Source organism: Lepus europaeus, chromosome 4 (genome assembly GCF_033115175.1).
Source record: "Lepus europaeus isolate LE1 chromosome 4, mLepTim1.pri, whole genome shotgun sequence".
Lineage (NCBI taxonomy): Eukaryota > Metazoa > Chordata > Mammalia > Lagomorpha > Leporidae > Lepus > Lepus europaeus.
In genome coordinates this window covers 82,265,597-82,337,685 of record NC_084830.1, presented here as the reverse complement: position 1 = coordinate 82,337,685, position 72,089 = coordinate 82,265,597, and the positions used below count along the sequence as shown (strand labels likewise).

Sequence of the window (72,089 nt, the reverse complement as noted above, 5' to 3'; positions counted from 1 at the left end):
CCATAAGCTGTACACTGGAAATTTATATTCATTAAATAAAAGTTAAAAAAAAACAAAGAAAATCACACACACAAAAAAGAAATAGGTATTCTATCAAAAAGCTTATAAAAATGCAGATGAAGTTAGGCATGGTTTTCAAAAGATTTTTTTTAAGGATTTATTTTTTTATTTATTTGAAAGTCAGAGTTGCACAGAGAGAGGAGAGGCAGAGATAGAGATAGAGATAGAGAGAGAGAGAGAGAGAGAGAGAGAAGTCTTCCATCTGATGGTTTACTCCCCAATTGGCCACAATGGCCAGAACTGCGCCAGGAGCTTCTTCCGGGTCTCCTATGTGGGTGCAGGGGCCCAAGGACTTGGGCCATCTTCTACTGCTTTCCCAGGCCACAGCAGAGAGCCGGATGGGAAGTGGAGCAGCCGGGTCTTGAACTGGCACCCATATGGGATGCTGGCGCTTCAGGCCAGGGTTTTAACCCGCTGAGCCACAGCACCGGCCCCCAAAAGATTTCTTGTACCAAAGTAAACTCATCTTTTAATTCCTTTTTTCTGAAGTGCGCCTGTATAGGAGCTGAGTACCATTCTTCCTGCTAATGCTCTTGTGAAGCCCACATCACAATGAATACTTGACTGAATCAGAGTGGTTACCTATTTTTTTATTTAAAGAATTTTATTTATTTATTTGAAAGGTACAGTGACAGAGAGAGAAAGAGACAGAGAGAAAGAGATCTTTTATCCACTGCTTTACTCTTCAAATGTTTGCAATAGCAGGAGCTGGGCTGGGTAGAAGCCAGGAGCCTGGAATTTCACCCGAGTCTCCAACATGGGTGGCTGGGGTCGAAGCACTTGGGCCATCGTTGCCTTCCCAGGTACATTAGCAGGGAGCTGCATCAGAAGCAGAGCAGCTGGGGCTCCAAGCAGCCCTCTAATATGGGATGCCAGCATGGCAGGTGGCGGCTTAACTCACTGTTTCACAATGCCAGCCAATGTACAGCCTGTGTACAGAATATCAGGATTGGCCGAGAGTTGCTCATTTTGCTCCACATTCCATGTGGCGATTTTCCACCCATTTGTCCTCGCCTCCCCTCCACAGCACAGGGCAGGTGCTCGTGTCGTCTCTGCTGGCAAGGCAGCTCTGAGTCAGTGCAGACCAGTGTGATGGCTTTACAAGTCTGCTGACCTCTGATTGGCCGGGAGCCTGCTCCCTGCAACCCTCCAGGTTTGCAGGTGGCCGTCTCCCCTTCATCTTCCTGCCTGGTTACACATTGCTGCTGTTCTCAGGTGTCTCATTTGGCTTGCCTTCTTGTGTTCATCTCTGGATGATGGGTGTGTACTTCTCCCATAGCCAGGACACAAGGCTTACCATAATGAAGTGGGCCTTCCTTGGGGCTTCCTGGCTGATTGAGGATCATCACCAGAAAAGCAGGGCAAGGAAAAAGCAGTGCTGGCTCTGGTCATGACAAGTGCAGCCTATGAAGGCGGGTTGCCTTCACCACTTGGGAAATTTCTCTAGCCTGTCCTTTGTGTTGAGTCCTGGCTTTCTGGGGAGCCATGGACATGGAGAGCAACACCTGCTCACACTTGTCAACTTTCACTTAGGAGAACACAGCTCAGATCAGAGATGAAAACAGGGACATAGTTCCTCACCTTCTTTTATGCCAGGTTGGGTTGTACCTTTCCCATGGCTTGGATCTAGTGATGTTTTCACAGAGCAATTGAATCTGTCTGTCTTAGACAACTTTGAAGGGACATCTGGTTATTAAAATGAAGAACATGGAATTGTCTATCCAAGCAAAGTACTTGGAGAAATGCAACTGAAGGACTCAAGTTCATAACATCATTGTGGTTTTTTTTTTTTTTTAAATATTGTTCCATTTATTTATTTTCAAGGGAAGGGGAGAAAGAGAGAGAGAGAGAGAGAGAGAGGGAGAGGGAGAGGGAGAGGGAGAGGGAGAAGGAAAGAGAGAGAGAGGAAGAGAGAGAGAGAGAGAGAGAGAGAGAGAGAGAGAGATCCTCCATCTACTGGTTCATTCCTCAGATGCCTGCAAAGGCCTGCGATGGGCCAAACCAGAGCTAGGTGTCTGGAACTGAGTCTGGATGAGCTCCTACATAGGGGGCAGGGACTCAAGTATGTGAGCCATCCCCTGCTGCCTCCTAGAGTGGACATCAGCAGGAAGCTGTAACTGAGAGCAGAGCCCTGACTCAAACCTAGGCACTTCAATATGGGATATGGGAGTACCCTCTGGCATTTTAGCAGCCAGGCCAAACACCCTCCCCAACATCTTCGTTTGAATTACATAAACTAGATAACTTTATTTTTTTTCCACTTCAGCTAATCAGTAATTCTCAGCTTCACTTTGTGTATGGTCATGATTTGTATATCTGAATCAGTTTGAAATCCCTAGACAGAGAAACTCTCACATTCACTGGGATAAGTCAGAAGCCTTAATCTCAATTTTGAATGAAAAATATTTTTTAAAATTCCATCCATTGGAGTTAAAAAAATACAAACCAATAAAAAACAGTGGCATTGATGTGTCATTGCTTTTCTGAATTAATGAGAAGGGGCCCTCTAAATCTGGTAAGTACACATATCCAATGTCTCATTTACATTTCAAAATTGGATTTAAATTCATGGCTTTGGATGTGGGTTGTCAACTTGAGGAGGAGCCCTTGGCTTGTGGACTGGGATCGGGCCAGGTCTGTGTGGCAGTCGTGACCTGTTTGTCCACTCACCCTCCTGTTGCCTCAGGCGCTTCAATTACTAGCTGCTCTGTTAGAAAAGTCACAGAAATGCCCGTGACTGCTGGGACCAACTTCGTTTGGCTGGTAGACATGGGCAAACATTGCAGATTTTTCTTGTGTGGCACGTCTAAGGTAGCCAGCTAGTGTGTCTCTTCTTCATTCATTTGATCTCACAATAATCCTGTGAAGCAGATATGACAAATTCCTATTTACAGGTGAGGAAAGAGAGGCACAGAAATTTCTATAACCATTTTAAATTTCTGTCTCGGGTTAGTGGAGGCTTCTGTTAGTGGGAGTTTCTGTCCTGAGTTAGTTAGAGGCTTCTAAGCTGGGTTCAAGTTGCTTTGGAGATCTGTTGTTATTGTGAAAGAAATATGAAAGTTGTGAGAATCAAAATGGAGTCGTTTGTGTCAACCTTACCAAAAATGAATAAATAAAGCATGGCGATTACAAAGAAAGGATTCTTACACACAATAGCCTGAGGGTAACAAAAATCTCTCCAGACTACAACTACAGAGGCCCCTGTAACCTTATACAAAAAGGACTACATCAAGGACATCTACCTCAGACTGACGTCACCCTGGCTATCAATCATTGTGGCCGGAGATGTCTGTTTCAAAATATTTGATGTAGTTTTCTCAATTTTTGCCTTTAAAAACTTTCCCTTGCCTCAAGTCCTTGCATAAGCCAATAATTTACTACAGCGTGCAGATTTCGAGGTAGTGATCTGCTGTTCCCAGATAAATACCATTATTCTTTACAGAGTCCCTCTGATTGTTGTTTTATTTAGGTTGACACCTTCATGGTACTGTTCAAAGATGTGGTCTTCCTTGCTTCTCCTGGAGTTTCAGCAATGCTCTCCTGGCTTTTTCATGTTTGAAGGCTACCACAGCTCCCATCAATACAAGTTCTGAAACCTTAGTTTTCTTGCAATGTGCTGCTTTATTGAAACAAAGTGCTTCAGATTTTTGTTAGATAAACTTCGTATTTGAAATATATTTTTTAAAAGAGGGAAGAGTTTCATTCTAAGTCTAGAAAATAAATGTCCTACAAAATATTTATGATCCTCATAATCCAAGTTCTAACCATATTGTGTAGTGAATTGAGTGCTGGCTGCCACAGAAGAGGAAAAAGGGGACTCAACAGAGTGTGGGAAGTAAGACTCAGCCTTAGAGAAAGGGCTCTGAGTAACAAGGGAAGAATATTCCCAGAGATGTGGGGGTCACACAGGAAGCCTGACTGGCACACCTGTGGAAAGTGTCCCATGATGCACTTTTGTAGGGAAGACTCACTCCCAACAGGACCACAATGGGTTCATTGATGGCATATAAGAAATCACCCAGCCTGGTGAAATGCAAGGTTCACAATGCAGCAGACAGAGTATTAATTTGGTCCTAAGAGATGATGTGAGGCTCAGAGTCAAGTGTGGAAAACATATTAAAAAATATTCTAAAAGTGAAATTAACTCTGAGATGCGATGACTTTGAACAGTCCTTGTGACTGCTGAGAAACAGTTTTTTTTTCCATATAATTTATTGAATTCTTTACTTAGTATAGAGCTAATCTTCTGTGTATAAAGTTAATTCAAAATATATCTTAGTAAAAAATAAGACTGGGAATAGCAGAGGGAGGAGGAAGAAGGGTGGGAGTATTGGTGGGAGGGCGAGTACTGTGGGAAGAATCACTATGTTACTAAAGTTGTATTTATGAAATGCATGAAGTTTGTATACCTTAAGTAAATGGTTTCTTTGGGAAAAAATAAAGTCCTCAAGAACTGAAAATAAAAAGACTCTCATCTGTTTCTTGCATGAATTCACTTTTTTAAAAAAATTCACTTTCTACCACTTTGTGTTTCACCCTCTGGGGACTTCTATCTATCCTTAAAAAAGTATGAGCAAGAAAAATAATTTGTGAAAAGTGGATAAAGTGCTCAATTCCTGTTTTCTACCTATTTTTTTTTCATGAATGAGAATTCTATTGGAAATAGTAGGAGTGACCACAATAAGAGAGACCCAGCATTGGATCAGAGATTGTCAAAGTGAGCTTGTTCTGGTTTATAAGATTTTAGGTATCCAGTTGAAATAGCTTGTGTCTTAGAAGACTGAGAAAAATCTTATGCAGTCATTAACCACATATTGATGTTTTGGTCAATAATGGACATTATATACAGTGGTGGTCCCATAAGATTGTTCTCTTTTATTTTAATCTGTTTTTTAAAGATTTATTTATTTATTTGAAAGACAGAGTTACAGAGAGAGGTCGAGACAGAGAGAGAGGTCTTCCATCTGCTGGTTCACTCCCCAGATGGCCGCAACAGCCGGAGCTGTGCCAATCTGAAGCCAGGAGCCAGTAGCTTCTTCCAGGTCTCCCACGTGGGTGCAGGGGCCCAAGGACATGGGCCATTCTCTACCACTTTCCCAGGCCATAGCAGAGAGCTGGATCAGAAGAGGAGCAGCTGGGACTAGAACCGGTGCCCATATGGGATGCCAGTGCTTCATGCCAGGGCTTTAACCTGCTGCACCACAGCGCCGGTTCCTGGTCCCATACGCTTGTAATGGAGTTGAAAAATTCCTCTCCCTTAGCACTGTTGGAACCATCATGTGATTTAGGCAGTGCAATACTCACATGGTTGTGGTTGTATCAGTGTAAATAAACATATGTGCTGCCTGTTTTATAAGAATAGAGCACATAGACTCATGGATATCACATAACCCTCAATAATGATAATAAGTGACTATGTGACTGACTTCTGTATTTCCTAAACTATCACTTTTAATCATTATTTTGGGATGTAGTCCTAGTTAGATAAAATGGTAGACTGTGAAACATCGTGGTACCTTAGGCCAACAGGAGCCTCAGACATTGTGTATTCAGGGTGTCCCTTGACGGGAACAAGAGATCATCTTAAGTCTCAGGGTTTATCTACACCTCACAGCTTTGTGTTAAGAACGTTCTGATGTTTGCCCAATGATGTAACTGCTAACAGTGCATCTCTCAGCACATGGCCCTGTGGCTGTTCTCGAGTGATGATGCATGATGGCATTTAATTGCAGTAACTCTGATGGAAACCTTGGAGTAAGAGTTAAAGGAATCCTAGAACAGGATCCTGGGGTTAGATATTGAAGTTGGGGTTTTCTTGAGAGAAAACTTGAAGCTGTGTGTCCTGAACCAGTGAGCACACAATTAAATTAGGAAAGATTCTTGAAAACATATTTAGAGGTCAGTTTTCAAAGAGGAGCTTTCGAGCACTTGAAGTCATGAGCAGCCATCTCTGGGACTCAGCATGGGTGCACTATGAGCATCATGTCACACTGACCTCCTTCCTCCTTTGTTGGGTCACAGATTTTAGCAAGATGTTTTGTATACTCCTCATTATGTGGACTGGCTCATAATATTGTCAGCTGGACTGATAATTGCTTGAACACCCATTCTGCTTCTCTGTCCCAGCCTGGGAGATGCTTTTATCATGACTTATCAACTAGATGTTTGTGTCATGCTTATCAACTCCATGGGCAACATGTAGAAGAATGGTTAAACTCTGAAATGGAGCCATTAAGCAAGTGGCAAGACAGTCTCAATAGGAAAAAGTCAGGACCCAGATCCTAGCCCTGCCCAACCCTCCCCCCACCCCATAATGAATAAATCACAGATACTAGTGATGAAGTTTAGTGACAGTGTACATGATAGACAGACTTGCAATTTGTAGTTGGCTGAGAGTTTGACAATAGAAAGTACTCAAGGAATACATGTCCTTAAAGGCTATTGCAACTTTGAAATTTGAGGTCGAGAAGCCCAGTTAATAGAAGTGTGATGTAGCTCATGGATCCATCTTTTCAGTGTCAAGCAGAAAAATCTAGAGTGTTCTAATTTTGAATGCTGCATTTAAAAAAATATTTATATATTTGAAAGACAGAGTGATGGGGGACACATACACACATACACACTCACGCAACGGGGGGGGGGGGGAGGAGAGAGAGATAAAGAGAGAGAGAGAGATCTTTTATCTGCTGGTTCACTACCCAAATGGCCATGCTAGCCAAAGTTGGGGCCAGGTTAAAACCAGGAGCCAGGACTCCATCTGGGTCTCCCACATGAGTAGCAGGGTTCCAAGTACTTGGGCCATCTTCTGCTGTCTTTCCAGGCAAATTAGCAGGAAGATGGATCAGAAAAAGAGCAGCTGAGACTCAAATTGGCACTCTGATATGGGATCCTGGTATGGTAAGTTCACCACACTGCACCACAACACTAGCTTCTGGAACTCTACATTTTAAGAGGAACATTCAAGAGTGGCCATTTGGTCCAGTGGTTACCATGCTGGTTAAGATACCCATGTGCCATATTGGAGTGCCTGGATTTGTTATCTGGATCCAGCTCCTAACTCCAGCTTCTTATTAATTCCTAGGAGGCAGTGGTGATGGCTAGATGATTGTGTTCCTGCCATTTACATAGGATACCTGAGTTGAGTTCTCAGGTCTTGGCTTTTGCCAAGCCCAGTGCTCACTGTTGTGAGCATTTGAGGGAATGAACTACCAGATGGGAGCTCTTTCTGTCAACTAACTAAATACATTTTTAAAAATTCAGTAAGAAAGATGCTTGCAAATAAGTGTGTATGTTGGACATGTCTAAGGAACACAAATGTTTAACCGAGAAGGGAGAAGACTGATATTTCTGTGAGCTTGCACATGTGTACATACATGTTGTGACATCTGGCTTCAAATATGGCAAGAGTCATCTGTGTAAAGAGGACTAGACACAAGCTATGTGAGTCCAGAAACATCCCAGTTCCAGCTCGGGGGTTATCTCCTCAGATGCTCAGAAAGGCTGCTTACTGCTCCTATAGAAAGAAATATCTCTTCCCTGGCACCTACTATCCTGTTCACTTCCTACATAATGCTTAGTATTCATTGAAATTTTGTTGATTTATTTTATTTTTTCCACCCAACCTTATTCACTAAAATATTTTCACGAGACACAGATCTTATCTGTCTTGTTCTATATTGTATCATGGGTGCCCAACTTAGTATACTGTACATGAAAATAAAATAATAGGAAGAAAGGAAGCACAGAAGGGAAGGAGCAAGAGTGAAAAAGAAATGGAAAGACAGGCAGGAAATATGAACAAATTGCAATGGGCAAAAGTGATGATGAACATTACAGGAAACTAACTTTAGTGTAGTATGATGTGGGATATTCTAGCAATCATGGGTGTTGGTGTTTATGGAGACAGCTCTCCTAACTGGGTATATTCAAAGGGGATATTGTAGCCCAGTATTAGAATAAGAAGTGACCTTGAGACGAAGGTAAAAATATATTTTATATTTAAAATTTCTCCTCCTCCTCAGGAATTTAGCATTCTATCACATCAACCAAGCCTTATCTTCTTAAACCATGTGGATTTCATGCCCTGCTATTACAGAAGGAACTTAGCTGTGGGTGAGGGGAAGAGGTGAGAACGTGACTGTGTGCAGAATCTGTGACCGTCATGTGGCTGAAAGTTCCCCTTCCAGGCAGCTTTGGGAAAGTCACTTTTATCTGAGAAACTTTAACTTTTGGCTTCACTTTTCTCACTTGAGAAAGGCAAATGATAATACCTTTCTTACAGATGTGTTTTGAGACCTAATTAAATATTTTAAACATATCCCTGTGGTCCTGAGAGCAAAGGTACCTGTTCAACTCCCAGCAACTGTGTTATTCTCTTCAAAGACATTTCCTTTGTCAATGCCCCCATCACAGCACCTACTCATATGAATGTGTGTATGTGTGAGGAAGAGAGAGACAGAGAGGGAGAGACCCTTCTTTGATTGGATGAACTCAACTGAATGAGAACCAAGATGTCTTTTGTCAGAGAGATGAGAACCCTTGAAAAGCATGACTTAGCCTCATTTTTCTGCTTTCTCTGTTCTTGAAACCCAAGAATGCTTGACTTCTGGTCTAGGAGGAGAAAGCACTGGGTTTTCCAAGGTGAAACAGTACAAAGAGTCAGGATCAGGGTGCTTAATACTTCATGTGGTTGACCAGACACCCTAGCAGCACTTGGTGGCTCAGCTGTTCCCTTCCACATTTCTTTCAGCTGACCTCCCGAGGCCAGATGCCATGGGGAAACTGCCTTTGTCTTAGCCTGTTTCCAGTACTTCCTATGGGGCATGTGGGATGCCTGACTTGATTCTGCTCCTGTCCTCCACCCTTCCCACCCAGGGCAGGGCTGGGACTTTCTCACTGTCTCCCAGGCAGACCTCCAGTCCAGCAGGGCCTCATTAACATTTGAGCAGTGAAGCCATGCCTAGCTGTGCCCAAAGGGTCCCCGGAAGACATGGGTATGTGTTTGGTTTCCTAGGTGATATCTTCCTTTGAAACATCATGATGCCCAGAAGTCCCAAGCAATGTACTGCCTCCTCCCCCTTATCCCTTCTGCTCCATCAAGTGACCCAGATCCCTCCCACCAATCAGGGACAGTCCCAAGAGCTGATGTATGGACCCTGAGTGTAATGGAGGTTGCTGTGCTGGGAGGACGCAGATCTGGGTCTTTCCTGGTCATGTATGAGAAGCAGTCTGCGGCAGGAGAGAAGGAGACCACCCCACCAAGGTGAGTGCAAGTGAGAAACAGAGACATAGAGAGAGTTGGGTGATCTTGATAGAACTCTGGATAAGCTGGGATGTGACTAATGTGTCAGCTGTGGGAGCCGGTGCAGCTCCAAGCTATGTTTGAGCAAATTAGATTTCTGACATTTGCAAGGAGAAGAATCCTGACCAATGCCCTGGCAACCCGCACACCCAAGTATGTACATGCTGCTAAATCAGCAGGCAGTGAGGAGGTGAAGGAAGTAAGAGCTGGGCTTGTGAATGTGTAGTTAGTAGTATGGGTAACTTAGAAAGTTGGGTACCAACATTGGGAATGGGGGGCTGCCTTCACAGGACAGGGAGAGGTGAGAAGCCCAGTTTTGGCTGCACTGAGTGTGAGGAGCCCTTTGCTGGCTTGTCCAGGGCCTCACCTGGTGCCTGACATGAAGCAGGTGGTTTGCAGGTGTTTCCTGAATGCTATAGTTTCCAGTTCATATGTTTTTCCCTCCCTGGGGGTGTGTGCAGGGTGATCAAGTTAAACACAAAGCCCATTTCTTGCCATGTTTTGGTTCTGAGATCTTTAGGGTCCCAGTTAAGGTTGAAGGGATGCAGTGAAGAGCTTTAAGAGGACAGAAGATGTTTCAGAAAAATACATCTGTCCTCTGCCCCTCCTGCTGCCCTATGGGCAGCCACGGGCAGAGGATGCTTCACTACATTCCTTGCCACACATTCTTTTCTATTTCTTCTTTTTCTGTTGGCTAGTGTGAGGTTAAGGTGACTGCCTTAGTTAGCTTGAGGGCTCCCAGGAGTCATCCCAGGCAGGGTGGCTTCACAAACATTTTGCTTCATGGTTCTGGAGGCATGGACGACCAACATCAGGTGGCAGCAGATTAATGAATGCTGATGGCTTTCTTCCTGCCTTGCAAGCAGTTTCCTTCTTGCAGGGTCTTCACACAGTGGGCACAGGACAAGAACTCTGTCTCTTCTCTCTTGTGAGGCACTAATCTCACCTAAACCCCATCTAGATGCTGCGGGTTGACAGCTGTGTCCTCTGAATGTTCATCTGGGAACTTAATGCCCCACCCCACCCAGGGGTGGGGCCTCCAGGGGGTGATTAGGTCATGAGAGCTCGGCCCTTGCAGGTAGAGTTAGTATCCTTATAAATGAGTATAGAGTTAATATATAACAGAGTATAGAGTTACTTGAAAATAGATCTTAGTAAAAAATAAGAATGGGAATAAGAGAGGAAAGAGGAAGAAGGGTGGGAGGGCAGGAGTGGTGGGAAGAATCACTATGTTCCTTAAGTTGTATTTATGAAATGCATGAAGTTTGTATACCTTAAATAAAAGTTTTCTGGGAAAACAAAATAAAAATAAAAGGGCTGGAAAGAACCTGCATTACCCCCATGTGTCTGTTGGTGCCACTATAAATACCACATAATGGATAACTTGTAGGTAATAGGTATATATCGCTCACAGTTCTAGAAACTGAGAAATCTAAAAAATCAAGGCATTGGCAGATTGGGTGTCTGGTGAGAGCTGCTCTCTGCTTCCAGGGTGTTGCCTTCTTGCTTTGTTTCTTATCTGGCAGAAAGGATGGCCACTTCATCCTCACATAGTGGAGGCAGAAGGTAAAAGGGTCTAGCTGGTTCCCTTCAGCCCTTTTTATTTTCTTATTTAAAAATTTATTTTAGGCAGAGTAATAGAAATGGAGAGTCAGAGAGAGAGAAAGGATCTTCTATTCTCTGATTCATTCCCCAAATTGAAGCAATGGCTGGGCTGTGCTGGGCCAGGCTGCAGCCGGGGCTCAAACTAAAGCTGGGAGCCTAGAACTCCATTGAGGTCTCCCATGTGGGTGGCAGGAGCCCAAGCACTTTGTCCATCTTCTGCTGCTTTCCCAAGTGTATTAGCAGGGAGCTGGATCAAAAGTGTAGAAGCTGGGATTGGAACCAGAGCTCGGTTATGGGATGCCAGCATTAGCAGGGAGCAGCTTAACCCTCTGTGCCACAATGCTGGCTCCTCTTCAGCTCTTTTCACAAGGCATGAATCCTGTGAATGAAGATGGAGAGCTAATCATCTCCTAAGGGCCCCACCCTTCACGTTGCTGCAAAGGATTGAATTTCAAGGCGAACTTTGGAGCAGGCACAGCACTCAAATCATAGTACTTCCCACATGGCCATCATGTTGAGGATCAGAGCCTCAATCTATGCATTTGCAAGGGACATAAACATTCAGTGCATTACACTGTAGACGTCAAAACATGGTGAATATTAAGACTGGGAATAAACAGTAGGAGTACCCCAGTGTTTTCTCTATGCATAGCGCAGGTGAATTTTCAAAATGGACAATAACACATTCAGTATTCGAACTATCCCAAATAAGCTCTTGAAATGGACAGATTTGCATTTCAAAATTGCCAGTTCAAATGCACAAAAATGGACTTTTGATGTCTAATCAAGACGCTGCAATTAAAATATGAAATCTCAGTGTCTGCAGGAAAGCAGTCACGAGGCTGTGCCAAATGGCTGCCTTCCGAGGTTTCTGGAAAATGTTTACAAGTCAGATGAAAGAATCGGCTCTCCCAGATGGTGACTGCATGTGAGGATTTCTCCAGGGTCACAAGGTGTGAAGAAAATCGCAAGTGCTGTTTTGTTTTGTTTGTGGCAGCTGGCAAGGTAGACAGGAAAATAAAATCCTGCACTGATAGGAAGAAAAGCAAATGGAGAACAGGTTTGCACCCCAGTGGGGGAGCCGACAGACTGGAACTGAGATGCAGCCTGTTCTCAGGGTTTGAGTCAGCCCTGGGGAAGGTGGCCTGTGGCCTCTCAGGTTGAGAAGGAACCTGGGTTTGCCCAGAATGTCTGAGGCGGGGGGCGGGGGGGGGTGCCTGCAGTGTTTGCTGTCCATCTGTTCTTGTCATGTGATGACCCAGCACTCGTCCTGTGACACAGGTAGTCTCAAGGATCCTGGGGGACGGACGGAGCTGAAGCCACCTGGCAGAGCTGTGACACCGGTCCTAGGGGCATTTTCCTGCAAAATTGCACCAATACAATTAGATGGGGTTTAGATGTGGGAAAATAGGCCTTTCCAAGGGTTCTCAGCAGCCATTTTTAGCTAGATCTTTAGGTTTTCAAGAGTGATTATCCAGGGAACTGGGATAAAAACAGTCTATAACTCAGACATGACTCTCTTCTTCCTCACAGAGGAAACAAAGTGAAAAAGGGAAACCAAAGCAGCGATTGCAAGGTGCACAGTATTCTTCCTGTTCTGTCACTTCTCTGTAGTTTGGTTTCTCTTCCCTGTTAGTAAAATGGTGCAGTCTTACCTACAGTGCAATCTATACCCAAGACACCATCCTAGGCTGTAGCCGCCGCCATGGTTGGAAGCCAGGTGACCCCATGGCCCAACCACTGGTGTCAGCTCCACCCTCATCCTAATGGGATTCACTGCTCCTAATTCCATGCCCGCCCCAGGCAAAGGTTTAATAGGACATGTTCCTGAACACATGGCTGTCTCTCTCTTGCCCTCTCTCTGTCTCTTGATCTCTCTCTCTCACCCCCCCCCCCTGTTTCTTGATCTCTCTCCCTCGATCTCTCCCTCTGTTTCTTGATCTCTCTCTCTCTCTCTCTCTCTCATTCTCTCTCTTGAACTCTCTTACGCTCTCCTTCTCCCTCTTTTCCTTCTTCGCGCCTTCCTCCAATCTGTCGGGTTTCCCCCAATAAACGCTCTCCCTTACTCGGGTGTTCGGTGTGTTTTGTGATGGCCTTACATTCCCCTTTGGTCATCTCTGCTGTTCATAGTTTTCATGTGAAACCTGTAATTTCTTTCTTTTTCTGTTTTTCCTGGGAGGAACCCATCATTTGATTTTTTAGGTGGGCAGAAATTGATTTTTGTCTGCTCTGAATGAAGCTAGAATGAAAGTGGCTCTGGGCCAGCACTATGGCGCCATGGGTTAAGACACCATCTGCATTCCTTCAAACCCCAGCTGTTCTGCTCCCAATCCAGCCCTGTGCTAATGTGCCTGGGAAAGCAGCAGAGGATGACCCAACTGTTTAGGCCCCTGCCACCCATGTGGAAGATCCAGATAGAATTCCTTGCTCCTGGCTTCTGCCTGACCCAGTCCTGGCCATTGTGGCCATTTGGAGAGTGAGCCTGAGGGTGTAAGATCTCTCTCTTCCTTCTCCCCCCACCACTTCCCCCTTAACTCTGCCTTTCAAATAAGTAAATAAATCTTAAAAAATAAGGTTGCTCTATTCAACAACAAAATCAAATTCATAGGAGATGACTTTTATTTTTTTCTGTAGAACATGTCAATTTAAAAATCAGAAACAACCATGACATCAGTTATCTTAAAAATTATAGCTGCTGGGGCCAGAGCTTTGGTGCAGCAGGTTAAGCCATGGCTTTGCACATTGTCAGTTTGAGTCCCAGCTGCCCTGCTTCCCATCCAGCTTTCTGCTGATGCACCTAAGAAAGCAACAGATGTTGTCAGGTGCTTAGGCTCCTGGCATCCATGCAGAAGACCGGCTGGACTTCCTGGCTCCTGATTTTCACCTGGCCCACCCTGGCTGTTGCAGCCATTTAAGAAGTGAACCAGCAAAGAAAAGATTTCTCTGTCTGTCTCTCCCTTACCCTCTGGTGCTCTGCCTTTCAAATAAATAAACAAATCCTTTCAAAAATTATAGCTGCTGAACTTATGAAGATACTCTCTGATTTGGGGCTGGGAGAGAAGAGTGTTGTTTGAACATGTGATTCAATCCAGCAGTAAAATAAAATAAAATAAAATAAAATAAAATAAAGCAAACTAGCAAAAATCGATGTCCCACCACAGAGTTTGCCATGGTGGTTGGGAGCAAACACTGGAACCCAACAGCCTTTTGCTCACATTCAGGATTAATTAGCTGCACAGCCATGGGCAAGTTATTGAGCCTCTGTTTCTTTTCTTTTCTCATCAATTCTCATGGTTATGTGATATTAATACAAAGAGAACAGATTCAATGCAGTTCATAGATACAATTCTGAGAACTTAATGATACTTCCCTTCCTCCCCCTCTCTCTTTCTTCTTTTTTAATTTTTGAGGTAACATATTTTTAATTTACATCATACTCAAAGGCTTAATGCTCCATTAAATGAAAAGCTCACCAAATAAAATATTAGAAGAACCATAGTTCAGCAAGAATATAGGCAAGGACTATGAACAATAATCAAATGAAAAAAATGTCCATTTCACTCATAGTACATTTTAAAAGAATCACTGATCATTAAAATTATAGTGGTGTATCTATATTATATATTAATTACCACAAATAAGAGAAAACATGATATTTTTCTTTTTTGGATCTGGCTTATTTCACTTAACATAATGATCTCCAGTTGAAAACATTTTGATGCAAATGTCAGGATTCCATTCTTTTTCATGGGTGAGTACTGTTTCATTGTGTACATATAACACATTTTCTTTATCCACTCATCAGGTGATGGACACCTAGGTTGGTTCAATTCTAGGCTCTGGCAAATTGAGCTGCTGTAAACATAGGAGCCTCTATTTCTTTATCTCTGAGATGGTAACAATAAAAGCCCCATAGGATGGTTGTGACAGTTCAGGAAGTGTCCGCTTAAGAACTGCGAAGCACATAAGATTTGTGAAGTTGTTAGCACAGTGCAACAATAGAGTGAGTGCTCAGCAAATTGTAGCTGTGGTTACTCAACATTTTGTTACAAATCCAGCTGTAGGGAAGGAAAAATGAATGTGAAAAATAGAAAGAATATGTTGTCCAGTGCAGCTGAGGGCAATGATCCTTATATTTGTTAAGTGCTTGGCAGGATTGGGGTGTGTGTGTGTGTGTGTGTGTGTGTGCGTGTATGACATGATGTGTTGCATAAGTGCCTGCAAGGAGACAGAATCATATGCTCCAAAGCTTCAAGTTGAGCAGAACCATATAAGTGCTTCTGGAAACAGGAAATATCAAATTTTGAACAACCTCACCTTATGTTTGTGAAGGATAAGAATGTGCTGTGTGCTGTGGGAGTGCTGGGTGTCAGGTACCCAGAAGAGCCTCCAGAATCTCTCTCCTCAGGGATGCACATAGTATGTCTGCACTTCCTTGGTCATTTGCACGTGCAGTCATGTACCACATGATGATGTTTCCATCAGTGCCAGATAGCCATACAGTGGTAAGCCCATGGAACTCTATTATCTGATGATGTAGCCATCTTAGTTTGTAGAAGTGCACTCTATGATGTTCATACAATGACAAAATTGCCTAATGATGCAGAATGTGTCCTTATCTTTAATGACACGTGACTGTACAAGGTAATTAAGAATGTTCATGGAAAAGTGGAATTAAAAAAGTTTATTTTTGTGAAAATTTTTTTATCATGTTCATTCAGAGTTTTCTCATAATACTCATTTTCATGGACTTTTTGAAGATCTCTTATATACATGAATCTAAAAAATTTTTGCATAAGACTTTTAACTCCATTTTCCATGAAGTTCAAAAATATTACTTATTTCTTTGAAAATCAGAGTTACAGAGAAGGAGAGATAGAGATAGAGATAGAGATAGAGAGATAGATAGAGAGATAGAGAGAGAGAGAGAGGATATCTTTCATCCACTGGTTCACTCCCCAAATGGCTGTAATGGCCAGGCTGTATCAGTCTGAAGCCAGGAGCCAGGAGCTTCATCTGGGTCTCCCATGTTGGTGCAGGGACCCAAGCACTTGGGCCATCTTCTATTGCTTTCCTAGGCATATTAGTAGGGAGCTGAATCAGAAGTAGAGCAGCTGGGACATGAACTGGCACCCATACGGGGTGTCACATTGTAGGTGGTGCCTTTGCTTGTTGCACAACTCCAGCCCTTCCATGAAGTTTTTGATTTGCCTTCATGCTTCTCTGTGCAGGATTTTCTGCATCATCTGACAGGACAGCCTACAGGAAAACAGCCCTCCTTTCCTACAGAGCCTGCTGTCTCCTGCGTCTGTTGGAAGGAATGCAGCTGTCCCTCAGCGCTGGGATATAAACTTAGGAAGGAACCGCATGTGTCTATGTTCTCTTCAGTGTCATCCTCTCACTCTTTGTGACAAAGCACTGATTGCCCCTTACTAAACAGTAATTATTTAACTGCTCTGCAAACACTAACTTACTTTTGCCATTAGAAACAGCCCCCTCACTTTAGAATAAGACTTACAAGAAAGTTCTCAAAAGTGAAGACAAGAAAAATGTCAATACAATTGAACAAGAATATGTGCCTGTGTGTGTCCTTTTGTTTTTCAGTTCCTTTTCTAAATATCACCAAGCACTCACTATATATTTACAAGACTGCTACACAATGACTTTGATTAATAACAGTGATAACTATGAGGATGCTCTTACTAGAAATTCAAGATTTGTCTGCTGTGAATTTAAAAAACATTGCTCCTCTTAAATGTTACCTTACCTGTGATAAAAGTCACTTTAAGATTTAGGAAGAGGAAATAGGAAAATAAAAATTGGCCAGGCTACTTACCCCTGAATTCAGATTTAGGGGAGCAATAAGACTTTAAATACATCTGTTCAGAGTCCTTGCACCAATGAGATCTCCAAGCAATTTTCTAGAAACAGAAGTCAATGACTATTTTTGTTCAAAAGGCCCCATGAAGTACACTGAACAATGAACAGGGACTACAGACTTGGTAAATTCCAATAGCTCTTTTGATTGGCATTCCCTTACGTTTATTTCCTTTTTTAGTCACAAAGAGTATGAAAAACTGGTTTGGAAATCAGATCTTCTTTGGATCCTGATGCTTCCTCTGTCTGTCTGTGTCTTTAATATTTTTGCTTATTAGAATGGTGGTGGGGAGAGAGAGAGGAAGAGAGAGAGAGAGAGAGAGAGAGAGAAAGGGAGAGGTCTTCCATCTTCTGGTTCACTCCCCAATTGACTACAACAACCAAGGTTGGGCTAGGCTGAAGCTTTGGAGCTCAGAACTCAATCTGGGTCTCCCACATTGGTGGCAGGGACCAAAGTAGTTGAACCATCACCCACTGCCACGTAAAGTGTGCATTAACAAGAAGCTGAAGTTGTAAGTGGAGTTGAGACTTGAACCCAATCATTCCTACATAGTATGTGAGTGTTCCAAGAGGTGTCTTTTTTTAATTAAAGGTTTTAATATTTTTTGAGTCATATTTAGTAGAGTCAGAGACCTTTAGCCAGAGTGGCATGGAAGGGGCTCCAAGAGAGGCAAAACCCAAAGAGGCTGATGGTACTGAGTTTTTAAAGCATAATTTTGGGGAAGAAAAAACTTGACATTCAGTTACAAGGTGGGGACAAAATCCTTCAAAAAGCCTGATTTTATCCTATCTGGCTTACTTATGATAAACCAAAAAGACCCATCAGAAAGGTGGGATATTTAATTTATTTTATAATAGATTGGGAGCTCAGAGGGACTCACCACTCCCTTGCTATTCTCATGGTAAGATTGGAAGCTTTCAAAGAATGGGCAGGCAGGCATTTTTGACCTTGCTAAAGATTTTGCACCCTCAATTTCCACTGGGACCACCATGTCTATTAATCTATCTGATTCCTCACATTCCCCTCCTCCCCAAAGGGTGAACCCTAACTTCTGTGAGGGGAACTGGGTGATGACCCCTCTAGCTGCTTCATGCTGAAAAAGGGCATGGTTGGGAATGGCAGTCAAGTCAGTGTTCCAGCAGGAGGTGGCTCCTCAGCAGGAGATGGATTCTTAAGAAGGACACAGTGCCAGCTTGCAGAAACTGCTTCCATTTGAGATTTCATATGTATGGCTATCTAGAATTTCGTTGTTTCAAGTCTGGAGAAAATGAATCTAACAAGCAGATTAAACTCACAGGGTCTAAAACAAAGGACAGCATCATTATTAGAGGACCTAAGAAAGATGCTGTCTAAACCACAACCAAGTTTTCCCATTGAGAGGCAAATAGAAACTGACACAAGGGGCCTGGCCAGGTATGAGGCCCAGACATATCTATCTCTTCACATGGGGTATCAGAAGAGACATCATAAGGGAGGTGTGAACCTCCTTAGAGAAGGCACCCTGTTGACTTCCCTTACCTGATTGGCCTGAAAAGAAGGCAGATGGTATCTCTAAAAAGAAATGTACAGTTCTGCTGGCAATGTTAATGACCTTCCTTGGCTGTCCCCTCAACAATGGTGGTTACTTTGGAAGCTGGGCGGAGAGAAGGACTTTTTTCCCCTTAGAGCCATCAGGATCTGTGGTTCTGACCCAGAAATCTTTCAACCCCTAAGGGAAGTTCCATTTCCAGTGGCCCAGCTCTTGGCTAGCAGAGCTGCCAGGGCTCTCCAAAAGCTGACTTCTGTGTCCATCTGAAGCCCTGGCTTTCCACATTGAAAACAAATGCCATTTGCAGTGGACAGGCCTGTTGGGTCTTTGTGATGGCAGATCTCTATGTAAAGCAGCTATTAAATGGCCTAATACCTGTCTTTACATTGCGACTGCTGCCTAGCTTGCTCCTCTTTCCTCCTGGTTTCTTGTAAAGGAGACCACAGAGGTAGCCTTTAAGAGGATGCAAGTCAAGGGGATCCTCAGTCCCATTCCTAATCTTTGGTGGCCTAAGCTAAGAATCTACAGTCGCAAGCATGTTTTGATAGTGGTTTTCTGTGGGGTAGACAGTGCCCATGAGGAAAGCTATTTCCTCAGTTTAAAACTTTCTCTCCCTTCATTTGGCCTGAAAGGGAGATTTTGCCTGTTTACTGTGCCCATGGCAAAGTAAATCTAGCTGTGAAATCATAATTCAAGCTTTCATTTTGGCTATGCTATTATTAAAGAAAAATGTTAGCCATACATTTTATAAGGTCTAAAAGATTGAACTGTACATACTGGAGAGTCCTTCAGTATAGTCAGTTTCCTATCTTGAAGAGAATAGAGAAATGAGGGAATAAGTCAGCCTTCCCAGATCACTTACTGTCAATAACTTAATACCAATGAAAACTTAGCAAGCAAGTTGTTTTAAACAATCAGAATGTAACAGAGACATTAAGAGAACACCACAAATTACTTTAACAGAACACAAAATCTGTGTTTCTTTGGTCATCCCAAGAATCAGAAATGAAACCTTAATTATAAGAGTTAGCACACAGAATCATCCCATAACTTGGAACAATTATCACAGAGTCAGAACTAGAGAAGGAAAAATAGGTTACTGGAGCTGGCTAGAAAACTGACAATGACCAATTAAACAAAAATTATTAAAAGGAGATGCAGTTTTTAAACAGATTTTTGCAAAAAAACCCTCATATGGGGCCGGTGCCGTGGTACAGTAGGTTAATCCTCCGCCTGCTGTGCTGGCATCCCATATGGGTGCTGGTTCTAGTCCTGGCTCCTCCTCTTCCAATCCAGCTCTCTGCTGTGACCTGGGAAAGCAGTAGAAGATGGCCCAAGTCCTCGGCCACTGTACCTGCATGGAGACCAGGAAGAAGCACCTGACTCCTGGCTTCGGATCGGCACAGCTCCAGCCATAGTGGCCATTTGAGGAGTGAATTAACGGATGGAAGACCTTTCTCTCTGTCTTTCTATCTCACTGTCTGTAACTCTACCTCTCAAATAAATAAATAAAATCTTAAAAAAAAACCCTCATAGTTTTAACAGAGGATCAGATTCTAATTCTACTTTCAAGTAGTGTTGAACTATTTTCATATGGACAATTTATGAAGAAAACATGTTAGCAAACCCAAATAGTTTTTCCATTGATTATAAGGTGATAAAGTACCCAACTTCACATTTAGACACATTTATCTTATTTGCCTTTACCCAATTTACACTTAGCATTTACACCTACAAGACTGAAGATGTTGATCTATCATACCTCTATCTGAATTAAGGTCAAAATTACATTTATATAGAATCATACTTCTTTTTAATAAAATTATAGCAATAAGTCAGTGACATTAAACCATAGATTGCAAAATCCACCTTAGGAGGGACTATAACAAGCGCTGATTACCCATTGCTATTTTATCAGAAACCTGTTAAACCAAGTTGCAAAACAAGTTTGGCAACTTACAAAGCACTATTTTTTTTTTTTTAAGGCAATGATCTTAGATTCAAAAGAGAGAAATTCCTTTAAACCCAATGTTCAATTATAGCTTTCTAAAAAGAGCAGGGGACTTGCTCCCTGCAGGAAAGTGCATTACCTGGCCCAACACTATTTTGGTTATTGGGATCTCGTGTCCAGCCAAGAGACCTTCTGAAAGCACTGGAGTGTAGCCCTAGCCAGAATCCGTCAGTTGTCTCAAGGCCTTCTCTCAGTCCCATGCAAAGGGCAGATCCACACTGGAGAAGAGAGGGGTTAGAATAGTCTCAGCTCCAGAGAATTGCTCTTGCCTTAATCAGCAAGCCTGCTTCCTGAGTCTTAAGTCTGGCATCTGTGCTAATCATTTTTAACTGGCTGATAAGGACCCGATGTTTTTGAGAAAATAGAGTTGCTATGGAAGAGAGTGAAATTCTCCAAAAAAAGCAAAAGCAGTCGACATGCTCACCAGTCTGGAGGGATGATCCAAAGCTGGCTGGGGTCGAACTCAAGCAGAATCCACGTCTCGATGGAGTTTCAGTCTGAGTCATTACACCAAAATGTCAAGAGTGAAATGGCGGAGGAGAACATACTATTACTCAGTTCTTTGTCTCACATGGAAGAAGAATTTCCAAGTAGACAAGGGTAAGAGAAAAGCAATATTTAAAGGTTTAAAAGATTTATTAGAATCAGAGACCTTCAGCCAGAGTGGCATGGAAGGGGACTCCAAGAGTGACAAAACATTCCAAGAGTTATTTTAAACACTGTGGTAAAAAAGCATCAAAGTCATTTCACACAAATGCAATCAAATGATTTTTAACAAAGATACCAAAACATTTTAACAGGAAAAGGAAAAACTTACTGAGAAAACTACTGAGATAACTGGATATGCATCCATTTGGAAAAGTAAACTTGTCCTGTGTCACATCATATACAAAAATCAAATTGTTAGGTAGGAAGTCAGAAATGAGCTTATGGACAGCGCCGCGACTCACTAGGCTAATCCTCTGCCTGCGGCGCTGGCACCCCAGGTTCTAGTCCTGGTTGGGGTGCTGGTTCTGTCCCGGTTGCTCCTCTTCCAGTCCAGCTCTCTGCTGTGGCCCAGGAAAGCAGTGGAGGATGGCCCAAGTGCTTGGGCCCTGCACCCTTATTAGAGACCAGGAGGAAACACCTGGCTCCTGGCTTCAGATCTGTGCAGCAGAATGACTGTAGCTGCTATTTGGGGGGTGAATCAGTGGAAGGAAGACCTTTCTCTCTGTCTCTCTCTCTCTCTCACTGTCTAACTCTGCCTGTCAAAAAAACAATGAGCTTATGTGTGTGTGACAAAGGCCTAAGGAATTGACATCTAGGTCCAGCATCCACATCTCAAAGTCATCCCAATAGCCTTCCACGTGCAGCCCAGTATCTGCACTTCAAACGTCCTGCCTGGATCCTGATGACCTTCCATGGGGTCCTGTCCCTTCTACATGATAACTATCCTTCCTCTAAGGTGGGGCGACACCAGCCAGGCTTCACCTGTCTGATAACTTCAGGGAGAAAATTCAGAAAGGAATTTTTCATATTTACATCCAACAAGTCATTTGTTCGGGAGGAGAAGGAGAGGAGGAGGGAAGGCAAGACCCATACCCTTAAAAGCCCCAACCTAAATGTGCACTGTGCACTCTCTCTCAGGTCCTGTCTGGAGAGGTGCCCATCTGTTCTTACAGCTGTCCCTATCCTTTTAAACCTTGGTATGTTGCTTTCCCCTACTCTCTGTCTCATGCCTGAATTCTTTCTTGCACAAAGACAAGGACCCTTTGCTTCTCCAGTAACAAAATGATGGTGGATGATCTCAATGAAAAGGTTAAAGTGATTAAGCTACTGAGTAAAAAATTATCTTTATAACCTTGAGGTAGGTATAGATGTCCTAGAGAAGACACAAAAATCACAAACCATAGAAAAATGAACTAGGGGGTGCCAAGATGGCGGAATAGTGACAAGATGGTCTGAATCATGCAGGGCAAAATTAGTAATTAAAAAAAGGGTAGAAATTACATGTCTGACATAAAGCTATGGGGATTTACAATAGGAAACTCAGCAAGAACAACGAGATGGTCCAGGTCCAAGCTGAAAAAGCAATAAGTGAAAAAAAAAAAAAAACCCAAAACAAAACAGTTGGGGTTTGGACACAGAGAGGAGAGTGCCAGTCCTGGCAGACCATGTAAGAGAGGAGTCTATGGGCCCACGGAGCTATTGATAGCAGCAGGATGGAGTGCTTGGCAAACTGCTTTTGAAGTTCCATTTGGGGAATAAATAAATGAAAAATTAGGGAGGCGGTACTTCCCTCCCCTTACCTCCTTCCTGCAGGAACCAGAAGCTGGCCAGCTGGGAGAAACCACTCCACTCCTTTGTTTTTTTTCTTTGTTTTTGGATGCAGGAAGGTGGCATATAGCAAGGGGAAGCCCCACCTATTGAAAGCTCTTGCCCATCTACCACCATTGAGAAGTGAGCTGGGCTCCAGTAGGTGGGGCTCCATCCACATACCCAAGACCCACAGACCTATGGTAGCTCATAACAGAGAGAATCATGCTCACAGGAAAGATGCCATAGATCAAAGGTGCAGTTTAATAAGCAGTGTGGGGGAGAGCGTCAAGATGGTGGAATAGGAAGGGAGCACACTGATAGTCTGGGAAGAGACAGTTTAATAAAAGTGGAGATACTGCAGGTTAAAGGAAGAGTAGGGGAAGAAACAGCAGAGGAAACTCTTCCAGAACTAGTGATTCACAGTGGACCTGCGTGGAGAGCATGGGAGCCCACAGTTCGGGACACCAGCGGCAGAATCAACACACCAGCACTGGAATGCGAGCTGTACGGAATTACTTCCCTTTTGAATCAAAAAAAGAAAGAAAGAGAGAGAGATTTACCATGCCTAACCTGGGAGTGTCACCTTTGACACACCGTTAAACATGAGGAAACAAACAGAGCTCTCAGGTCACACCCATCTCAAGCCTCTAAGGCTCCATCGAAAGCAGACAGTCCACTTAATCTAGAGTCATAGTACAAAGAGGAAAAACACCGCAGTGAAGAAACCAAAGAATATCTGCACAATGTCAAACGCAGAAACCGAGGTAACAAGAACAAGGAAGACACTATGATGCCCCCAAATGAAAAAGACACCCCAATTCAAGATTATAAAGATGATGAGATAGAAGAAATGCAAGAAGTGGATCTCAAAAAATTGATAAGAACATTAAGAAGTTCTCAAAAACAAATTCTTGAACTACAGAAATCCTTAATGGACAGGATAGAAAATCTCCATCGAGAAAATAAACTCTTAAGGAGGAATCAAAATGAAATGAAGCAACTAGTGGAATATGAAACTGTGATAGTGATGAGAAATCATAATGAAATGAAGAATTCAATAGATGAAATAACAAATACATTAGAGAGCCTTAAAAACAGAATGAGTGAAGCAGAAGAGAGAATATCAGACTTAGAAGACAGAGAACAGGAAAGGAAACAGGCAAACCAAAGAAAAGAAGAGGAAATTAGAAATCTAAAATATTGTTGGGAATCTACAGGATACTATTAAAAAACCCAACATTCGGGTTCTAGGAGTTCCTGAAGGCATGGAGAGGGAGAAAGGATTAGAAGGCCTTTTTAGTGAGATACTTGCGGAGAACTTCCTGGGTCTGGAGAAGGACAGAGACATCCTAGTACAGGAAGCTCATAGAACCCCTAGTAAACATGACCAAAAGAGATCCTCACCACGACACGTTGTAATCAAAGTCACCACAGTGAAACATAAAGAAAAGATTCTAAAAGGTGCAAGAGAGAAACGCCAGATTATTCTCAGAGGATCTCCAATTAGACTCACAGCAGACTTCTCATCAGAAACCCTACAAGCTAGCAAGGAATGGCGAGATATAGCCCAGGTACTAAGAGAGAAAAACGGTCAGCCCAGAATATTCTATCCTGCAAAGCTCTCATTTGTGAATGAAGGTGAAATAAAGACCTTTCACAGCAAACAGCAATTGAAAGAATTTGTCGCCACTCATCCAGCCCTGCAAAAGATGCTTACAGATGTGTTACACACAGAAACACAGAAACACGGTCATCAATATGAAAGAAGGTAAAGGAAGGAAACCTCACAGGAAAAGATCACAGGGAATTCAAAGCATATATTAGAAAATATCTTTGGTAAATGGCAGGGCAAAGTTACTGCTTATCAATAGTCACATTGAACGTTAACGCCCTGAACTGTCCAGTTAAAAGACACAGATTGGCTGATTGGGTTAAGGAACAAAATCCATCTACTTGCAGCTTACAAGAAACACATCTTTCTAACAAAGATGCACACAGACTGAAAGTGAAAGGCTGGAAAAAGATATACCATGCCAACAGAAATGAAAAAAGAGCGGGCGTAGCCATCTTAATATCAGACAACATAAACTTTAACACAAAAACTATTAAGAGAGACAAAGAGGGGCACTATATAATGATTAAGGGATCAATTCAACAGGAAGATATAACGATTATCAATGTATATGCACCTAATTACAGGGCACTGGTTTATTTAAAACATTTGTTAATGGACTTAAAGGGAGACTTAGACTCCAATACAATAGTATTGGGGGACTTCAATACTCCACTCTCAGAAATAGACAGATCAACAGGACAGAAGATCAACAAGGAGAAAGTAGATTTAAACGACACTATAGCCCAAATGGATCTAACAGATATCTACAGAACTTTTCATCCTACACATAAAGCATATACATTCTTCTCAGCAGTACATGGAACATTATCTAACACACTAGGCCATAAAGCAAGTCTCAGCAAATTCAAAAGAATTAGAATCATACCATGCAGCTTCTCAGACCATAAAGGAATGAAGTTGGAAATTAGCAACCCAGGAATCCCTAGAGCACGTGCAAACACATGGAGATTGAACAACATGCCCCTGAATGAACAATGGGTCATAGAAGAAATCAAAAGAGAAATCAAAAATTTTCTGGAAGTAAATGAGGATAACAACACAACATACCAAAACCTATGGGATACAGCAAAAGCAGTGTTAAGAGGAAAGTTTATATCAATAGGTGCCTGCATCAGGAAATTGGAAAGGCACCAAATAGATGAGCTTTCAAGTCATCTCAAGGATCTAGAAAATCTGCAGCAAACCAGACCCAAATCTAGTAGGAGAAGAGAAATAATTAAAATCAGAGAAGAAATCAACAGGATTGAATCCAAAAAAATCATTGCAAAAAATCAGCAAAATGAGGAGCTGGCTGTTTGAAAAAATAAACAAAATTGACACCCCATTGGCCCAACTAACTAAAAAAGAAAAGACCCAAATCAATAAAATCAGAGATGAAAAAGGAAATGTAACAACAGACACCACAGAAATAAAAAGAATCATCAGAAATTCCTATAAGGGCTTGTATGCCAGCAAACAGGAAAACCTATCAGAAATGGATAGATTCCTGGACACATACAACCTACCTAAATTGAGCCAGGAAGACATAGAAAACCTAAACAGACCCATAACTGACACAGAAATTGAAACAGTAATAAAGGCCCTCCCAACAAAGAAAAGCCCAGGACCAGATGGATTCACTGCTGAATTCTACCAGACATTTAAAGAAGAACTAACTCCAATTCTTCTCAAACTATTCAGAACAATTGAAAAAGAGGGAATCCTCCCAAATTCTTTTTATGAAGCCAGCATCACCTTAATTCCTAAGCCGGAAAAAGATGCAGCATTGAAAGAGAATTACAGACCAATATCCCTGATGAACATAGATGCAAAAATCCTCAATAAAATTCTGGCCAATAGAATGCAACAACACATCAGAAAGATCATCCACCCAGACCAACTGGGATTTATCCCTGGTATGCAAGGACGGTTCAATGTTTGCAAAACAATCAACGTGATACACCACATTAACAGACTGCAGAAGAAAAACCATATGATTATCTCAATAGACACAGAGAAAGCATTTGATAAAATACAACACCCTTTCATGATGAAAACTCTAAGCAAACTGGGTAGGAAGGAACATTCCTCAATATAATCAAAGCAATTCATGAAAAACCCATGGCCAGCATCCTATTGAATGGGGAAAAGTTAGAAGCATTTCCACTGAGAACTGGTACCAGACAGGGATGCCCACTCTCACCACTGCTATTCAATATAGTTCTGGAAGTTTTAGCCAGAGCTATTAGGCAAGAAAAGGAAATTAAAGGCATACAAATTGGGAAGGAAGAACTCAAACTATCCCTCTTTGCAGATGATATGATTCTTTATTTAGGGGATCCAAAGAACTCAACTAAGAGACTATTGGAACTCATCGAAGAGTTTGGCAAAGTAGCAGGATATAAAATCAATGCACAAAAATCAACAGCCTTTGTATACACAGGCACTACCACGGCTGAGGAAGAACTTCTAAGATCAATCCCATTCACAATAGCTACAAAAACAATTAAATACCTTGGAATAAACTTAACCAAGGATGTTAAAGATCTCTACGATGAAAATTACAAAACCTTAAAGAAAGAAATAGAAGAGGATACCAAAAAGTGGAAAAATCTTCCATGCTTATGGATTGGAAGAATCAACAGCATCAAAATGTCCATTTTTCCAAAAGAAATTTACAGATTCAATGCAATACCAATCAAAATACCAAAGACATTCTTCTCAGATCTGGAAAAAATGATGCTGAAATTCACATGGAGACACAGGAGACCTTGAATAGCTAAAGCAATCTTGTACAACAAAAACAAAGCTAGAGGCATCACAATAGCAGATTTCAGGACATACTACAGGGCAGTTGTTATCAAAACAGCATGGTACTGGTACAGAAACAGATGGATAGACCAATGGAACAGAATAGAAACACCAGAAATCAATCCAAACATCTACAGCCAATTCATATTTGATCAAGGATTTAAAACCAATCCCTGGAGTAAGGACAGTCTATTCAATAAATGGTGCTGGGAAAATTGGATTTCTACATGCAGAATCATGAAGCAAGACCCCTACCTTTCACTTACACAAAAATTCACTCCACATGGATTAAAGACTTAAATCTATGACCTGAAACCATCAAATTATTAGAGAGCATTGGAGAAACCCTGCAAGATATAGGTACCAGCAAAGACTTCCTAGAAAAGACCCCACAGGCCCAGGCAGTCAAAGCCAAAATTAACTACTGGGATTGCATCAAATTGAGAAGTTTCTGTACTGCAAAAGAAACAGTCAGGAGAGTGAAGAGGCAACCGACAGAATGGGAAAAAATATTTGCAAACTACGCAACAGATAAAGGGTTGGTAACCAGAATCTACAAAGAAATCAAGAAACTCCACAACATCAAAACAAACAACCCACTTAAGAGATGGGCCAAGGAACTCAATAGACAGTTTTCAAAAGAGGAAATCCAAATGGCCAACAGACACATGAAAAAATGTTCAGGATCACTAGCAATCAGAGAAATGCAAATCAAAACCACAATGAGGTTTCACCTCACCCTGGTTAGAATGGCTCACATTCAGAAATCTACCAACAACAGATGCTGGAGAGAATGTGGGGAAAAAGGGACAGTAACCTACTGTTGGTGGGAATGCAAATTGGTAAAGCCACTATGGAAGTCAGTCTGGAGATTCCTCAGAAACCTGAACATAACCCTACCATACAACCCAGCCATGCCACTCCTTGGAATTTACCCAAAGGAAATGAAATTGGCAAACAAAAAAGCTGTCTGCACATTAATGTTTATTGAAGTTCAATTCACAATAGCTAAGACCTGGAACCAACCCAAATGCCCATCAACAGTAGACTGGATAAAGAAATTATGGGACATGTACTCTATAGAATACTATACAGCAGTCAAAAACAATGAGATCCAGTCATTTGCAACAAGATGGAGGAATCTGGAAAACATCATGCTGAGTGAATTAAGCCAGTCCCAAAGGGACAAATATCATATGTTCTCCCTGATCGGCGACAACTAACTGAGCACCAAAGGGGAAACCTGTTGAAGTGAAATGGACACTATGAGAAACAGTGACTTGATCAGCTCTTGTCCTGACTGTTGATATACAATGTAACATTTTATTCATTTTAGTATTTTTCTTTGTTTTGTTCTAGTACTATTCATTGAACTCTGTAATTAACACACAATTATTCTTAGGTGTTTAAATTTTAACTGAAAAGTGATCCCTGTTAAATATAAGAGTGGGAAAAAGAGAGGGAGGAGATGTACAATTTGGGACATGCTCAATCGGACTTGCCCCAAATGGTGGAGTTAGAAATGTGTCAGGGGATTCCAATACAATCTCATCAAGGTGGTATGTACCAATGCCATCTCACTAGTCAAAGTGATCAATTTCAGTTCACAATTGATCACACTGATAGGTCTAAGAGTCAAAGGGATCACACAAACAAGACCAGTGTGTGCTAATACTAACTGATAGAATCAAAAAGGGAGTGAAGGATCCAACATGGGAAGTGGGATACACAGCAGACTCATAGAATGGCAGATGTCCTAAATAGCACTCTGGCCTCAGAATCAACCCTTAAGGCATTCGGATCTGGCTGAAGAGCCCATGAGAGTATTGTAGGCATGGAAAGCCAAGACACTCTGGAAAAAAAAAAACTAGAAGACCTAAATGAAAGATCTCTGTGAGTGAGATCCCAGTGGAAAGATCGGGGCCATCAAAGAAGGCGGTACCTTTCTCTGAAGGGAGGAGAGAACTTCCACTTTGAGAATGCCCTGTCAGAATAAGGTCAAAGTCGGTGAACCCTAAAGGTTTCCATAGCCTTGGCAACTCATGACTAGAGCCTAGGGAGATTACTGACACCTTAAACAAGAGTGTCAAATTGATAAATCAACAACAGGAGTCACTGTGTACTTACTTCTCATGTGGGATCTGTCCTTAATGTGTTGTGCAATGTGAATTAATGCTATAACTAGTACTGAAACAGTATTTTACACTTTGTGTTTCTATGTGGGTGTAAACTGATGAAACCTTTACTTAATATATACTAAATCGACCTTCTGTATATAAACATAATTGAAAATGAATCTTGATGTGAATGGAATGGGAGAGGGAGTGGGAGATGGGAGGGGCACGAGTGGGAGGGAAATTATTGGTGGGGGAGCCATTATAATCCTGTACTCTGGAAATTTATATTAACTAAATAAAAATTAAAAAGAAAAAAAGAAATTCAGGAAAGTTGACAAATCACAAAAAAAAACCATTTTAAATAACTAAATCCAATTCTTCTGAAGGTATTCAAAACAATTGAAAAAGAGGGAATCTTTACAAATTCTTTCTATGAACCCAACCATAACCTTAATTCCTAAACCCGAAAAAGATACAACAGAGAAAGAGGACTATAGACCAATCCCTCTGATGAACATAGATGCAAAATTCTTAACTAAATACTAGCCAATGAAATTCAACAACACATCTGAAAGATCATCCACCAGAACAAGTGGGATTTATTTCTGTTATGCAGGGATGGTTCAACATTGACAAATAAAATCAATATGAAACATCACATTCACAAATTGAAGAATAAAAACCATATGATTATTTTAATAGATGCAGAGAAAGCATTTGGCAAAATATAACACCCTTCATGATGAAAACTTTAAGCAAATTGTGAATAGAAGGAACATTTCTCAGCACAATCAAAGCAATTTATGAAAATCCTATGACCGTGGTCCTATTGAATGGGGAAAAGTTGGAAGCAATCACACTGAGTTTCAGAACCACACAAGGGTGCTCACTCTCACCACTGCTTTTCAATATACTCCTGGAAGTTCTTGCCAGAGTCATTAGACAAGAACAAGAAATCAAAGGGATGCAAATCAGGAAGGAGGAAGTCAAATTATCCCTATTTGCAGATGACATGATTCTATACATAGAAGATCCAAAAATCTCCATCAAGAGACTATTGGAACTCATAGAGGAGTTTGGAAATGTAGCAGGATATAAAATCAACACAAAAAAAGCAATAGCCTTTGTATAGCAGAAATTGCCACAACTGAGAAATGCTTCTAAGATCAATCCCATTCACCATAGCTACCAAAAAATTCAAATACCTTGGAATAAATTTAGCCAAGGATGTCAAAGATCTCTCTGATGAAAATTACAGAACAATAAATAAAGAAATAGAAGGAGATACAAAAAAAATAGAAGAATCAACACCATCAAAATGTCCATTCATCTGACAGGAATTTACAGATTCAATGTGATACCAATCAAAATACCAGTGACATTCTCAGGTGTAGAAAAAATGATGCTGAAATTCATATGGAAACACAGGATACCTCGAATAGCTATAGCAATCTTATACATTAAAAATAAAGCTAGAGATATCCCATACCGGATTTCAAGACATACTACAGGGCAGTTATAATCAAATCTGCCTGGTAATGGTACAAAAACACATGGATAGGCCAATGGAACAGAACAGAAGCACTATAAATCATTCCAAGCATCTATTACAAACTTGTCATTGACAAAAGAGCTAAAATCAATCCCAGGAGCAATGACAGTCAGTTCAACAAATGGTGCTGGGAAAACTGAAGCGCCACATGCAGAAGCATGAATAAAGACCCTTATCTTACACCTTATACAAAAATCCACTCAAAATGTACTAAAGACCTAAATCTAAGACCCAATACCATCAAATTATTAGAGAACATTGAGGAAACCCTGCAAGACATTGGCATAGGCAAAGAGCTCTTGGAAAAGACCACAGAAGCACAGGCAATCAAAGCCAAAATTGACACATGGGATTACATCAAGTTGAGAAGATAAGATCAAGTTTTAGAGTGGTCATATAAATAGTTTTAAGTGTTTGGAAACAATAATAGACAGAATTAAAAAGGAGTGAAGGCTCCAACATGGGAAGCAGTCCATACAGCAGACTCATAGAATGACAATAGCTTTAAGTAGCACTCTGATCTCAAAATCAGCCCTAAAGTCATTCCAGTCTGGCTAGAAAGTGTAAGAGGAGCACTTCGGGCATGGAAAGCCAAGACACTCTGCAAAAAAGAGGTCTTACATAAAGGAGCCTTGTGGGTGAGACCCCAGTGGAAAGAAATGGCCACCAAAGAAGGATATAATTTTTCTGAAGGGAGGAGAGAACTTCCACTTTGTTTTTGGCCTTCTCGAGTCAGTGGATCCAAAAGACATCTGTAGCTGGGGCAGCTCATTTCAAGAGCTTGGATGACCACTGATGTCATACATAAATGTGTTGTTTGTTAAATAAACAACAAGAGTCACTGTGCACTAACTTCTCATGCAGGACCTCTGTTCCAAAGAGTTGTATCATGAGGCTTAATGGTAAAACTTGTTTTCAAGACTCACTTCCATTTAATGTATTAAATGAAGGATAATACTATGTCTCATAGGTTAAAGTTATGTCTAAGAGCTCACAAGAGATGTACCATCCTTGGGTTCTTCTTTAAAGACAAGTTTCTAAGAAGAAAGAAGACAGAGGGGAAAAAAGCAAAATCATCTTCGGAAGCAATTACAGAACAGCCCTTGTTTAGACTGTTGAGGAACAGTTCTCCTACTTTTTTTAATCTACTATTTTCCTCCCTTCCTTTCTCCCTCCCTCCCTCCCTCCCTCCCTCCCTTCCTTCCTTCCTTCCTTCCTTCCTTCCTTCCTTCCTTCCTTCCTTCCTCCCTCCTTTTCTCTCTCTCTCTCTTCTTTCTTTCTTTTTCTTTCTTGGGCTAAACAGGAGAGGGAGGAGGAAGAGAGCAGGAGTGGGTGGGAGGGCAGGTTTGGTGGGAAAAATTACTATGTTCCTAATGTTGTATTTATGAGATATATACAAATTAAATAAAAGAAAAATGAACTAATTAATTGAGCTATCAAAATTTAAAATCTCTGTGCATTAAAAAATGGCATCAAGAGGAATCAGTGTTGTGACACAGCAGGTAAAATTGCTGATGCTGGCATCCCATGTGGGCACTGGTTTGAGTCCTGGCTGCTCCACTTCCAATCCAGCTCCCTGCTAATGGCCTGGGAAAAGCAGCAGAAAATGGCCCAAGTGTTTGGGCCCCTACCACTTATGTGGGAGACCTGGATGAAACTCCTGGCTCCTGGTTCTGCCTGGCCATGTGCTGGCCATTGCTGCCATCTGGGAGATGAACCAGTGGATGGAAAATCTCTCTCTGTCTCTCCTTCTCTCTCTGTAACTGACTTTCAAAATGAATAGATACACCCTTTAAAGAAAGCATCATGAAAATTGATGAACAATTTACAGACTGGGAAAATAATTCACAACACATCAATATGACAAATGATGTATATCTAATACGTAAAGAACTCCTGTAGATCAATTTTAGTAATAATACAACCAAATAAAAAATGGCAAAAAATAGGAACACTTTTAAAAAGGAATATAAAAATAGAAGTAAGCATATGAAAAAGCACATAATGTCATTCCAGAAATGTATATTAAAACCACAATGAGATACCACTACACACCCATTTTAATGACTAAGATTCGATAAAGTGATCAGTGGGAACTGTCATACACTGCTAGTGGGAATTAGCGATTTCTTTCAAGTGAAACATACATCTAACCTATGGTCAAAGTATTTATCCAAGAGGAATTAAAACAACATGGAAACAGTATTTATATGCACAATCATTCTTAGGCATTTAAAATTAACAGAAAAGTGATCTATGTTAAACATAGGAGTGGGAATAAGAGAGGAAGGAGATATATAGGTTGGCACATGTTCACTTGGACTTACCTCCAATGGTGGAACTAGAAATGTGCCAGGGGATTTCAAATCAATTTTACCAAGGAGGCAGGTACCAATGCCAGCGCACTTGGTAAAGTGATAAGTATAAATACACAACCGATCAAAAAGATAGGGTGTGTGTCGAAGAGATTTCACAAATAAGACCAGTGTAAGCAAATAATGAAGGATAGAATTAAAAGGGAGAGAATGATCCTGCGGGGGAAGCAGGACACACAGCAGACTCATAGAATGGCAAATGCCCAAAACAGCACTCCTGCCTCAGAATCAACCCTTGGGACATTTGGATCTGGCTAAAAGGTCCATGAGAGTCTCACAGGCATGGAAAGCCATGACACGGTGGCAAAAAACAATCTAAATGAAAGACCCTGGTGAACAAGACCCCAGCAGAAGGAACAGGCCATCAAGGAGAGAGGCACCTTTCTCTGAAGGGAGGAAGGAACCTCCACTGTGACACGGCCTTGACTAAACAAGTTCAGAGTTGGTGAACTCAAGGGACTTCCATAGCCTAGACAGCTCATAGCAAGAGTCTCGGGTGATTGCTGACGTCACAAATAAGAGTGCCAATTGTTAAATCAACAACGGGAGTCACTGGGTACATGCTCCCCACGTAGGATCTCTGTCCTTACTGTGTTTTACTATGAAACTTAAAAACACTACTAGTTGAACAATACCCTATACCTTGTGCGGTTGTGTGAATGCAGCCTGTTGAAATCCTTGCTTAGTATATACTAAGTTGATCTTCAGTATATAAGGTGATTGAAAATGAAACTCGATAAAGGGTGGGATGGGAGAGGGAGAGGGGAGGGACACGGGAGAGAGGGAGGTTGGGGGGGAAGCCACAACAATACAAAAGTTGCACTTTGTAAATTCATATTTATGAAATAAAAAAATAAAAAAAGGAAAAAAAGAAACAGTATTTATAGCAGCTTTATACACAGTAACCCCAACTGTACACATTCTGTATGTCCATGAATGGAATGGCTAAACAAATTGTGATCTATTCATATAATGACATATTACTCAGTCATGAAAATAAATAACCTATGGATCCATGTGACAACATAAACAAATCTAATATGTGGAAGCTGAAATATTAGGTAAAAGAAACCGGATTCCCTAGCCTCCCAAACTATATACTGTAGATTGCACTTCTATACAGTTTGGACTGGGACAACACTATGTTACAGTCATGGAAATCAAATCAGTAATTACTTGTGGAGGAAATGATGAGGAAGAGAAGACACTGTCCAGGTAATGGAAATACTCTGTGCTTTGATGGGCATTTGTTCAGGCTGACTGGATGCTACACTTATGATCTGACCATTCCACTGTGTGTAAATTAACTTTCCATTAAAAAGAGAAAGTTAAAAGAGAAGCCACAATCCAAAGAATTCCAGATGATCATTGGTGGCAAAAGGGAGCTTTATTTGTTCCCCAATGCCCTCCCTGTAGAAGACAGACTGGTGCATAATGAGAGGGTTCAGATGGCCTAGGATGCAGATCTACTAGAGTGGAGCAGCTTGTGTGAGTTGAGTATATAGGGGCAGCAGTGAAGGGTCTGCAAGAGGGGCTGGGGCGAGGAGTAGAAAGGGTAGGTGATCAAAGCAAACTCTCATTTGCTTTCTGAAATGGATTTCATAAACTAAATGCTGATTCTTTCTTAGTTGATTTTGTGTTGCTATAACAAAACCCTTTAGGATAGGTACTTTACAAAGGATTTATTTGGCTCATGATTATGGTGCCTAGAGGGTTAAAATAGCAAGGGCCCCTGAGTGCATCATGACATGGTAGAGAATGGGAAAGGGAACTAGCCACAGGCAGAAGGGGCCAAGAGTGTGGGTTGGCCTAGGTTTATAACAGCCCATGTTCACAGGAACTAATCCACTCCTATGAGCCAGCATTAACTTATTAATAAGATTGGAGCCCCATGACATAATTACCTTCCAGGAGATCCCACCTCTTAAAGGTTCCACCACCACAACCTGGCCATACCAGGGACCAAGACTTCAATATATCAACTTTTTTTTAAAGATTTATTTATTTTTTACTTGATAGTCAGAGTTACACAGAGAGAGGAGAGGCAGAGATAGATAGAGATAGAGATAGAGAGAGAGAGAGAGAGAGAGAGAGAGAGAGGTCTTCCATCCGATGGTTTACTCCCCAGTTCCCCAGTTGGCTGCAATGGCCAGAACTGCGCCGATCTGAAGCCAGGAGCCAAGAGCTTCTTCTGGGACTCCCATGCGGGTGCAGGGGCCCAAGGATTTGGGCCATCTTCTACTGCTATCCCAGGCCATAGCAGAGAGCTGGATGGGAAGTGGAGCAGCCAGGACTAGAACCAGTGCCTATATGGGATGCCGGCACTTCATGCCAGGGCGTTAATTGTGCAACAGCAACGGCCCCTCAACATATCAACTTTTAGGAGACAAACTTTATCCACACCTATCAGATAGTGAGGATATTTGGGAAATATGTTACAATACCACAATATGCTCCTAGTATAATCAATTTCTTTGTGCCTCTAGGTTATTTTTACAATCGATGTTGCTGAGCACAGCCATATGTGGTTAAGTGATGTTAAGTTTATTGAATGCAGGGTCTTCTGGAGGGGCCTTTTCTACCTTCCCTACCTAAACTCCTCTCCTCAGTCCACTTTAGCTAGGCCTGGGACTGGTAAGATGAAGGCCAAGCTGCAAAAGCAGGCTCAAGCACAGAAAGCTGGTTAAGGATGCCGAAGTGGATTATGCAGGCAGAAAACCTTTGCAAAGACTGCTAAAGTCACCAGAGATTTGTGCCTTCCTTGCTGGTGAGTAGCTTGAAGGAAGCAGTCTTTTGTTTCCATTAAACAAACTGAGTTTGAATCAGAAGAGGGCACTTTTGTTTCCTCAGTCTCTGGAATTATCTAGTTTTTTTTTTTTTTAAAACTGTGCAGCTCTTTTCCAGGCACTCAAATCATTTATGATGAATAAAACAGCTTGCTGAGAATATGAAATGTTATAAGGCAAGGCATGGACCTAAATCACTTAGAGAAAGTCAAGCCTTTATGCTTTTACTGCAAGGAGGGGAGACAACGGCTGCTGTGACACTTCTGTGGGACTGTGTCACGTGTGCAATAGCAAGTCAGCTATGTCCTGAACAAAAGCCAGAAGGTGCAGGAGCAAAGAGACATCAAGCCATTGTCTATGCCCAGGAAATGAATTCAGAGTGGCTAAGACCAGCTTAGTTTTCCTGTGCATTCTCTGACAACGTGTGGAAAGCCCTCAGAATTATTTATAGTTCCTCTCCGCCTCGGCATAGGTTCTTGCAGACACCAGAAGTGACTGACATTTCCTGAGGCGGAACTTTTGATCTTGCTGCTCACTGTGAGGCTGAGGGCTAATGCATCTTCACTTCTCTGGCCTGCATTGCTCAGTTGAAGGAGTAAAGGACAGATCGGGCCTTCAGCTTCAAGAGTGCTATTGGGATGATTTCTAGTGTTCTCCTGGATTTTAATCTTGATTTTAAATGCATATTGTTTGCAAGAGTTAATTGATGCATCTCCAAAATCAGTGTCAATATTAAGTGACGTCATTAAAATTACTTAAAGCAGTATCTAATTTATGAAGGTTTGCTGTTTAGCTTTTGTATTGCCTATTATGATTCCTTAATATGTAGAGGGATCCGTATTTACTAAAGAAAACAAGCACCTCCAGGAGCCAGCATTGTGGTGCTGCAGGGTAAATCACTGCTTGCGACAGTAACATTCCATGTCTGAGTGCTGAGTTGAGTTCTTGCTCCTCTGTTTCTGACCCAGTTTCCTGCTAAGGTGCCTGGGAAGGCAGTAAGTAGTGGTTTGAGCACTTGGGTCCCTGCCACCCTTTCGGGGACCCAGTTGGAGTTGCTGGCTCCTGACTTCAGCTTGGCCCAGCCCTGGTCATTGTGGCCATTTGGGAAGTAAAAGAGCATATGGAAGATGTCTATCTCTGTCTCTCTCTGTATGTTTCTCTTTATATATCACTCTGCCTTTCAAATAAACAAGTAAATCTTTAAAACAAACAAACAAACAAACAAATAGCTCCCCAAACTAAAAATAATTTTACCAGAGTCTTCCTATTACTTGCCATTCCAACCAGGAGAGCATGCAGCCAGATTGCAGTGGCAGAAGCAATATGGAAAAAGACTTACTGATCTCTTTACTCTCAACGCCTCTGGCTACCTCCACCTATCCTTTCCCAAAAAAGATAGATGCTCATTTTCCCTACCAGCTTCCCTTTCCCTCTGATGAAGCAGTAGGCAGGCATAAATAACAGAAATAAACAGCCTTCATAGTGGGTATTTGCTTTTCACAAGGGATTTGTTAAGCACAGTTGAATATTCGGAGGTCGGTGGTGGCAAAAATGTTTTCTTTGACCAAACTTTACTCAGGCTCCTCTGAGCCCTTTTTTATGACAGGAATCTCAGCCTTGGCCCCCATCCTTACCAGGCCTGCATAACCCAGTCTTAGCAAGAATCCTGCTAAGTCAGACTAGTGAGAATTCTGCCTCTTTTCCCCTATCCCAGGCCTTGATATCTGAACAGCCAAGACTGCCTTCAGAAAGAACCCTCTGAAGGTAGCTTAGGAAGATGTCTGCTGCACTTCATGTTCCCTCTTAGGACTATTCATCCCACCCACCCCCAAAATGCTTCCTGGTTGTAGATCCCCACTTGTCCTTCTTGTATTCAGAGTGATCTTCCTCTATTGCAATAGTGCTGACATTTATTGTAACAGGGGTGAGTAAAATCTTCCTTATTCTTTTAGTAAGTATTTGAATAACTTTTTCTTTAGCAGAATGGAAGCTCTGCAGTGGTAAGAACTTTGTGTCTCTATTCCACCAATGTATCCTCAGATTCTATACCTCAGACACAGAATTATCTTAAGAGTTGTAGATAAGGGAGCACATTGTGGTGCAGAGAGTTAAGCAGCCACCTATGATGCATGCATGCACTATGGTGCTAGTTCATGTCCTAGCTGCTCCACTTCCAATCCAGCTCCCTGCTGGTGGCCTGACAGGGCAACAGAAGATGACCAAGGTGCTAGGGTTCCTGCCACCTATGTGGGAGACCTGGATGAGGCTCCTGGCTCCTGGATTCTACCTGTCTAAGCCCTGACCATTGTGGCCATCTGGGGGGGGGGGGGGTCAACCAGCAGATGGAAAATCTCTCTCCCTCTCTCTCTCTCTTTGTCTTTTCCTTTCTCTATGTAACTCTGCCTTTCAAATAAATAAGGAACATCTTTTAAAAAAGAATTGTTGATAAAATTTTTTTTAATTCTTTTTTTGTGGGGGTCAATGATGTGGTACAGTAGGTTAATCTTTTGTCGGTGGTGTCAGCATCCCATATGGGCACTGGTTCAAGTCCCAGCTGCTCCACTTCAGATCCAGCTCTCTGATATGGCCTGGGAAAGAAGTAGAAGGTGGCCCAAGTTTTTGGGCCTCTGTATCCATGTAGGAGACTCGGAAGAGGCTCCTGGCTCCTGGCTCCTGGCTTTGTATCAGCCCAGCTCTGGCAGTTGCGGCCACTTGGGGGAGAGAACCAGCAGATGGAAGACCTCTCTTTCTCTCTGCCTCTCTTCCTCTCTCTGGGTAATTCTGACTTTCAAATAAATAGATAAATCTTTATAAAATATTTTTTTATTTATATAAAGAAAACAAATTCCATTTATACAGTTTTAGGAGCATAATGATTCTTCTCACCCTACCCTCCCTCACCCTTCTTTGCTAATTTTCTTTTAATTTTTTTTTCATTACACTTTTATTTAATGAATATAAATTTCCAAAGTACAGCTTATGGGTTACAATGGCTTCCCCCTCCCAAAACTTCCCTCCCACCCACAACCCTCCCCTTTCCCGCTCCCTCTCCCCTTCCAATCACATCATGATTCATTTTCTATTCTCCTTATATACAGAAGATCAGTTTAGTATATATTAGGTAACGATTTCAACAGTTTGCCCCCCATATAGCAACACAAAGTGAAAAAAAATACTGTTGGAGTACTAGTTATAGCATTAAATCACAATGTACAGCACATTAAAGACAGAGATCCTACATAATTTTTTTTTAATTAATTAATTTTCTATGCCATTTCCAATTTAACACCAGGTTGTTTTTTTTTTTTTCATTTCCAATTATCTTTATATACATAAGATCGATTCAGTATATAATTAGTAAAGATCTCATCAGTTTGTACCCACGCAGAAACACAAAGTGTAAAACTACTGTTTCAGTACTAGTTATAGCATCACTGCACATTAGACAACACATTAAGGACAGATCCCACATGAGATGTAAGTACACAGTGACTTCTGTTGCTGACTTAACAATTTCACACTCTTGTTTATGGCGTCAGTAATCTCCCTAGGCTCTAGTCATGAGTGGCCAGGGCTATGGAAGCCTTTAGAGTTCGCTGACTTTGATCTTATTCCGATAGGGTCATAGTCAAAGTGGAAGTTCTCTCCTCCCTTCAGAGAAAGGTACCGCCTTCTTTGATGGCCCTGTTCTTTCCACTGGGATCTCACTCACAGAGATCTTTCATTTAGGTCTTCTTCTTTTTTTTCTTTTCCATGGTATCTTGGCTTTCCATGCCTACAATACTCTCATGGGCTCTTCAGCCAGATCTGAATGCCTTAAGGGCTGATTCTGAGGCCAGAGTGTTGTTTGGGACGTCTGCCATTCTATGAGTCTGCAGTGTATCCCGCTTCCCATGTTGGATCCTTCTCTCCCTTTTTGATTCTATCAGTTAGTATTAGCAGACACTTGTCTTGTTTGTGTGATCCCTTTGACTCTTAGACCTATTAGAGCTATCGAATGTGAACTGAAATTGATCACTTGGACTAGTGAGATGGCATTGGTACATGCCACCTTGATGGGATTGTATTGGAATCCCCTGGCACATTTCTAACTCCATCATTTGGGGCAAGTCTGATTGTGCATATCCCAAATTGTACATCTCCTCCCTCTCTTTTTCCACTCTTAAATTTAACAGGGATCACCTTTCAGTTAAAATTTAAACACCTAAGAATAATTGTGTGTTAATTACAGAGTTCAACCACTAGTACTAGAACAACAACAACAAATACTAAAAAGGATACAGTATTACATTGTATATCAACAGTCAGGCCAAGAGCTGATCAAGTCACTGTTTCTCATAGTGTCCATTTCACTTCAACAGGTTTCCCCTTTGGGGTCAGTTAGTTGTCGCCAATCAGGGAGAACATATGATATTTGTCCCTTTGGGACTGGCTTAATTCACTCAGCATGATGTTTTCCAGTTTCCTCCATCTTGTTGCAAATGACCGGGTTTCATTGTTTCTTACTGCTGTATAGTATTCTATAGAGTACATGTCCCATAATTTCTTTATCCAGTCTACTGTTGATGGGCATTTGCGTTGGTTCCAGGTCTTAGCTATTGTGAATTGAGCTGCAATAAACATTAATGTGCAGATGGCTTTTTTATTAGCCAAATTAATTTCCTTTGGGTAAATTCCAAGGAGTGGGATGGCTGGGTTGTATGGTAGGGTTATGTTCAGGTTTCTGAGGAATCTCCAGACTGACTTCCATAGTGGCTTAACCAGTTTGCATTCCCACCAACAGTGGGTTAGTGTCCCTTTTTCCCCACATTCTCTCCAGCATCTGTTGTTGGTAGATTTCTGAATGTGAGCCATTCTAACCAGGGTGAGGTGAAACCTCATTGTGGTTTTGATTTGCATTTCTCTGATTGCTAGTGATCTTGAACATTTTTTCATGTGTCTGTTGGCCATTTGGATTTCCTCTTTCGAAAAATGTCTATTGAGGTTGTTGGCCCATCTCTTAAGTGGGTTGTTTGTTCTGTTGTTGTGGATTTTCTTGATTTCTTTGTAGATTCTGGTTATCAACCCTTTATCTGTAGTATAGTTTGCAAATATTTTTTCCCATTCTGTCGGTTGCCTCTTCACTTCCCTGACTGTTTCTTTTGAAGTACAGAAACTTCTCAATTTGATGCAATCCCAAATGTTAATTTTGTTTTTGACTGCCTGTGCTCCTGGGGTCTTTTCCAAGAAGTCTTTGCCTGTGCCTATATCTTGCAGGGTTTCTCCAATGCTCTCTAATAATTTGATGGTTTTGGGTCGTAGATTTAAATCTTTAATCCATGTTGAGTGAATTTTTGTGTAAGGTGAAAGGTAGGGGTCTTGCTTCAAGCTTCTACACGTGGAAATCCAATTTTCCCAGCACCATTTATTGAATAGGCTGTCCTTATTCCAGGGATTAGTTTTGGATCTTTGATCAAATATAAGTTGGCTGTAGATGTTTGGATTGATTTCTGGTGTTTCTATTCTGTTCCATTGGTCTATCCATCTGTTTCTGTACCAGAACCATGCTGTTTTGATAACAACTGCCCTGTAGTATGACCTGAAATCTGGTATTGTGATGCCTCTGGCTTTGTTTTTGTTGTACAAGATTGCTTTGGCTATTCGAGGTCTTTTGTGTCTCCATATGAATTTCAGCATCATTTTTTCCAGATCTGAGAAGAAGGTCTTTGGTATCTTGATTGGTATTGCATTGAATGTATAAATTGCTTTTGGAGAATAGACATTTTGATGATATTGATTCTTCCAATCCATGAGCATGGAAGATTTTTCCATTTTTTGGTATCCTCTTCTATTTCTTTCTTTAAGGTTTTGTAGTTTTCATCGTAGAGATCTTTAACGTCCTTGGTTAAGTTTATTCCAAGGTATTTGATTGTTTTTGTAGCTATTGTGAATGGGATTGATCTTAGAAGTTCTTCCTCAGCCATGGCATTGCCTGTGTATACAAAGGCTGTTGATTTTTGTGCATTGATTTTATATCCTGCTACTTTGCCAAACTCTTCGATGAGTTCCAGTAGTCTCTTAGTTGAGTTCTTTGGGTCCCCTAAATAAAGAATCATATCATCTGCAAAGAGGGATAGTTTTGAGTTCTTCCTTCCCAATTTGTATCCCTTTAATTTCTTTTTCTTGCCTAATAGCTCTGGCTAAATCTTCCAGAACTATATTGAATAGCAGTGGTGAGAGTGGGCATCCCTGTCTGGTACCAGATCTCAGCAGAAATGCTTCCAACTTTTCCCCATTCAATAGGATGTTGGCCGTGGGCTTTTCATATATTGCTTTGATTGTATTGAGGAATGTTCCTTCCATACCCAGTTTGCTTAGAGTTTTCATCATGAAAGGGTGTTGTATTTTATCAAATGCTTTCTCTGCGTCTATTGAGAGAATCATATGGTTTTTCTTCTGCAGTCTGTTAATGTAGTGTATTATGTTGATTGTTTTGGGAACGTTGAACCATCCCTGCATACCAGGGATAAATCCCACTTGGTCTGGGTGGATGATCTTTCTGATGTGTTGTTGCATTCTATTGGCCAGAATTTTATTGAGGATTTTTGCATCTATGTTCATCAGGGATATTGGTCTGTAATTCTCTTTCAATGCTGCATCTTTTTCCGGCTTAGGAATTACGGTGATGCTGGCTTCATAGAAAAAATTTGGGAGGATTCCCTCTTTTTCAATTGTTTTGAATAGTTTGAGAAGAATTGGAGTTAGTTCTTCTCTAAATGTCTGGTAGAACTCAGCAGTGAATCCATCTGGTCCTGGGCTTTTCTTTGTTGGGAGGGCCTTTATTACTGTTTCAATTTCTGTGTCAGTTATGGGTCTGTTTAGGTTTTCTATGTCTTCCTGTTTCAATTTAGGTAGGTTGTATGTGTCCAAGAATCTGTCCATTTCTGATAAATTTCCCTGTTTGCTAGCATACAAGCCCTTGTAGTAATTTCTGATGATTCTTTTTATTTCTGTGGTGTCTGTTGTTACGTTTCCATTTTCATCTCTGATCCTATTGATTTGGGTCTTTTCTCTACTTTTTTTAGTTAGTTGGGCCAATGGGGTGTCAATTTTCTTTATTTTTTCAAAAAACCAGCTCCTCGTTTGGCTGATTTTTTTGTAATTTTTTTTGGATTCAATCCTGTTGATTTCTTCTTTGATTTTAATTATTTCTCTTCTCCTACTGGGTTTGGGTTTGGTTTGCTGCAGATTTTCTAGATCCTTGAGATGACTTGAAAGCTCATCTATTTGGTGCCTTTCCAATTTCTTGATGTAGGCACCTATTGATATAAACTTTCCTCTTAACACTGCTTTTGCTGTATCCCATAGGTTTTGGTATGTTGTGCTTTTATCCTCATTTACTTCCAGAAAATTTTTGATTTCTCTTTTGATTTCTTCTATGACCCATTGTTCATTCAGGGGCATGTTGTTCAACCTCCATGTGTTTGCACATGTTCTAGGGATTCCCGAGTTGCTAATTTCCAATTTCACTCCTTTGTGGTCTGAGAAGCTGCATGGTATGATTCTAATTCTTTTGAATTTGCTGAGACTTGCTTTATGGCCTAGTATGTGGTCAGTCCTAGAGAAGGTTCCATGTACTGCTGAGAAGAATGTAAAGTCCTTAGATGAAGGGTGAAATGTTCTCGAGATATCTGTTAGATCCATTTGGGCTATAGTGTCATTTAAATCTACTGTCTCTTTGTTGATCTTGTGTCCTGTTGATCTGTTTATCTCTGAGAGTGGAGTATTGAAGTCCCCCAGTACTATTGTATTGTGGTCTAAGTCTCCCTTTAAGTCCCTTAACAAGTCTTTTAAATAAGCTGGTGCCCTGTAATTAGGTGCATATACATTGATAATCGTTATATCTTCCTGTTGAATGGATCCCTTAATCATTATATAGTGCCCCTCTTTGTCTCTCCTAACAGTTTTTGTGGTAAAGTTTATGTTGTCTGATATTAAGATGGCTACGCCCGCTCTTTTTTCATTTCTGTTGGCATGGTATATCTTTTTCCAGCCTTTCACTTTCAGCCTGAATGCATCATTGTTGGAAAGATGTGTTTCTTGTAAGCAGCAAAAAGATGGGTTTTGTTCCTTAACCCAATCAGCCAATCGGTGTCTTTTAACTGGACAGTTCAAGCCATTAACATTCAATGTGACTATTGAGAAGGAGTAACTTTGCCCTGTCATTTGCCAAAGATTTTTTCTAATATATGGTTTGAGACTCCTGTGATCTTTTGCTGTGAGGTTTCCTTCCTTCCTTTATCTTCTTTCATATTGGTTACCGTGTTTCTGTGTTTCTGTGTGTAACACATCTGTAAGCATCTTTTGCAGGGCTGGATGAGTGGCGACAAATTCTTTCAGTTTCTGTTTGCTGTGAAAGGTCTTTATTTCACCTTCATTCACAAATGAGAGCTTTGCAGGATATAATATTCTGGGCTGGCAGTTTTTCTCTCTTAGCACCTGGGCTATGTCTCGCCATTCTCTCCTAGCTTGTAGGGTTTCTGATGAGAAGTCAGCTGTGAGTCTAATAGGAGATCCTCTGAGAGTAATCTGGCGTTTCTCTCTTGCACATTTTAGGATCTTTTCTTTGTGTTTCACTGTGGTGAGTTTGATTACGACGTGTCGTGGTGAGGATCTCTTTTGGTCATGTTTATTAGGGGTTCTATGAGCTTCCTGTACTAAGATGTCTCTGTCTTTCTCCAAACCTGGGAAATTTTCTGCTAGTATCTCACTAAAAAGGCCTTCTAATCCTTTCTCCCTTTCCATGCCTTCAGGAACTCCTAGAACCGAATGTTGGGTTTTTTAATAGTATCCTGTAGATTCCTGACAGTATTTTTTAGATTTCTGATTTCTTCTTCTTTTCTTTGATTTGACTGTTTCCTTTCCTGTTCTCTGTCTTCTAATTCCGATATTCTCTCTTCTGCCTCACCCATTCTGTTTTTAAGGCTTTCTAATGTGTTTGTCATTTGATCTATTGAGTTCTTCATTTCATTGTGGTTTTTTGTCACTATCACAGTTTCATGTTCTACTAGTTGTTTCATTTCATTTTGATTCCTCCTTAATATTTCATTTTCATGAGAGAGATTTTCTATCTTGTCCATGAAGGATTTCTGTAGTTCAAGAATTTGTTTTTGAGAACTTCTTAATGTTCTTATCAATTTTTTGAGATCTGCTTCTTGCATTTCCTCTATCTCTTCATCTTCATAATCTTGGATTGGGGTGTCTTGTTCATTTGGAGGCATCATAGTGTCTTCCTTGCTCTTGTTACCTCGGTTTCTATGTTTGTTGTTTGGCATGTTGGAGATAATTTATTTATTTATTTATTTATTTTTTTTTGCTGTGGTGTTTTTTTCTCGTTATACTATGCCTCTAAGTGGGCTGTCTGCTTCGATGGGTCCTTAGAGGTTGTGATGGGTGTGGCCAGAGAGCTCAGCTTGATTCTTCGGGTTTAAGGCTGTGCAAAAAGCGACTCACCCAGATTGTTCTCTCCCTTTCTCCTTGCTGGATTGCTCTCTCTCTCTCTCTCTTTTTTTTTTTTTGACTCAGTTGGGAAGTTATTCAGTACAGGTGTGTGGAATTGAGTGTAGTTAAAATCTGGCCTCTGTGAGTATTCGTTTGATCTACCCCTGGGACCACACAAAGAGTTTATGCAGCCCTCAATGTGTTCTCAAGTTTCTCCCAAGTTCCAAGGTTACTGAGTTTGTGAACTCCTTGGTGGCGCTTTACATATGTAAAATGGTGCCTGCTCTTTGTTTTGCTCAGAGGCCTCTGCTTTTCCCCCGCAATGTCTCGGGTTTCTGACGCCTTTGTCTTACCTCCCATTGGTTCCTGCACTGGGGAGAGTCTGAGGCTGGTCTCCTGTGGTTGGGTTTCCACGTGGTGGGCTCCCTGTAGGTCCTCTGTATCACATCCACTAGTTCCTGAAGCGTTTCCTCTGCAGTTTTTTTCTTGAATCTTTTCCTGAGGCTACAGTAATTCCACTTTTATGAAACTTTATTTTCCCAAACTACGGCGCACATCCTCACTATCCTCCATCTTCTAATTTTCTTTTAATTTTTACAATGACATACTTCCAACTTACTTTGTAATCATAAACTTAACCCTCCATTAAATAAAGAATTCAACAAGTAGTAAATGGAAAAAACACTGTTCCTCAAGAATATAGACCAGGGGTATAAATAATAATCAAATCTAAAAGTGTCAATTTCGGCCGGCGCCGTGGCTTAACAGGCTAATCCTCCGCCTTGCGGTGCCGGCACACCGGGTTCTAGTCCCGGTTGGGGCGCCGGATTCTATCCCGGTTGCCCCTCTTCCAGGCCAGCTCTCTGCTATGGCCCGGGAAGGCAGTGGAGGATGGCCCAAGTCCTTGGGCCCTGCACCCGCATGGGAGACCAGGAGAGGCACCTGGCTCCTGGCTTTGGATCAGCGCGATGTGCCAGCCGCGGTGGCCATTGGAGGGTGAACCAACGGCAAAAAGGAAGACCTTTCTCTCTGTCTCTCTCTCGCTATCCACTCTGCCTGTCAAAAAAAAAAATTAAAAGTGTCAATTTCACTCATATACATTACCTTTTTTGTACACTGTGTATTAGTTATCACTATATTTATGATTTACAAATAATTTACAAATCAGGGAAAATGTGTAATCATTATTTTTGGGGTTGGCTTATTTCACTAAGCATAGTGTTTTATAGTTGCATCCATTTTGCTGTGAAAGAGAGGATTTCATTCATTTTATAGTTAATTCTCATAATACAACTCACTGAGGACAGAGGTCCTGCATGGGAAGTATGTGCAATGACTCATGTTGTTAATTTAACAATTAACACTCTTATGTATGACATCAGTGACCACCTGAGGCTCTTGACATGAGATGCCAATGGCTATGGAAGCCTAGTTCTCTCCTCCCTTCAGAGAAAAGTGCATCCTTCCTTGGTGGCCCCTTCTTTTCACTGGGATCTCACTCACAAAAATCCTTCATGTAGGACTTTTTTTTTTTTTTTTTGCCACAGTGACTTGTCCTTACATGCCTGAAATGCTCTCATGGGCTTTTCAGCCAGACCAGAATGCTTTAAGGGCTGATTCTGAAGTCAGAGTGCTATTTAGAGTGATTGTCATTGTATGAATATGTTGTGTGGACTGCTTCGCATGTTGTAACGTTCTCTCCTTTTTAATTCTATCTATTGTTATTACCAGACACTTAATCTTATTTATATTATCCATTTAATACTTAATCCTATCCATATGATCATTTTAACACTTAAGAAAGCATTATTACCTTCCAGCTTAATAGGATTTGGAGTCCCATGATAAGTTTTTGATGTACCTCTTAGAAGTAAGTCCGTAGGAATGTATGCAGAACTGTATAGGTCCTCCCTCTCTAATTCCTACTCTTATTTTTTTACTGAGATCTATTTTCAGCTGACTTTATACATGTATGGTTAATTCTATGTTATGTAAAGAGTTCAACCAATGGTATCAAGAAGGAGAAAAAAAGAGAAAGAAAAAAAAAGTTCCTCGACAGTTAGGACAAGGGCTGTTCAAGTTGTTGCTTCTCAAAGTGTCAATTTCACTTCTACAGGTTTCCTTTTAGATGCTCTGTTAGTTATCACATATCAGAGACAACAAATGGTGTTTGTCCCTTTGGGAGTGGCTTATTTCACTAAGTATTATGGTTTACAGATTCATTCATTTTGTTGCAATGAACTGGGTTTCATTTTTTTTTTTACTACTGTGTAGTATTCCATAGAGTACATATCCCATAATTTCTATACCCAGTCTTTAGTTTATGGACATTTAGGTTGTTTCCATGTCTTAGCTATTGTGATTTGAGCTGCAATAAACATGGGGGTGCAGGTAACTCTTTCATATGCTGATTTCATTTCCCTTGAGTAAATTCCCAGGAGTGGGATGGCTGAGTCACATGGTAGGTCTATATTCAGATTTCTGAAGTATTCCAAAGTGTCTTCCATAGTGGTTTTACCAGTTTATATACTCACCAGCAGTGGACTGGGATATCTTTTTCTCCACATCCTCACTAGCATTTGTTGTTTTTTGTTTTCTGTATGAAAGTCATTCTAACTGGGGTGAGGTGGAACCTCATTGTGGTTCTGCTTTGCATTTCCCTGATGGCTAGGGATCCTAAGGATCTTTTCATGTATCTGTTGGCTATTTGGATTTCTTCATTTGAAAATCATCTGTTTAAGTCCTTTGCCAATTTTCTAACTGGGTTATTTGTTTTGTTGTTGAGTTTCTTGATCTCTTTATACATTCTGGTTATTAATCCTTTATTGGTTGCATAGTTCGCAAATAATTTCTCCCATTCTTTCGGATGTCTCTTCACCTTGGTGACTGATTATTTTGCAGCATAGAAGCTTCTCAATTTGGTGTAACCCCATTTGTGAATTTTGGCTTTGATTGCATGTGTCTCTGGGATATTTTCCAGGCACTCTTTGCAAGTGCCAGTATCTTGCAGGGTTTCCCCAATGCTCTCTAATAATTTGATGGTATCAGGTCATAGATTTATATCTTTAATCCATTTTGAATGGATTTTTGTGTAAGGTGTAAGGTAGAGGTCCTGATTCATACTTCTGCATGTGGAAATCCAATTTTCCAAGCAGCATTTGTTGAATAGACTGTCTTTGCTCCACGGATTGGTTTTAGCTTCTTTGTCAAATATAAGTTGGTTGTAGATGTTTGGATTGACTTCTGGTGTTTCTATTCTGTTCTATTGGTCTATCCATCTGTTTTTGTACCAGTATCAGGCTGTTTTGATTATAACTGCCCTGTAGTATGTCTTGAAATATGGTATTGTGATGCCTCCAGCTTTGTTTTTGTCATGCAAGATTGCTTTAGCTATTCAAGGTCTCCTGTGCCTCCATATGAATTTCAGCATCTTTTTTCCAGATCTGAGAAGAATGTCTGGTATTTTGATTGGTATTACATTGAATCTGTAAATTGCTTTTAGATGAATGGGCATTTTGATGATATTGATTCTTCCAATTCATGAACATGGGAGTTTTTTTTCCTTTTTTTTTTTTTTTGTATCTTCTTCTATTTCTTTCTTTAATGTTTTGTAATTTTAATTATAGAGATCTTTGACTCCCTTGGTTAAATTTATTTCAAGGTATTTGATTTTTTCATAGCTGTTGTGAATGAGATTGATCTTAGAAGTTCTTCCTCAGGCATGGCATTGTCTGTGTACACAAAGGTCATTGTTTTTTGTGTATTGATTTTATATCCTACTTTACCAAACTCTTCTTTGAGTTCCAATAGTCTCTTGATGAAGTCTTTTATATATATATATATATATATATATGTAAATATATAAATATATATATTCTATATATATTCTATATATATATATATATATATATATATAATCATGTCATCTGCAAATGGAGATAGTTTGACTTCTTCTTTCTCAGTTTGAATCCCTTTGATTTCATTTCTTGCCTGATGGTTCTGGCTAAAATTTCCAGGTCTGTATTGAATAGCAATGGTGAGAATGGGCTTTCTTGTCTGGTTCTGGATCTCAGTGAGAATGCTTCAATTTCTGTTTTGGTAATGGGTCTTTTTAGGTTTTCTATGTCTTTATGGCTCAGTTTAGGTTGGTTGTATTTGCCCAGGAATGTATCCATTTCTTCTAGGCTCCCCAGTTTGTTGGCATATAGTTCTTTGTAATAATTCTAAGGATTCTTTCTTTTTTCCTGTGGTGTCTCCTGTTACATTTCCTTTTTCATCCCTAATTTTATTGATTTGTGTCTTCTCTCTTCTTTTTTTGATTAATTGGGCCAACAGTGTCAATTTTGTTTATTTAAAAAAATCTAGCTCTTCATTTTTCTGATCTTTTGTATTTTTTGTTTCAACTTTGTTTATTCTTTTATAATTTTAATTATTTCCTTTCTCCTACTAATTTTTGGTTTGGTTTTCTGTTGTTTTTCTAGATCCTTGAGGTACATTGATAGCTCATTTATTTGGCGCCTTTCCAATTTCTTGATGTAGGCACAAACTGCTATAAACTTTCCTGTTAACACTGCTTTACTACAAACCATAATTTTTCTTATGTTGTATTGTCATCTTCAATTATTTCCAGAATTTTTTTATTTCTCTTTTGATTTTTCACTATGATCCACTGTTTGTTCAGGAACATGTTGTTCAGTCTCCATGAGTTCTAGAGATTTCTTAGTTGCTGATTTCCAGCTTCATTGCATTGTGGTCTGAAAAGAAGTATGGTATGATTTTGATTTTTTGAATTTGATTAGATTTGCTTTATTGCCTAGCATGTGGTCAGTCCTAGAGAAATTTCCATGCACTAGTGAGAAAAATATGTATTCTGTGGCTGTAGGGTAGAAGGCTATGTAGATATCTGCTATATCTATTTGGTCTATAGTGTCAATTAACTCTGTTGTTTTCTTGTTGATTTTGTGTCTGATTGATTTGTCTATTGCTGAAAATGGGGTATTGAAGTCCCCCATTACTATTGTATTTGAGTCTATAACTCCTTTAAATCCATTAACATTTCTTTTCTATAGCCAGCTGCCCTGTTATTAGGTGTATATACATTTATAATAGTCACATATCACTTTGCATTGAGCCTTTAATTATTAAATAGTTCCCTTCTTTGTCTCTCTTAATAGTTTTTGTGTTAAAGTCTATTTCATCTGCTATTAGGATGGATACACCATTTCTTTTTTGGTTTCTGTTAGCATGGATTATCTTTTTTCCATCCTTTCACTTTTAGTCTGTGTACATTTTGTTGGTAAGATGTGTTTCTTGTAGGCAGCAAATACATGGGTTTTCATTTTTAGTCCATTCAGCCTGTTTTTTACTCATGGTTACCTTTGTGCTTTTACTGGCTCATTTTGTTAGTTCATCTTTCTGTGTAGCACATCCTTGAACAGCTGGGTGAGTAGTTGCAAATTCTTTCAATTCTTGTTTGTTATGTAAGATCTTTGTTTCTCCTTCATTTATAAATCAGAGATTTGCAGGGTACAGTATTCTGGGTTGACAGTTTTTTTCTCTAAGGACTTGTAATATATCTCACCATTCTCTCCCTGCCTGTAGGGTTTCTGATAAGAACTCTGCAGTGAGTCTAACTGGTTTTCCTCTGAATGTGATTTGGCATTTCTCTTGTGCACATTTTAAGATCTTTTCTTTATGTTTCATGTAGAGAGTTTTACTAAAATGCCTCCTTGTGAAGATCTTTTCTGTTTGTGTCTGGTGGGAGTTCTATGCACTTCCTGTTGTTTGGATGCCTCTTTCTTTCTCCAGATTAGGGATGTTTTATGTTATTATTTCATTAAGAAGGCCTTCTGATCCTTTCTCTCTTTATGGAAAGCCTGGGTTCCATATGTTGGGTTGTTTGATAGATCTTGTAGATCTCCAACAGTGTTTTTTGGTTCTCTAATTTCTTCTTCTTTTTTTTGTTCTAATATTTCCAGAAATTTGTCATCTAGTTCTGATATTTTTTCTTCTATCTCACCTATTCTGTTGTTATGGCTTTCCACTGCATTTTTTATTTGAGCTATTGGATCCTTCATTTCTAGTATTCCATTTTGACTTCTCTTTAATATCTCAATTTCTTGGGAGAACTTTTCATTTAGCTTGTAAATTTGCTTGTGATTGTTTCTAAGTAATCTGATGACTAATTTTGTGAATTCCATTACTGGCATATCTTCAATCTCTTCATCTTCTTCTATTATTGAAGAGTTGTAGTGTTCCTTTGGGGAGCTTATAGTGTTTTCCTTATTCTCATTTAGGGGTTTTCCTTTGTTTTTTGGCATTGTGTATTTTTTCTTTTTTTGACTGTTTGCTTTTCTCTTTAATTTGTGCCTTTGTGATTTAGTGAGACATCTATACTTTTAGTGAGTTCCAAGACGTGTGTGCTGGATGTGGCCTGGGTGCTCTGTTCAGTATTCTGGGGTAGAGAAGTTATCCAATGTAAGGCCCCCTTGAGACTTTGTCTCTTTCCACTGGTTTTTTCATTAGAGGAGGTTGTTCATGTCTGTTGATGTGACATACCTTTTTTTCTCACAGTTGTGGAATGCTCTGGTGTTAGTCTCTGGTGTGTTCAGGGTTATATTGCTTTGCTTAACAAACTGCACCTCTAATCTGTAGAGATTTTCTTGTGGTGAGTTTCCCCTCTGTTATGAATTGCTATGCATCTGTGTGTTGCAAGTGGAAACATGCAACCCCACCTATTGGAGCCCAGCTCACTTCTCAATCATGGTGGAAGTGGGTATAAGCTCTGGTGCATGGAGCCCCACCTACTGGGGCCTGGCTCCCTTCTCAATGGTGGGTGGGATAAGCTCGAGTTTTCAATATTTTAGACTTCTCCTTTTTGTACAGTTTGCATAGTGGGGAAGAAATTCTTCTGAAATGTTGTGGTCCTCATTCCTGTTTGGGGGTGTGGTGAGGTAGCCCTCACAATTGGTTATCGTGTGCATGGGAGGCAAAGGCAGGAGTCCCCTTCTTACATTTGAAAGTGTAAACAAACAATATGGTTTCTCCAAGCTGGCTACAGGACTGGTTGGGAGGGTGCAGGAATGGGCAGCCCCAACCTCTGTTTGTTCCTCTATAACTTTTCTTTTTTTTTCTGCATGGACCTTCACAAGTAGTTCACCAAGCTCCCACTCCCACTTCTATTTGCAGCTCTGTGGACCTGCGATTTCCCATCTAACCTGGTCCTTTGAGGGCTGGCACCGGCCTTCCCAGTCCACGCCTCCACTGTGCCTCCACCACTTTCCTTTCTTATTTGTTCTTTCAATGTGGACTTGCCCAGTTTCTGTTGGTCTCCTGAGCTTCCCAGGGTGAATTTCCCATGACTCTATCTCTGGCATATATCTTCTCTCCTTTTTAACTATCTATTTTCCCTGCATGACTTGGATCATTCTGTTGCTATACTGCCATTTTGGGATCCCCTCCATGATACTTCATACAATAGATTTTTGTATGCAAGCATCATAAACATGAGTAATGTGTTGTGCTACAACATTACTTTTGCTGTGGTGTCACTAGGCAGTAGGTATTTTTCATCTCTGTCTTATGAGACCACCATTGTATATGTGGTCTGCTATTGGCTGAAACATTAGCAACTCATGACCTTACAGTAAATAATACTTGATAGTGATAATAAACAACTATGTATGTATTTATTATCCTATACTTCTAATCCTTATTTTATCATGTATTCCTTCTTATAAAATTTACTATACAAAAGTAAGCCATGTCAGGCCCGTAGCAGCTTCATAGAGCTGTTTACTGTGGACTTTGATTGCATCAAGTGCCATATCAGTATATTGATGTGTGCCATCTATGGTAGGTCTGTGTAAGTACACTTTATGACAAAATTGACTAAGCGCACATTTTTCAGAACATATCCCTATCATTAATCGATGCACTTATATGTAAAAATGCTCAATGAGGCGCCCGGCTTCCGCCTGTGGGCAGCGCGGGCCGGGGTGGCGGCCGGAAGTCGGCCGCTGGGAGCGCCGCCCGCACTTCCGGGGGCCGCGAGCCGGGCCCGAGCGTCTTCCCGGTAGGCGGCGCGGGCGGGAGCGGAGGTGTGCGGGGCCGGCCCGGGCGGATCCCCTGCGCCCCTCCATGCGAGCGGCTTCCCGAGCCCCCGTCTGGCGAAGGCTGCCCGGAGAGGTGGGCCGCTGGCCGAGCCGGGAACATGAGGCAGTGTCTCCTCTTGCTGACCAGCCTGGCTCCCCTGGTGCTGGCGCCGAGACCTCTGGACGACGCGGACCTTGGCTCCCAGCAGCGGCTCGAGGAGCTTGACTCTCTGCTCTCGGACTACGATATCCTCTCCCTCTGTAACATCCAGCAGCACTCCGTAAGGAAAAGGGATCTGCAGGCCTCGACACATTTAGAAACACTACTAACTTTTTCAGCTTTGAAAAGGCATTTTAAATTATACCTGACATCAAGTACTGAACGCTTTGCACAGAATTTCAAGGTTGTGGTGGTGGATGGTAAAGATGAAAGTGAGTACGCTGTGAAGTGGCAGGACTTCTTCATTGGACATGTGGTTGGTGAGCCTGATTCTAGGGTTCTGGCCCACATAGGCGATGATGATGTCACAATACGCATCAACACTGATGGGGCAGAATATAATATAGAGCCACTTTGGAGATTTGTTAACGATCCTGAAGACAAAAGAATACTAGCTTATAAATCTGAAGATATTAAGAATGTTTCACGTTTGCAGTCTCCAAAAGTGTGTGGATATGTAAAAGTGGATAATGAAGAGCTGGTTCCCAAAGGACTAGTAGACATAGAACCTCCAGAAGAGCTTGCTCGCTGGGTGAAGAGGAGAGCGGACCCTGACCCCATGAAGAACACGTGCAAGCTGCTGGTGGTCACAGACCACCGCTTCTACAGATACATGGGCCGAGGGGAGGAGAGCACCACCACGAATTACCTAATAGAGCTAATTGACAGAGTTGATGATATCTATCGGAACACTTCATGGGACAATGCGGGATTCAAAGGTTATGGAATACAGATAGAATAGATTCGCATTCTCAAGTCTCCACAAGAGGTAAGACCTGGGGAGCGGCACTATAACATGGCAAAAAGTTACCCAGACGAAGAAAAGGATGCCTGGGACGTGAAGATGTTGCCAGAGCAATTTAGCTTTGATATTGCTGAAGAAGCATCTAAAGTCTGCCTGGCACACCTTTTCACTTACCAGGATTTTGATATGGGAACTCTAGGACTGGCTTACGTCGGTTCTCCCAGAGCAAACAGTCATGGAGGTGTTTGTCCAAAGGCTTATTATAGTCCAGTGGGGAAGAAAAATATCTATTTGAACAGTGGTTTCACCAGCACCAAAAATTATGGTAAAGCCATCCTTACAAAGGAAGCCGACCTGGTTACAACTCACGAGCTGGGCCACAACTTTGGAGCAGAGCATGATCCCGATGGTCTGGCAGAGTGTGCTCCGAACGAGGACCAGGGCGGAAAGTATGTCATGTACCCCATTGCCGTGAGTGGGGACCATGAGAACAACAAGATGTTCTCAAACTGCAGCAAGCAGTCAATCTATAAGACCATCAAGAGTAAGGCTCAGGAGTGCTTCCAGGAGCGCAGCAACAAGGTGTGCGGTGTGCGGGAACTCCAGGGTGGACGAGGGGGAGGAGTGCAACCCTGGTATCATGTACCTGAGCAACGACTCCTGCTGCAACAGCGACTGCACCTTGAAGCAGGGCGTCCAGTGCAGTGACAGGAACAGCCCTTGCTGTAAACACTGTCGGTTTGAGACTTCGCAGAAGAAGTGCCAGGAGGCTATCAATGCCATGTGCAAAGGCGTGTCCTACTGCACAGGGAACAGCAGTGAGTGCCCGCCCCCGGGAAATGCTGAAGATGACACGGTTTGCCTGGACCTGGGCAAGTGTAAGGATGGCAAGTGTGTCCCCTTCTGTGAGAGGGAGCAGCAGCTCGAGTCCTGTGCGTGCAATGAGACGGAGAACTCGTGCAAGGTGTGCTGCAGGGACCCCTCTGGCCGCTGCGCGCCCTGCGTGGACACGGAGCACAAGAACCTGTTTCTGAGGAAAGGCAAGCCCTGCACCGTGGGGTTCTGCGACATGAACGGCAAGTGTGAAAAACGCGTGCAGGATGTAATCGAGCGATTCTGGGATTTCATTGACCAGCTGAGCATCAACACTTTTGGAAAGTTTTTAGCAGACAACATCGTGGGGTCTGTCCTGGTCTTCTCCTTGATACTGTGGATTCCTTTCAGCGTCCTTGTCCATTGTGTGGATAAGAAACTGGACAAGCAGTATGAGTCTCTGTCGCTGTTTCACCCGAGTAACGTGGAAATGCTAAGCAGCATGGATTCGGCGTCGGTGCGTATCATCAAGCCCCTCCCCGCCCCGCAGACCCCAGGCCGCCTGCAGCCCCTGCAGCCTGTCCCTGCGATGTTTCCTGTCCCTGTGGCTCCGAAAGCGGACCACCAGAGAATGGACACCATCCAGGAAGACCCCAGCACGGACTCGCACGTGGACGAGGACGGCTTTGAGAAAGACCCCTTTCCCAACAGCAGCGCGCCGCCAAGTCCTTTGAGGACCTCACGGACCACCCCGTGACCAGGAGCGAGAAGGCCGCCTCCTTTAAGCTGCAGCGGCAGAGCCATGTGGACAGCAAGGAGACGGAGTGCTAGTGCAGGGCCGCGCCGAGCCCCGGACTCCGGTGTGCCAGGTCTAGGTGGGACCTGAAGAGGCAGCAGGCACTTGTGAAGAGCTGGGTGACTCAGGGGGGGCCTCGCAGCAGATGCCGGTCACAGGTTCGGGGACTGCTCGTGCGGCTCGGCCCGCCCCCTGCTGGAGAGGTAAGGTGCATCTAGCTTATTTTGAGGCTTTCAGGTTTTAGTTCCTAATCATGAAAGTGTCCCTGGGCCTGTGGTACCAAAGCAGAAATACAGCTGGATGATGTCAGGTATTTACGTTATTGTAAATTAACCCTTTGTGTTGCTAACAGCACTGATTAGAGAGATGATCTGACTTTTATACACTGTAATGATCCACTGAGGCATTTAGTTACTTGTGAGGACAACTGGAACAGTTATTTATTTTTTTGCCTTAAAGGAGATCAAGCTATTTCTACATTATCTCCAAAGTGTGGGTCTTTCATCTAGCTGTTACCCGTGTCGGCAGCATGCAGAGAGAATTTGAGTTAATGTAGCTCTAGAACTTTCTAGACAACATGGAGCCCTGCCAGGAGCACTCCTGCCAGCCCTCGAGGACTTCAGTGTGCTGGGCAGTCTCTGTGTGTAGTCTCGTACGCCCAATACCATTGCGATGCTCGGGGAAGAAAGTTCCCAAGAGAGTCTAGTGGGGAAGTGTTTCTCGCCATAAGAACAGGCAGCTCTGGGTAGGCCAAGGTGTGCTGAGCCGGCCAGGAGGGGCCGTGCAGCAGGGCCCAGCCCTGGAGCGGCCAAGGGGCTCTCGGCACCACTTGGTCCTTCACTGTGTGGAGGACAGACTCGTCAGTCCAAAGTCTGGTTTCCAGTTATCCCTAGGAGCTTTTTCCTATAGCAACTGAAGCGTGCTCCCCAAACCAACACATCTTAACCAAGGTAACTCTTAGCCTTTGAGGGCAGTTAACCAAACCTGTGACACATCATGCCTCCCCAGCCCCCATGTTTGTTACCCAGATACTTGTTATACTTGTTACACTAATACTTGAACTTGTACCTTACGGTATTTCCTGTCCTTTGCCTTGTCATGATATCCTTGTATTTTAGTCGTATTTTCAGAGTTTGATGAAAAGTGAGTGAGGTGTGTGGGTATATGTATGAATGAAACCGTTCTTAGCAGAATGTAAGGACATTTTTTATAAAATTGTTGACTTTTTAAAAAACCAGAATTGTCTTTTTTGCCATTTATGGAGTTAACAAGCTGCTAAGGGTATATTTTACAGCTGTGGCACTGACGACGCCTGCATTGATCAATAAATATTTAATGCCAGAGCAAAAAAAAAAAATCCTCAATGAAACTTCATCATGGAAATGCAAATCAAACCTACAATGAGATATCACCTCATATCTATTAGAATGGCTTTTACCAAAATTATAAATATAACAAATGTTGAGAAGATATGCAGAAAATTGAACCTTCTGTGTTGTTTTTGAGAATTAAATTTATACACCCACTTTGGAAAACAGTATAGAGTTCCTTAAAATACTTAAATGTACAACTACTATATGATTCAACAATCCTACTTCTGGTTTTGTATCCAGACAATATGAAATTAGTTTCTTGAAGAAATTCCTTCTCTTCCGTGTTTATTGAAGACTTATAGAATCATTGAAGATATGGAATCTGCCTCAGTGTGCATTAAAAAATGAATAGATTAAAAAGTGGTCTATATACCCAATGTAACACTACTCAGCCTTACAAAAGAAGGAAATTCCATCATTTTTCACAACATGGATGAGCATGAAGGACATTGTGCTAAGTGAAATAAGCCAGACACAGGAATACAAATACTACATGATTTCACTCATGTGTGGGATCTAAAAATAAGTAGAACTCATAAAATCAGAGAATACAATGGAGGTTGCCAAAGAATGATGGGAGTGGCATGTGAAATGTGGATATTTTACTTCCTTTCCCTTCTCCACTCTCTCTTTCTGTAGCTCTAATATTATTGATCATTCACTGTGTGTTGATGGTTCTATATTTTGGTACTCAATGCTGTCATCCTAAGCAATAACAATGATAACTAGAAGTGACAACTACAACCAACCCATATTACAAATCTCTCTAACAAAGCTTCTAAATGATACCCTATTTGAAGTATTGTGTCCCTTAAGAATTTGGCCTTGTAATCTGGTGACCCACATTTCAACCCTAGCCTTCACATTTCCTGAATAAACTGGGGTGTTCTCGGTATCTTTGGGGAACCTTGGAATTCTCTGTGGCAAATGAATAATAATGCCCTTTTCAGAGACAGAGAACCTCATGATTCAATCTACATAGCACAATGTTTGATAACAACAAGTACTTCAGAAGTAGCTATTGTTATTAAAGACATTATAGACACTTTGTAAAATGGTATATTTTCCAAAATTTCAAGTAATTCTTTTTCTCTTTCAAGACTAAAGTTGTTTCTACACAGGAAAATTAATACACATTCAGGAATACATCATAATTTGCCATTGATCAGAACACTATTGGTCAATGGAAATATTCCATTATTGAAAGGGGTAGAAAAAATTGGAAATGGTAATTATATTGATTAATTTAGTAAAAGCTTCTTGAGAAAAATGTATGACTTCTTAGATGTTGGTAGCTTAAATAAAGGAAAAGGAAGAAGCCCCCATCTAACCATGCAGAGTGAGTTTTGCAGCTTCCTCTTAGCCCTCATTTCATGGGTTTTAAATGTGAAGTCTATATTTCAGTCTAAAGCATAATCATCACTAAGCAGGTCAGCAAGAAATTTAAAAAACATTTTCCAGGTCCTTTGGTCAGTACAAAAATCAAGTTAATGAATTATTATTCAAATAAATAGTGAATTTCATTGTGGAAGAGATCAGCAGGTCAATACTGGAGAGAAAGTAATCAGCATGAAACTGCATTGGAGGAGGGCCAATTTAAAGATTTTTTAAAAACACAAGTGATAAGTAATCACTGCTGGATTTATTATCTCTTTTGGATGTAACTGAAATCTCATCTTGGAAATCTTGGTCTCATAGACATGTGTGAGGCAGTGGCCAGAATATAAACAGCTTGATTTAGAAAACTGGTCACTTGCTTTCTAATTAGTAAGGAGATGGACACTCTCAGAGTGTGTCTCTTAGTTCACCTGAGCTCCTTAGATGGCTAGACTGACACACTTATGTATGGAAACATAAGGCTCTGAAGAAGTTGGCAGATGCTTGCTTGTCCTTCCTCCACCTCCTTCTCCTTTTCCTCCTCCTCCTCTTCCTCCTTTTCCTCTTCCTTCTCCTTTTTAAAGATTCATTTATTTATTTGAGAGGCAGAGTTACAGAGAAAGAGAGAGGAAGAGACACAGAGAGAGACTTCCATCCATGAGTTTGCTCCCCAAATGGTTGCAACGGCCCAGAGCTGAGCCAGTCTGAAGCCAAGAGCCAGAAGTTTCATGCAGGTCTTCTATGTGGGAGCAGGGGCCCAAATAGTTGAGCCATCTTCCATTGTTTTACCAGGCCATTAGCACAGAGCTGGATCAGAAGTGAATCACCTGGGACAGGAACTGGCACCCATATGGGATGCCAGAGCCACTGGCAGAGACTTAACACAGCACTGGCCCTGTTGTTGTTGTTCTTCTTCTTCTTTGGTTGTATTTATTTTTTTTAAAGGCACAGAGATAGAGAGAGAAACAGAGTGAAGATCTTCCATCCACTGATTCCCTCCATGAATGCTCACAAGAGCTGGGATCTGGCCAGGCCAAAGCCAAGAAATGGAACTCAGTGTGGGTCTTCCATGTAGGTGGCAAGAACCCAAGTACTGAGTTATCACTGCTGCCTCCCAGGGAGTGGATTAACGGGGAGCTGGAATTGGGAGTGAATCTGGGACTTGAATCCAGGCAGTCTTACATGTGATGTGGGCATTCCAAGTGATGGCTTAACCACTATGTCAAATGCCTGAATTTCCCTCCCTCCCTCCCTCCCCCCCTCCCTCCCTCCCTTCCTCCCTCCCTTCCTTCCTTCCTTCCTTCCTTCTCCTTCTTTCTCCTTCTCCTTCTCCTCCTTTTCTTCCCCTCTCCACCTCCTCTCCCCCTTCTTCTTCAATACTTATTTGAAAGAGTTACAGAAAGAGAGCGACACACACACACATAAACACACACACACGAGAGAGAGAGAGAGAGAGAGAGAGAGAGAGAGAGAGAGATATCTTCTATCCTATGATTCATTCCCCAGATGGCAGCAATGCCCAGGGAAGGGTCAGACCAAAACCAGGAGCTAGGAGCTTCATCCAGTCTTCCATGTGGGTGGCAAGGTGGTAGGGGTCCAAATACTTGGGCTATCTTCTGCTGCATTTTCCAGACCATTAGTAGAAGCTGAACCAGAAGTGGAGCAGTTGGGTCATGAATCAGCACCCACAGGGGATGTCTGTGTTGCAGGTGGTGGCTTTATCTGCTATGTCACAATGCTGTCCTAGACCCCATCTTTCTTCTTTTTTAAAATTAGCAAGCTAGGAAACAGGTACTGTGTCAGACTCAGAGTTTACAAAGGGATTAAAATCACAGTATTCATCTTTTAAGAACTATAGTGCTAATTCTAGCACTGACAACTGTATGTATACACATATATACATATATATATATATATACATATACATGTAAACAGATAAATAATAGTGTGTGGATAAAGAAATGAATCAGATGGATAGAAATACTTTTGAGGGAGAAATGATTTTCTGCTAGAGGTAAGTTGCTGTGTGATGAAAGTCTAGCGGAGTGTTCTGCAAGATGTTCTGAGATTCAGGGTTTGATTTCATCAGGAAGAATGTGGAGAATGGCAAAAGTGACTACTTAGAAAATGAAAAGCCTAATGAACATCCAGAGTCTTGCTGGTTACTTTCTTCTGCCCAGTCAATCCTCTGTACCATGACTCTTCCCTATCCATAGCTGTCTTGCAACAGGGTTACTCTATTTTATCTATCACACCCACATATCAATGTGTTGTTGGATTTCACCAAGCACTGATTCTAAGTGCTTTTAAAGATTTATCTATTTATTTGAGAGGCAGAGTTTCAGGCAGACAAAGGCCTTTCATTTACTGGTTCACTCCCCAAATGGACTCAATGGCCAGAGCTGGGCTGATCTGAAGCCAGAAGCCAGAAGCTTCTTCCAGTTCCCCAACGTGGGCACAGGGACCCAAGTACTTGGGCCATCTTCCATTGCTTTTCCAGGCCTTAAGTGGACAGCTGACAGAAGAGGAGCAGCTGGGACATGAACTAGCATCCATATGGGATGTGGGCACACCACAAGGAGGCTTAACACTGGCCCCTCTATTAGCTTTATTGTGAAGATTACAAAAGGGTATTTTAAAAGTAGAATCTGAGTTTTCTGGTTCATGCTGTTGGAAGGATAGCGTAGTAGTCAATGAAGTAGGAAACACTGGAGGAAGATCTCATTTGGGGAAAAGTTCCCGAGTTTAATGTTGAATAAATTGAATTTGAAGTGACTTTATAAAAATGATTTATTTATTTTATGTGAAAGGCAGAGTTACATAAAGAGAAGAAGAAACACACACACACACACACACACAGAGTGAGAGTGAGAGAGCAAGAGAGAAAGAGAGAGAGAGAAAGAGAAAGATATCTTCCATAAGCTGGTTTGCTCCTCAGACAGCTGCTGCAATGGCCAGGGCTGGACCAGCTAGGAGCCAAGAGTTTCATCTAGATCTTCCACATGGGTAGCAGGATCCCAAGCACTTGGACCATCTTCTGCCTTTTCCCAGGCACATTAGTAGAGAGCTGGATAGGAAGTAGAGCTTCTGGAACATGGACAGGTGCCCATAAGGGATCTGGCATTGCAGGTGGTGGTTTAACCTGCTATGCTACAATGTCAGCCCCTGAAGTGACTTTGAGACAACTGATGGTGTTAACTGTGAGTGTTTTAAAATGAAAGATTGACATTTTCTATTTTATACTTTCTGTTTGCAAAGAGCAACACATTTTGCAAAAAATATAGGTGTATGTGTTTTTGTAAAAGTCGAAAAATCATAAAATTTGGGCCAATGCTGTGGTGCAGCTTGTTAAGCCATTGTCTGCAGTGATGGCATCCTATAAATAAATTATAAAAAAAATCATAATAATATAAAGAGCTCAAGAGTTTTAAAAATTAATAATACTCATGGTGAGATTTTATCTTGATCCAATTAGTTTGTAAAAATATTGACAGCAAAGTAATGGATTTGGCGACTTCATTACATAGGGAATCTCCAGCTGCTGCAACAAATAATCTTGGAATACATCATGGCTCAACACAATGAAAGCCTACTTATTTCTCATATAAAGCAAAAACAATGCTCTTAATTGGTGGACAGTCCCCTCCAAGGGAGATTCAGAGACTCAGATGCTTCCATCTCATGGCTCTGCCATCTGAGTGTGTGTCTTCTATGGCTCCCATACTCATCGTCTTTAGCTGATGGAAGAATATAGGACATGCAGGATTTTTATTTTTATATTTCATTGCACCAGGCTGGAAGGTGGCTCAAATGACTTCCAATCATGTTGCACCGGCTGGACTTAATCATATGGGCATATTGAAGTGTAATAGAGGAGAGGAAATACATTGTAGCTGTGTGTCCAGTAAGAAGAAAGGAATAAGGTATGCGGCAAGCTGAGAAAATTTTGCCTGAGATGTCAGGTGAGTGCATTTAAGTGTTGTCACTCTTTGATGACATCTGATCGGCTCCCCCTCCCCCCACTGTATTCTTTAGTTGTTATCTGGCTGACATTTCTGGGTCCACACACACATGCAGATAAAGCAGATAGAGTACCACCGGCCTTCATGCAATCTAGAGATACATCTAAGCCTTCCCTGGAAAATCAATCTAGTAACTCTGTACTAAAGAGAATGAGGTGATACTGAAATGATTTGTTCTGACTGAACCAATCACTCTTTTATATTTTTAGTGCATCTCAATCATTACAATAAGATTAATTTCAGAATTTGTGGACATCAATATGGAATATTTTTTTGATCTTGGTTCCTGGAATCTAGAAATTGAATATTGGAAAAATATCCACAAGACTTCTTTTAGTGTGCAATTCACATTACATGTTATCTATCTCTATGCAAACAAATATCCTGACTCATAGATAGAAGTGCCACTATTTTTCAGCAATAGGTAGACAATGCTGAGGTAAATAAAAATGCAAACTTACTAAAAAAATTCCTGATTATAGAGTAATTTTTGTCACTGAATGTTTTTAAAGTATATTTATTTAATTATATTTGAAAGGCAGAGTGATAGAGACAGAGATCCTCCATTTGTCCACAATAGCCAGGATTAGCCTAGGAAGAAACCAGGAGCAAGGAAATCCAACTCCACATGTGTGGCAGGGACCAAAGAACTTGAGCCATCATCTGCTACCTCCCAGGGTGTGCATTAGCAGGAAGCTGGATTGGAAGCACAGATGGAACTCTATCCTAAGTACTCCACTATATGATATGGGTATCCTACAGGTAGCTTAAGCCTTGAACCACAATGCCTGCCCCAACCATTTGTATTTTATTAATGAATAGGTACAATAGTTATAGCTACCATTAAGAAGATTGTAAAATTTTCCATTTTAAAAGGAGATTATGATTTCTATTTCCAGGGAAGATGGATTCACAGGAAATAGATTTACATGTTTATCAGAAATAACCAGAAACTTTTAAAAAAGTATGAAAAAATGGTTTGTAGGATATTGTATGCTATGGACTGAATCCTAGTTCCCTAAAATTCACAGTTGAAGGTGTTTGCCCCAATGGGACTATTTTTGGAGATAAAGCATTTAGGAGGTAACTAATGTTAAATAAAGTCATAAGGATGGGGTCTCAATATGATGGGACTTGGGACCTAATCAAAGGAGAAAGACATGAACCAAGGCCATGTGGGGAAATCAACCATGCTGGTGTCCTGACTTCCAGTCTTTACAACTGTAACTATTTAATTCACTCAATTTGTGGCATTTTGTTATAGCAGCCAAGGTAGGCAAAGACTCTGGACATAAAATAACAAACATCAGTGTTCTGTGAGAGATGGGAATCAGCAAAGTGAGTGCTGTGATTGTCATAGCATGTAGCTTGAGATTTTTCCAGTTCAAGAGCGGAGGGGAGCCCAGGCTATGCCAAGTGAGATGAAGGTGGTTGGCCTTTGCAGGTTGAAGTGTGAGAGGAGCAAGTATTGTACAGAAAGGGAATTTGGAAATTGACAGAGTCCCCTCATGAATTCAACTGAGTTCTGGTGGGCACATGCATGTGAGGAAATTCTCTGACTCTGGGAATAGAACTTCCTAATAGGATAAGACATAGTAGTTTCTGATGCTTACCCTTAACCCCAAACACTGCCCATTCCTTTCAGCCAAATGGAAAACCTCAAGATTCACAAGACATTGGATAGAGTGCACAGAGCGTCCTTTCCTCTTTGATGGGAATAATTAGCCTGACAATGAACAATGTTTCAGCCCTTTACATCAAATAGTAAAAGCAAGATCTGAACTAATCAAATATCTATTAAGTAACTGAATTTTATTCTAGAACAAAGCTCAAGAATATTTGGAAGAAAGCAAAAATCTCTAGCATTCAACATGGGAATAGTCACAATTTCCCAAAGAAAGAAGCAGAAAAATATAAATAGAATTAGGTTAAATCAGCTTGAAACTGACCCCAAACTGACACAGATGTTAGAACCCCAGGCAACAATAGAACATTTAGTAAGTTATTCTAACTATATTTAATATATCCAGAAAGCTAAGTAAAGACACAGAAAATAGTTTAAAAATACATAAGTTTAACTTCTAAATATCAACATTGAAACATAACACTGGAATATGTGAAGTGAAAAATTCACTGTGTGTGTGTGTGATCAGCTAAGAGAACTCTCGAGCTAAGTGATTTGTTCCACAACCAGTTGTCTTGTTGAAATTCAATATGATTTTCTGACCATTATAAGTTACTGTGCAAAATAGATTTCAGAGGTTGTTGAGAACAGATGAAGCCATGAATGTTAATTCTTCCGGTTAAGGGCCTATTTATATTTACAAGGGTAAATTGTACCTGACTCCAAGAATCAACAATTTAATTGAAATACAGAACATTTATGAAGGTAGGAAGAGAATAACTGCAAAACCATGTGATGAGGGGAGTTCCAAGGTGGCAGAATAGTGACAGGATGGCTTGATTTATGCAGGATTAAATTAATATTTCAAAAAGGGGAGAGCGTGCACTCAGGATAAAGCTGCAGGAGAACTGCAGCAGGAGACCTTGTGAAAGCAGTAAAAATGGTCCAGACCTGCACCAAAAGAGCAAATACATAACAAAAGACAGCAAAATCTTCCATCTGGGGAGGAAGAAGCTGCCCTGGCAAACCAGGTGAGAGGGCAATCCACAGGCCTACGGTGCTGCAGATACAGTGGGAGGGAGAGCTTGGTGAACTGCTTTTAGAGTTCCATGTGGACCCACTAAGACAGCAGGCAACCGATCACCCAGAGGTGGGGAGAAAAAAGGTGGCACACATCTCTCCCTCCCCTCCTCTCTGCTACAGCAGAGACCTGCTGCAAGTTAGGTGAAGGCTCACACAGCAAGTAGCTGCCACCCCACCTTGCGTGCATGTGCCCAGCAATAACAGAGATCACCCTCTACCCAGTCAGCGAGGTCCACAACAATTCAGAATTCTTTTCTCCTCCATGCCAGCTACACTGTGCCAGTTGCCCGGCAATGGGAGAGTAGGGGAAGCCGCCTTTACCAAGGGGAGGCGGCACCACCTGCAGGGCTCTCCTATCTGTCCAGCACTATTGAGAAGTGATCAGGGCTGCAGGGGTGGGTACTTTGCCCACCTGCAAATCACAGACCTGACCAGAGAGAAAAACCCACCTTTCCCATTGACACTGAATCTGGTTGGGAGGACAACACAAAGACAGTAGCTCTAGGAACACTTTAGTTTCCTTATAGAGAAGACTGGTTAGCAAGGCACAGTGACACCCTCCAACCCTCAATAATCCATGACCCAGAGAGCCCTGAGAGGTGAGTCTGTGCAAACGGTGACATTCATGGTTTCAACTGTTTTCATAAGAGGAGACAGAGTGTGACTAGGCCCTGGGCAACCACAGAGTGCTTCTCTGAACTCTCCAATCTCCTCAGTTGCCTATAGTAGCTCATAGCAGAGAGAACTGTGTCCACAGGAGAGACAGCATGGATCAAATGTTCAGTCCATAAAGCAGAGCAAATGAGTTATGAGCATGTTGGGGACTAATTCCAGGGCCTCCCTCAGCTGTGAGAAGGGCTGATCACACCAACAGAGGTGGCCATTCCTCTCCAACCAGTTAACCAGAGGAGAGCTACCACTCCCAACTGGGGTCATATCCTTGATACTTTCCCCACCCTGGAAAACTGAACAGAGCACCCTGGCCACACCTAGCACACACTTCTTGGTACTCATTGAGAGTGTAGATATTCCACTATACTACAGAGACACAGACCAAAGATAAAAGCCACCAAACAAAAAATAAAATCCTGCAAATGCCAAAAAATAAAGGCAAAAAATTCAAGAAATAAGAATAAGGAAGACACTATGAGGACCTAAATGAAAGATCTCTGTGAGTGAGATCCCAGTGGAAAGAATGGGTCATCAAAGAAGGAGGTACCTTTCTCTGAAGGGAGGAGAGAATTTCCACTTTGACTATGACCCTGTCAGAATAAGATCAAAGTCGGTGAACTCAAAAGGCTTCCACAGCTTTGGAAACTCATGACAAGAGCCTGGGGAGATTTCTGACACCATAAACAAGAGTGTCAAATTGTTAAGTCAACAACAGGAGTCACTGTGTACTTACTTCTCATGTGGGATCTGTCCTTAATGTGTTGTCTAATGTGAAGTGATGCTATAACTAGTACTAAAACAGTATTTTTCACTTTGTGTTTCTGTGTGGGTGCAAACTGATGAAATCTTTACTTAATATATACTAAATCGACCTTCTGTATATAAAGATAATTGAAAATGAATCTTGATGTGAATGGAATGGGAGAGGAAGTGGGAGATGGGAGGGTTGCAGGTGGGAGGGAAGTTATGGTGGGGGGAAGCCATTATAATCCATAATCTGTACTTTGGAAATTTATATTTACTAAATAAAAGTTTAAAAAAAAAAGAAAAAGATAGTCCATGCTAACAGAAACCAAAAAAGTAATGGTGTAGCCATCCTGATATCAGACAAAATAGACTTTAACACAAAAGCTTTAAAAGAGACCAAAAAGAGACAAAAAAGGGAAGTATGTAATGATTAAGAGATTCAACAAGAGTATGTGACTATTATAGACACATATGCACCTAATTACAAGGCTCCTGGCAATTTGAAAGAAATGTTAATAGACTTAAAAGGAGATATAGACACAAATACAATAGTAATGGGGGATTTCAATACCCCATTTTCAGCAATGGACAGATCAACCAGAAAGAAAATCAGCAAGGAAACACACAAAAGAATTAATTGACAATATAAATCAAATGGAACTAACAGATATCTATAGAGCTTTCCATCCAACAGCTGCAGAATACACATTCTTCTCACCAGTACATGTAACTTTCTCTAGGATTGACCACATTCTAGGCCATAAAGCAAGTCTCAGCAAATTAAAAAAAATCAAAATCATGCCATGCACCTTCTCTGACCACAATCGAATGAAGATGGTAATCAACAATTCAGGAATCTCTAGAACACATACGAACACAAGGAGACTGAATAACATTCTCCTAAATGAACACTGGGTAATTGAAGAAATCAAAAAAGAAATAAATTTCTGGAAACAAATGAAGAGGACAATATAACATATCAAAACTTATGGGATACTGAAAAAGCAGTGTTAAGAGGAAAGTTTATAGCAGTTGGTGCCTTCATCAAGAGATTGGAAAGATACCAAATAAATGAGCTATCAATGCATCTCAAATATCTAGAAAAACAACAGTAAACCAAACACAAAACTAGTAGGAGAAAAGAAACAAATAATATTAGAGGAGAAATAAGCAAGATTGAAACAAAATAATGCAAAAAATCAGAAAAATGAAAAGCTTTTTTTAAAAAAAAAATAAACAAAATTGGCGCACCATTGGCCCAACAAAACAAAACAAAACAAAACATGGAGAAGACTCAAATTTATATGATTAGAGATGAAAAAGGAAATGTAACAACAGATACCACAGAAATAAAAATAATCATCAGAAATTACTACAAATAGTTGCATGCCAATAAACCGAGAAACCTAGAAGAAATGGATAGCTTCCTGGACACATACCATTTACCTACGTAAAATGAAACACGAAGACATTGAAAACTTAAACAGAAAAATAACCAAGACAGAAATCAAATCTGTAATAAAGACCCTCCCGATAAAGAAAGGCCCAGGACTGAGGGCTTCACCGCTGAATACTATCAGACACTTAAAGAACTAACTCCAATTCTTCTCAAGCTATTCAAAACAATTGAAAAAGATAAATCTTCCTAAATTCTTTCCATGAAGCCAGCATCACCTTAATTCCTAAACTTGAAAAAGGTATAATAGAGAAAGAGGACTCCAGACCAATTTCCCTGTTGAAGATAGATGTAAAAATCTTCAACAAAACACTAACCAATTGAATCCAACAACACATCAGAAAGATCATTCTCCAGGATCATGTGGGATTTATTACTGGTATACAGGGATTGTTTAACATTCACAAATCAATCAATGTGATACATGACATAAACAAATTGAAGAACAAAAACCATATGATTATCTCAATAGAAGCAGTGAGAGCATTGATAAAATACAACACTTGTTCATGATGAAAACTCTAAGCAAATTGGGTATAGAAGGAACATTTCTCAACACAATCAAAGGCAATTTATGACAAACCCATGGCCAGCATTCTATTGAATGGCGAAAAGTTAGAAGCATTCCCACTGTGATTGAGAACCAAACAAGAATGCCCACTCACCGTTGGTATTCAATATAATCCTGGAACTTCTAGCCAGAGCCGTTAGGCAAGAGAAAGAAATCAAAGGGATACAAATTCAGGAGAAAGTCAAGCTATCCTTATTTGCAGATGACAAGATTTTTAAACAGGGGATTTAAAAGACCCCACCAAGACACTATTGGAACTCATAGAAGAGAGGGAAAAGTAGCAGGATATAAAATCAACACAGAAAAATCAATAATCTTTATATATATATAGACAACACCATGGCTGAGAAAGAACTTCTAAGATCAATCCCATTCACAATAGCTACCAAAAAATCAAATACCTTGGAATAAATTTAACCTAGGATGTCAAAGAATTATAGAACATTAAAATAAGAAATAGAAGAAGATACAAAAAATGGAAAAATCTTCCATGTTCATGTATTGGAAGAATCAACACCATCAAAATGTCCATACTACCAAAAGCAATTTACAAATTCAATGCAATACCAATCAAAATACCAAAGACATTCTTCTGAGATATAGAAAAAATGATACTGAAATTCATAAAGAAACACAGAATACCTTGAATAGCTAAATCAATCTTATACAACAGAAACAAAGTTGGAGCAAACACAATATCACATTTCAAGACAAACTAGGAACCGGCACCTTGGCTCACTTGGTTAATCCTCTGCCTGAGGCACTGGAATCCCATGTGGGCCCCGGTTCTAGTCCTGGTTGCTCCTCTTCCAGTCCAGCTCTCTGCAGTGGCCCAGGAGGGCAGTGGAGGATGGCCCAAGTGCTTGGGCCCCTGTACCCACATGGGAGACCAGGAAGAAGCACCTGGCTCCTGGCTTTGGATCGGCGCAGCACCAGCAGTAGTGGCCATTTGGGGGGTGAATCAATGGAAGGAAGACCTTTCTCTCTCTCTCTCTCTCTCACTGTCTATAACTCTACCTGTCAAATGAAAAAAAAAAAAAAAGAAAAGAAACTACAGGGCAGTTATAATTAAATCAGCCTGGTAATGGTACAAAAACAGATGGATAGGCCAATGGAACAGAACAGAAACACTATAAATCAATCCAAGCATGTATCACCAACTTGTCTTTGACAAAGGAGCTAAAATCAACCCCGGGAGCAAGGACAGTCACTTCAACCAATGGTGATGGGAAAACTGAAGTGCCACATGCAGAAGCATGAAGCAAGACCCTTACCTTACACCTTACACAAAAATCCACTCAAAATGTACTAAAGACCTAAATCTAAGACCCAATACCATCAAATTATTAGAGAACATTGAGGAAACCCTGCAAGACATTGGCATAGGCAAAGAGCTCTTGGAAAAGACCACAGAAGCACAGGCAATCAAAGCCAAAATTGACAAATGGGATTACATTAAATTGAGAACCTTCTGAACTGCAAAAGAAACAATCAACAAAGTGAAGAGGCAGCCAACAGAATGGGAGATAAGACTTGCAAACTCTATTACTGATAAAGGATTAATATATAAAGAGATCAATAAACTCAATAACAACAAATCAACCCAATTAAGTAATGGATAAAGGACTTAGAGATTTTTCAAAAGAAGAAATCCAAATGGCCAACAAACACATGAATAAATGCTCAGGATCACTAGCCATCAGGGAAATGCAAATCAAGACCACAGTGGGGTTTCAACTCATCCTCATTAGAATTGCTTCATACAGAAATAAACAAACAACAAATGCTGGCAAGGATGTGGGGATAAAAGTACTCTAATCCACTGTTGATGAGAATGTAAAATGGCTGGTATGAATAGCATTTTTAGTGTTATAGTGATCATATGGATAGGATTAAGTATTAAAATGATCATATACATAGGGTTAAGTATGTGATGATAATAATAATAGATAGAATTATAAAGGAGTGGATGTTCCAACATGGGAAGCAGTCCATACAACAGACTCAGAATGACAATCACCTTAAGCAACACTTTAACCTCTGAATTAGCTCTTAAGACATTCTGGTCTATCTGAAAAGCCCATGAGAGCATTTCAGGCATGGAAAGCAAAGACCTGTGGCAAAAAGTGTCCTATATGAAGGACCTCTGTGGGTGAGACACCAAGGGAAAGAAGTGGCCATCAAAGAAGGCTGTACCTTTCTCTGAAGAGATCTTGCACTTTGCTTATGGCCTTGTCAAAATACTGAAGGAGATTTTGGACTCAAAAGGCTTCCATAGCCTTGGAAGCTCATGTCAAGAGTCTTGGGTGATCATTGACATCATAATTAAGAGTGTTAATTGTTAAATTAAAAATAGGAGTCACTGTGCACTAACTTTCCATGTATGACTTCTGTCCTCAAAGAGTGGTATTTGTATTAAAACTTGTTCTCAAATAATTACTTCATTTTAGTGCATTAAGTAGAGGATATTCTTAGATCTCATAAGTTACAGTAATGCCTAACTGCTCATAAAAGATGTATCATTCTTGGGTTCATCTTTTTTTTTTTTACTTTTATTTAATGAATATAAATTTCCAATGTACAGCTTATGGATTACAATGGCTTCCCCCTCCCATAACTTCCCTCTCACCCGCAACCCTCCCCTCTCCCGCTCCCTCTCTCATTCCATTCACATCAAGATTCATTTTCAATTCTCTTTATATACAGAAGATCAGTTCAGTACATATTAAGCAAAGATTTCAACAGTTTGCCCCCACATAGCAACACAAAGTGAAAAATACTGTTGGAGTACTAGTTATAGCTTTAAATAACAGTGTACAGCACATTAAAGACAGAGATCCTACATGATATTTTTAAAAAATTGATTAATTTTCTATGCAATTTCCAATTTAACACCAGGGTTTTTTTTTTCATTTTCAATTATCTTTATATACAGAAGATCAATTCAGTATATACTAAGTAAAGATTTCATCAGTTTGCACCCACACAGAAACACAAAGTGAAAAATACTGTTTTAGTACTAGTTATAGCATCACTTCACATTAGACAACACATTAAGGACAGATCCCACATGAGAAGTA

At 41.0% G+C, this 72,089-nt stretch overlaps 1 protein-coding gene across 1 annotated transcript; it reads left to right on the top strand.

The window, feature by feature from the left end:
* Nucleotides 1-53,529: 53,529 nt before the first annotated feature.
* Nucleotides 53,530-56,537, top strand: LOC133757723 (disintegrin and metalloproteinase domain-containing protein 17-like). Its single transcript, XM_062188449.1, is given in 3 exon segments — nucleotides 53,530-55,063; nucleotides 55,065-56,001; nucleotides 56,004-56,537. Coding segments are annotated over 3 exon segments (2,487 nt in total). The 5' UTR covers nucleotides 53,530-53,629; the 3' UTR covers nucleotides 56,120-56,537.
* The last annotated feature ends 15,552 nt before the right edge of the window (nucleotides 56,538-72,089 follow it).